Source organism: Rhipicephalus sanguineus, chromosome 4 (assembly GCF_013339695.2).
Source record: "Rhipicephalus sanguineus isolate Rsan-2018 chromosome 4, BIME_Rsan_1.4, whole genome shotgun sequence".
Taxonomy (NCBI): domain Eukaryota; kingdom Metazoa; phylum Arthropoda; class Arachnida; order Ixodida; family Ixodidae; genus Rhipicephalus; species Rhipicephalus sanguineus.
Window position 1 is genome coordinate 65,805,446 of NC_051179.1, and position 70,462 is coordinate 65,875,907.

General features: G+C 46.6%; 1 protein-coding gene across 1 annotated transcript; it reads right to left on the reverse strand.

Annotated features, from left to right (window-relative positions):
* Positions 1-14,037: 14,037 nt before the first annotated feature.
* On the reverse strand, positions 14,038-44,374 carry LOC119391269 (solute carrier family 13 member 5). Its single transcript, XM_037658946.1, has 10 exons — positions 44,363-44,374; positions 40,876-41,172; positions 37,024-37,139; positions 33,964-34,103; positions 32,806-32,890; positions 30,720-30,851; positions 28,900-28,986; positions 20,856-21,039; positions 18,863-19,162; positions 14,038-14,172 (listed from the first exon to the last, which is right to left on the reverse strand). The coding sequence occupies exons 1-10, from the start codon at positions 44,372-44,374 to the stop codon at positions 14,038-14,040; spliced, it is 1,488 nt and encodes a 495-aa protein (XP_037514874.1).
* Positions 44,375-70,462: the final 26,088 nt, after the last annotated feature.

Consider the following 70,462-nt stretch of genomic DNA (forward strand, 5'->3'; position numbering starts at 1 on the left):
GAAGTAACAACCGCCATCTTGACTGCTGGACCATCCTACACTGTAAATAAGTTATAAATATATTCGCAACAATATATATATATATATATATATATATATATATATATATATATATATATATATATATATATATATATATATATATATATATATATATATATATATATATATATATTGTAGAGAAGCCTTGGGACATGGTAATGGGATACCCTCTCCAGCGCCTTCTAGTGGGTCATCCTCTTTGGTTGCTTGAAGAAAGAACGCCGCTCGCGCAGGGAGTTCGTGCCTTGCCGTGACTGTCGCCATTACTCATTGTCGTTGAGTGCTGTCTATTAAACACCTTAACAATTTGGTGGAGAGTGCTCTGCTCCCATTCAATGCCCCTGGAGCTCCGATCCCGTACCTTGCCATCTACCATGCCTCAAGACGCCGCCCAGCAAACGCCTCCTCTCGCAACGAGCACATGTCCCGGTGTCCCCCGTATACGCGACCCACCTATCTTCACTGGCGCCGATAGCACCGACGTGGAGGACTGGCTCGCAATTTACGAGCGCGTCAGCATCCCCAACAAATGGGACGAAGAAGGCAAGTTAAGCAACTTGGTGTTCTACCTCGCGGGCGTAGCAAGCTTGTGGTACAACAACCACGCGTCCGATTTTGCGACTTGGGCCGATTTCAAGACCGCCGTCATCAGCGTTTTTGGCCGCCCAGCAGTTCGTAAGCTGCAAGCCGAACAGCGCTTACGTGAGCGATCTCAGCAGGCCGGTGAATCGTTCACAAGCTATATCGAAGACGTCCTCGACTTGTGTAAGAAGGCCAACGGAACCATGTCTGAGTCTGACAAGATCCGGAACGTAATGAAAGGCATTGACGACGATGCCTTCACCATGCTGCTCGCCAAAAACCCTGGCACAGTGGCCGAGGTCATAACGCTGTGCCAGAGCTACGAGGAGCTCCGCCGGCAGCGTTCGATGACCCGTCGATCCCCATCGCGCGACGCAGAGCTTGCTGGCTTGGCGGCAATATCTGACCAGGCCGCGTTGCTGGCAGAAGTCAAGTCATTCGTGCGCGAGGAAATTGCACGCCAGATCTCCCTCCTCGCCTTTGCCCACCCGCCGCACGTTCAACAGTCGTCGACCACACCACTTCCACCTCTCCGCCGAGCGATTGAACAGGAAATTGCGGAGGTCATGCCTGAGTACCACCCGCAACCTCCGGCTCCTGCGCCTCAGAGTTACGCTCAAGTTGTCGCCAGGACGCCCCAAGTAATTCCTGCGGCTGCCCCAATGAGTTACGCCGAAGCCGCCGCTAGACCCCCGTTCTTTGAGGCGGGTGTGCCGGCTACATATGCTGACGCCATCCCTCGGCCCAGACTGCAGCCCACTATGCAGTCATTTCAGCAGCCGACTCGTCAATCACGTACTGCGACATGGGCGGGACCTACCCCGGCGAACCGATGGCGCACCCCCGACAACCGGCCCATCTGCTTTGCTTGCGGTTACGCCGGTCACGTGGCACGTTATTGTCAACGCGTGCAGCCGCCTCGAGTCGCGTCACCTGTCACCAGTCAGTCAAGCCGTGCATTCTACGACTCACCTCCACCTATGTCGCCGACGTCACGCCCACTTCCAGCTACTCGCCGCTCTCCGTCTCCACGACGTCGATCACTGTCACCCATGCGGCCACGTTCGGTCGCACGAGAGCAGGAAAACTAGTCGTCGCAGTCCAGGAGGCAAGGGCTGCGACGCTATCGAACTGTGAAAGCCCTCAGCGAAGTCCATCGAATGTAATCGACGTGCTTGTGGACGGTGTTCGCGCATCGGCCCTTATCGATACTGGAGCCGCTGTATCCGTTATGGACGCAAAACTTTGCCGCCTACTTCGAAAAGTGATGACGCCACTTTCTGGGATGTCCCTTCGTACCGCGAGCTCCCAGAGTATTCATCCCACAGCAGTATGCACTGCTCGCGTCGTCATTCAGGACGTTCTGTACGACGTCGAGTTCATCATAATTGCGGCATGCTCTCACGACGTCATCTTGGGATGGGATTTCCTCTCCCGCCACGACGCCGTAATTCGTTGCGCACCAGCCGAAATCGAACTCTCACCGTTCTCACATTTGACGCCGACAGACAGTCCATCGGCAATGAGCAAGATCCTCGTCCAAGACGATACGAAAGTGCCTCCAAACTCGTCAACGGCTGTGTCGATCTACTGCGCCGGTCTCTCCGACACCACTGCACTCATTTCGCCATCTGCCCGCGTCTGCACTAGGAAAGGGTTGCTGGTACCTTTTGCGACCGTGCGAGTCACTCAGGGCACCACCACTATTTTTGTTACCAACCCATCCCCGTGCATTGTTACGTTGGTTCGAGGGGAATGTCTCGGCAAAGTGGAACCCGTTGAAGACGCACAAGTTCTGGACGCACCCGATGACTCGCACTGTACCAGTTCCCGCACCATCAGTGCTGTTTCCACGTCTGATTCGTCACCTACTGATGTATTTGGTCGCTCCATTGCTGACAACCTTACGTCGGTCCAGCGTTCGCAGCTTCTGTGCTTGTTGGATGAATTTCGTCATTCTTTCGATGTCGGGCAAACTTCCCTCGGCCGCACGTCCGCTGTTACGCATCGCATAGATACTGGCGCCCAACCACCACTGCGGCAACGTCCATATCGCGTGTCTCCCACAGAACGCCGGGTAATTAACGAGCAAGTGGACGATATGCTTCGACGCGATGTAATTCGGCCCTCCGACAGCCCATGGGCGTCTCCTGTTGTTCTCGTTACGAAGAAGGACGGTTCTGTGCGGTTCTGTGTGGACTACCGACGGCTCAACAAGGTCACCCGCAAGGATGTTTATCCACTGCCGCGAATCGACGACGCGATTGACAGCCTCCAAGGAGCAGAATTCTTTTCATCTCTCGATTTGCGCTCGGGGTACTGGCAAGTACCCATGGCTGATGACGCTCGACCAAAGACAGCCTTTGTCACGCCCGACGGCTTGTACGAGTTCAACGTCATGCCGTTCGGTCTGTGTAATGCGCCCGCGACCTTCGAGCGCATGATGGACACCGTTCTGCGTAACTTGAAATGGCACACGTGCCTGTGTTACCTGGACGACGTCGTCGTCTTCGCTCCGGACTTCTCCACGCATCTCCAACGTCTGCGGCATGTTTTGACACGTTTGAGCAACGCCGGCCTCCAACTGAATCTGAAGAAGTGCCGATTTGCGGCACGGCAGCTGACAATCCTCGGCTACGTCGTGTCCAAAGACGGAATCCTTCCCGATCCGGCCAAGCTTCGGGCCGTGGCCGAATTTCCCAAACCTACGTCCGTCAAAGAACTGCGCAGTTTCGTCGGACTGTGTTCATACTTTCGACGCTTCATACGAAACTTTGCCACCATCATATCGCCGCTGACGAAGCTCCTTGGAAGTAACGGACCCCTAAATTCGTGGTCGTCCGAGTGTGACGACGCGTTCGCAAAGCTCCGTCGTTTGTTGACGTCTCCTCCCATACTACGTCACTACGACCCTACGGCCCCTACGGAGGTACACACGGACGCCAGCGGTGTAGGCCTCGGCGCTGTCCTTGCGCAACGCAAACCAGGGTTCCCCGAATATGTCGTGGCATACGCAAGCCGTACGCTTACCAGAGCCGAGACCAATTACTCAGTCACGGAAAAAGAGTGCCTGGCGATCATATGGGCCCTTACAAAGTTTCGACCTTATTTGTATGGTCGCCCATTTGATGTCGTCACCGACCATCATGCACTATGCTGGCTGTCGTCATTGAAGGATCCCTCAGGCCGTCTCGCCCAACGTTACTAGAACAAACTCAGTTTAAAAGCTCCGCCGGAGAGGCGGTCCCCGTGGCGGTCGCGAGAACTAGTGGCGCTGCAGTCACGTCTAGCTCCCGCGGTAGGGTGGCTACACGCGGCTGGCGCTTGTTGTGATCTGCGCCGCCGATGTACGAGCGCACGTTGGTTACAGCGTCGTCTGCGCTTTGTTAGCTCGTCATTTTTGCGACTGTTCTTGACCAGGCTTAGCGTCTTGTACGAAGACACGTGCATGATGTACGAAGCGTAACGAGGGCGAACAGATTCACAGTGCGGTATGCCGACTTGCTTTGCGCCGGGCTGCAAGAGCGGCTACCGCAACGACGACTCCGCTTCATGACACTTCTTCGGACCTCCAAAAGATCCTACGCCATTTAAGCTTCGCATCGCAAAGATAGAAAGCGTACTGCGAAATGCAAGGTCTGTGACGTTCATTTTGAGAGTGATGACATTGTAAAGCACTATCGTCGTGTCGTTGCGGGACAAGAAGTTTTGATCCCACGTGGAAAGTGGGAACTCGCGCCCGGTGCTGTGCCGCGCTTGTTCCCAGCACTTCCACCCCACATTTCAAAGCCCAAATGTTCGGGGTTTAGGCGCAAATCCCCCCAAAACGCACGGCGTCCCGCGAAAGCCCAGTGCCCAGTTTGGAGGAGCCGCCAGTTGTCAGCTGTCGCTATGCCTTCAAAGCTGTGGATTTTCGAGAGATTTTACGACGAGGTATCGAACAAGATGTGCGAAATATTTTACACTCGCCGCCTCGGGAACGGGCTGCTCAGCGCAAAAATTTGACACGGTACACATAGAAAAGACGAGGACCAGCGCTGGTCCTCATCTTTTCTATGTGTATACCGTGTCAATTTTTTTGCGTTGAGCAGTTTAATGATGGAACACCAACTAGCCCAATCCCACACTTTGCTTCGGGAATGGAGACTTACTTGTGCAAAAGATAGTTGTAGTTGACGAGCAGTTTAACTGCGTAGTGAACGGCTACAGCACGAAACGCAAATGGCTGTCGTACAGTGTAAGAAGTGCTGCGGGCATGGAACATCTGCTCGGTGAAGTTGAAAAACTGCAGTTGAATACTGACGACTCTTCTAGCGACAGAGTACGCGCGAATAACTGCTCGGTGCTCACATCACGGTCGATCTGTTCGAATTGTTTAAGGTACCGTAGAAGGATGCGACGTAGAAAGATGAGACACCGAAAATACAACTATCCGCTGAAAAAATTGCTCAGAGACGACATCTATTCGATGTAATCGCACACTGAGATTTCATTTACCGAGTTCTCGTAAAATTTTCCGATTTTGGGTCAGTATCCATTTAACCGTCGCGAAAACGTGTCTTGTAAACATTGCAAAGCATTGGTGATGTTTTTCGAGAAAGTTTTTTTCAATAAATTGTAGAAACATGAGTACTGTTTTTCTAGAACGTTTTTGTATCTCGAGTAAGTACTAAAATTGTGGTGGTAGTTATAAAAATTACGCTGAAAACCCTCATTCGCTTAGAAACTCCTATGCTTGGAAGTTAAGCGCAATGTAGACAGCTCAAATATTGTCACAGGGTCGTGACGTCGACGAAGGCAGCAGTCAGCAGGTCCGAGATGAAACTCTTTATTTGGCCGAACTTGTGGCCGGGAAACAAAGTCAAACTACAGCAATACACTCACTGATAGCGGCGAACAGAGCGTCGACCGTCGATCAATTGACAAGCGGTCAAGCGCGTCGGCTTTTATACAGGCGCTATCGAACTTTCCAGCGATGTCGCTGGTGGCGGCGTTATCTCTCGACAAAGCTAGAACATTCGCGTGCGGCGTGCAATCTTAACAAAACGATCTACTACAATCGCGAAGCTTCTCGAACACTGCTTCGCGGACAGCGTCGAGCGTTGATAACCGTCCTTGCTGGTCAAACCCGAATACATCAAAATAAAACAAGAAGTGGGCGTGGCAATATAGACCGAACATTGATTCTTAGCCAATCAATGAACAACGCACGCGGGCCAATGCATACAGACGACCTTATTCATATCCACCTAAGTATCCACCTAACTAGTACAATAAGAAAGTTGCCGCGCAGTTACCGCGAGCAACTGCGCGGCGGACCGCAGCGTTATGCCGTGGCAGCAGACGACGCGCCGATAGTGGAGCAAGACGGAACTGCAGCGCCGCTAGTTCTCGCGACCGCCGTTCGGACCACCCTCCTCCGCTGGCGGAGATACGGAGCTCTGAAACTGAGTTTGTTCTAGTAACGTTGGTCTCGCCCGCTGGGCACTTCGCCTGCAGGACTACGACATCCGCGTGCTGTACCGCAACGGACGCCAGCATGCTGACGCCGACGCCCTCTCGCGCTCTCCCTTGCCTGACGACAATGCCCCCTGCTCAGTATCTCACATAGCTGTTGCTTCAATGAGCGTTCACACCATCGCTACGGAACAGCGCAAGGATAAATGGATCACCTCGCTGATCGACTTGCTCACTGATCCGACGGCAACACCATCCACTCGCGCGTTACGTCGTCAAGCCCACCATTTCGCCGTTCGTGACGACCTCCTGCACCGACGCAATTACAACGCCGACGGCCGCCAGTGGCTACTAGTGATACCCCACAGTCTGCGTTCTGATATATGCGAGGCCTTCCACTCCGACCCGCAATGCGCGCACTCTGGGGTATCCAAAACTTACCACCGCATTCGACAACGATACTTCTGGCGTGGGATGTACCGCTACGTGCAGAAGTTCGTTCGCTCCTGCCTCGATTGCCAACGCCGAAAACCTGCAACGCACGTGTCGCCAGCAGGTCTACAACCATTACCTTGCCCTAACCGTCCGTTCGGGCGCGTGGGCATCGATTTGTATGGACCACTTCCTCTGAGTTCGGCTGGTAACCGCTCGGCCATCGTCGCTGTTGACCATCTAACGCGATACGCCGAAACCGCCGCCCTCCCAGCGGCTACAGCGCGCGATGTTGCCTCCTTCCTACTACACCGATTCATACTGCGTCACGGTCCACCCCAAGAGCTTCTCAGCGACCGAGGCCGTGTCTTCTTATCGGAAGTCGTGGAAGCCATTCTGAAAGAGTGCCATGCTGTTCACCGCAAAACTACTGCTTACCACCCGCAGACGAATGGCCTAACCGAACGCTTTAACCGCACGCTCGGCGACATGCTGTCAATGTACGTCGCCGCCGATCACACCAATTGGGATGCCATTCTGCCCTTCGTCACCTACGCGTATAACACCGCCCCTCAGAGCACTACTGGTTTTTCACCGTTCTTCTTACTGTACGGAAGGCACCCGTCGCACACCATCGACACGATACTTCCATACAAGCCGGATTCATCTGAGTGTGCGCCTATTTCTGACACAGCCAGGCTCGCTGAAGAGTGTCGCGAGCTTGCCAAGACATTTACGACGCAGGAACAAGAGCTGCAGAAGAGCATTCGCGATGGCACCACCACTTCTGAACCCACGTTCCTTCCTGGAGCGCTCGTATGGCTCTCGGTCCCTACCACTGCAAGTGGCCTTACTTCAAAACTGCTGCCGAAATACGAAGGCCCATACCGGGTCGTCGAGCGCACATCCCCGGTCAACTACTTGATCGAACCCATCGAACCAGCTTCGGACATGCGCCGTCGAGGGCGCGATATTGTCAACGTGGAGCGCCTCAAGGCCTACTATGACCCACTCATAGTGACGAGCTGTTAGGTCGCCGGACGGCTCCCTTTTCGTACCCGGGGTAATTGTAGAGAAGCCTTGGGACATGGTAATGGGATACCCTCTCCAGCGCCTTCTAGTGGGTCATCCTCTTTGGTTGCTTGAAGAAAGAACGCCGCTCGCGCAGGGAGTTCGTGCCTTGCCGTGACTGTCGCCATTACTCATTGTCGTTGAGTGCTGTCTATTAAACACCTTAACAATATATATATATATATATATATATATATATATATATATATATATATATATATATATATATATATATATATATATATATATATATTTCATCCTGCACCAAAATTTCCTCTATAATTTCATAACGTTGCTATTCTGGAAATTACTCTATTTTTAAGTTTTATGTAAATTTATAAAAAGATATATAGATGATTCTGTTCAGAAATAAGAAGTCGGGTTTGGTGTGCACGATAACTGTCTCTCGAAGAGGACACCTCAACCGATACACACACGGGGAAAGGGGATGAAATAGAGACAGAGAGGAGGAAAGAGCTGGCTTGCCAGGTTCTTAAGCTGGGGCGAAGTCCCGCGTCGTAACCTGCATCCATCCATCCAAAGCGTCGTGGAACGCGAAGAGGAACGCTACGCGCGTCGTGTCTTCCCTCTGGCGTGGCCGTTAATTCTCACAGGGCGAGCGGGGAACGCGGTCGACAGCCAGGCGAGCATCGGGCAGCTATTGTTAGGGCTACTTTGTCGTGCGCGTCTCGAGGGCAGTTTTCAAATTGAAAGAACATTAGGCGCGTTGCGTCTGCAAGTGTCGACAATGGAGAACCAGACACACACACACACATATATATATATATATATATATATATATATATATATATATATATATATATATATATATATATACTTCATAAATGTGTATATAGTTGGAAATTGTGCATATAGTTAATCAAAATTGTAAATTAATAAACCATTGTGTATATATGTATATATAACAACGTGTGTCACGTCAATGTGATGGTAGAGGACTTGCACGAAGGATTCACGGGTTTTCCCGATCTTCTACGAGCCAGCTCCTCAATCATCATTCACTTCGTGGATATGGTGCGATTTTTTTTTTCTTAAATCCTCCTTGGGCCGTATCCAGCACAGGACCAGGTTATTTGGCGAAAGAATGGAGAGGCCTTTGCCCTGCAGGGGGCGTATTCAGGATGGTGATGGCTAACGTTCGTTCCGTTAGCAAGTCGATTATATCTGATGATACCGGCCGGTACGCTCCACCACTGCCGTTGGAGCCAGTTTCACGTGGATTTCTTAGTAGAGTTCTTTCGTTTTAAATGCAGAAGTGGTGCAAGGTCTCTCAGCGACTTTTTTTGATCCAGCCATCTAAACTGCAAATATATTTGTAGTCATCTAAGCCAAAAAGACTACTTCCCTAATCGGGCACATAAGGTTTTGTCGAAACTGAATTGTAACATGAAAACAAAGGCTTGTTAGCGCAAAATTGTTATTCGAAAATACACAAGCCCTTTCGATGCTTAACTCTGACGTATCATCGGTTAGAAGTACATGCTTGTGCGAACAGCGAATTTTAGGTTCGAAGCGAATTCGAAGCGAATATCCGTTTGGTCTGATAATGTTCAATCGAACTCGAATAGTATATATCACATATTATAAAGAAAAACGAGCATATTTGTCATGACCCAACTAACCTGCACAATATTTATTTTTAAAATTGAAACAAAGCATGAGCAAATGTCATTCTTTTTGGTTCAAACGAAGTGGAAGCAACATTGAATAGTAGCAGTATTTGACTTTCGGTAGAATGCAATTGATAACCTCTAAAATATGTTTTTACTAAGATCATATAAGCCGGTATAACAATCTTTTAAACTTAAAATATGATGAATCGCTTTGAGGGCAATATGTTCATTCAACCTTGAAAGTGAGGCTTCGCGGCAGTGCGGATTTCCCCTGGAGAGGTGTATTCACGGTACAGCACTTTATTATTGCAGTGAAACCACCTTTACAGGGGGATTACATGCGGATTAAATACGCCTATTCGTTCATTTCGAATACTTCGAAATTTCCAATATATTAAACTCGAATAGAAGCGAATTCGAATACTGCAATATTCGTTCGAATAGTCGAAGTGCTCGAATATTCGCACAAGCATAGTTAGAAGTTATAACCTAAGAAACTGCACGCACTATCTCCTCTCGGAGTTGTCTAAGACGTGTGTACGGTGAGCTCCGTAATAAGCGTAAGCGTTGCAACTTTTCTTGGAAGAACGAGGGCGGAGCTTCTGCATATGTACTCCTGCGCGGAAGCAGTCCGGCTGGCCGTGCACTTCGTAGTGCAGTTGAAAGTGATGGCTCCGCGACATAAGCGTTGAGCGCCATTTGCTTTGTATGCTCAGACAGAAATTTGTGGGTGGTGTTCCTCGCAAGATTCGAAGCCGAGTGGACAGAAGAGCCAGAAGGTGGCGGACGCTCACTTTGGGCGCTATTTTCGACACTGTCGAATTCCGCCATTTGTCGACTCTGATTGGCCCAGAGAGCTGCGACGACATCTTTGATTGGCCTAAAATGCCGTCATTACGGAAGTGCTTTTCAAGATGGCGGAACACGTGCAAAAATGCGAAATGACAGTGTATAAAGTAAAAAAAAAGCGTAAATGTTTCGCCGATGTGTACTGCGGCATCTTTCAGATAGCTTCCTGTAGAAAATGAAGTAATGTTTTTTCTTTCTCAAGCGGAAAACACCGACACATTTGTAGGACTACGTTCATTAGCGGCAGTGCCCCTGCACTTTGGCTCTGTAGCTTTCGCTGCATTGCCAATAAATAAGTCACACGGTAACGTAAGTATTTGTCCAAGATTACTCGAAGGCCAAAGTCTTCTTTTTCTTCTCGATCGAATTCAGCCAATCCCGACGCTGGATATATCATGAGCGAAGCCGGCCGCCCAATCACAAAACACTTGCGAAAGAGAAAACGAGCACGAGGGCTTTCAGTATACAAACGGTATTTGCAAACGTGGTGTTTGCAAATACCATTTTTTCACGTCTACCGTTTTTCATGTCTATTAGGGTAGGGCGCAAGCTGTATCCTGTGTCCCTACTGAGGTATCGATTGGAGAATTTCTCAGCTTTACTGGATACCTCATTAAACAGCAACAACATCTAGCAGCATGTAGTTGCTACATGATGCTAGATATAATTGCCGATAATAACACACGCACAATGCAGGGGAGAAACACAAACACGACGACATGGCCCGCAGATGGAGAAGCACAACCTGTGTCGTAGCGTTTGTTGTTTCTTCACTGCGTTGGGTGTGCCTTACCAGTGACAACGAAACCTTAGTCAGCCGACGTCGTGCGTTCTCCTGAGATGACAGCATCGCACATTGGTCACTCCTAACGACGACTCGCTGCGGTTTATTAGTGGTTATGGTGCTTGGTGCCTGACTGCTGACCCGAAGGTCGAGGGATTGAATTCCGGCTGCGGCGGCCGCATTTCGATGGAAGCTTCAGGCCCGTGTGCTTAGGCTTAGGTGCGCCTTAAAGAATCCCAGGTGGTCGAAATTTCCGGAGCCCTCCGCTATACGGCATCTGTCATAATCACATAGTGGTTCTGGGGCATAAAAGCCTAACTATTATGCTACTGATAGCGACGGTCTCTGGTTTCGATGTCGACCGAACGCACATGAGTCACACGAATACAATCACAGCGATTTGTATGAAAGGAAAATCAGTGTGTCAGCACATTTTTCCAGCATGTTGTCACTACTGGGTGTTTCATTAGTGGTCGTCTGCGTGCATGGGATGATCGGTGTCCCTGCAAAATGTATTTTCTTTTGTCCTTATGTGCTTCGTTGAGTTGTCTGTGTCCCTTCCCAGATTTCGTCGAGCGCACATTCTAAGAAGAAACAGAGATGAGCAAAAAATCGCTGAGCTAGTTATTTTTTAATGACGTGAGTTAGCACGACAATGGTCAACATGCGATATGCACGAAAACTGGGGTAAACTAAAACCAGAGAGAAACGCTGGTGCTCATTTGGCATCAGAGCGACTACAATCCCAGTGACAAAGCTGCGTAAGACACTCCGCGGATGAAACTGCTTGCCCCAATGTTCACTTTCATTTCACGACCGTTATCCTAACAAAAGATCGAGTAAATTCACTCTCTCCGTGACGTTTCAGACTGAACGACAATATAGATAGTTGGTACGGGGAATATTAAATTCGAACATTGCTTAGTGAACCTTTGGCACTTCGAGCGTTTCTCTTGTAGAGAAGCATTGGAACTCTGTAATGGGTCGTCCTCTCGAGCGCCTTCAAGAGGACGTCCTCTTCGCCTCTTCTCGGAGAGCACGCCCCTTGTGCTGAGAGTCTGCAAGTCTGTGCTCCGTCGTGACTGTTGTCGTTGTGCATCGTTGCCGTCAATCCCGCCCCGCCGTCAATAAACGCCCTTACACTATCTATCTATCTATCTATCTATCTATCTATCTATCTATCTATCTATCTATCTATCTATCTATCTATCTATCTATCTATCTATCTATCTATCTATCTATCTATCTATCTATCTATCTATCTATCTATCTATCTATCTATCTATCTATCTATCTATCTATCTATCTATCTATCTGTCTGTCTGTCTGTCTGTCTGTCTGTCTGTCTGTCTGTCTGTCTGTCTGTCTGTCTGCCTGCCTGCCTGTCTATCTATCTATCTATCTATCTATCTATCTATCTATCTATCTATCTATCTATCTATCTATCTATCTATCTATCTATCTATCTATCTATCTATCTATCTATCTATCTATCTATCTATCTATCTATCTATCTATCTATCTATCTATCTATCTATCTATCTATCTATCTATCTATCTATCTATCTATCTATCTATCTATCTAATCTATCTATCTATCTATCTATCTTAGAGCATGTAGCGCGAAAATTACGGGGACACAAGGAAGCAACATAAACACGAGACGAGCGCTAACTTCAAACTGGAATGTATTCTCAGAATCCACGCCTATTTACAAACCAGCAGAGATCAAAACAGCTCTACGATGAATTCTTACAAACTCGCCCAGATTTCCGTTCTCGTAAGCTATCTATCTATCTATCTATCTATCTATCTATCTATCTATCTATCTAGCCGCCTACGTCTGGGTGCTCTTGTGATCGCCTGCTCAACTTGGTGTAAACCAAAATTAGCACGGGAGGGTGAGAGGACTTGACAAATATGACTGACTGGGTCATGACATGAATAAAGTGAAAATCCTGTCGCTTACGTCGTCAACACCTTTCCTCCAGACAGTTATGGTACATACGCGTTTACCACATGCCGTGGTATACGGGTATGCGCCACAGGTGATTGATAGTTTATATCTGCCAAAGAACGGCGACAACAAACATTGGTAAAAACCGACACCTGCAGCGTTGACCCGATGAATGCAAAGAAAGAAAATCAGGATCCCAACAGGAATCGAACCCAAGCCTTCTGCGTGGCAGTCAGGTATTCTGCCACAGAGCCATGCCAAGTCTGGAAACTGCTTTTGGAAAAACACCCTATGGGAGAGTAATGTCGGTGCAACGCGTCAATTGTGGTTGTGTTTCTGGCTATCTAATTTTTTAACAAAGCAATAAGCGCTATATATGCACTCCTACGATGTAGGCGTCATGTCAGGTTAACGTCTGTGGTTACAGTGTTGGCTCCGCTTTTATAGCAGCCTAATAAACAATACATTGGTATTCCTATGATTCAGCAAGCTATACTAAAGCGCCGCTCGAGCCCGGATGAATAATCTAACCAAAGTTACGTATGATATCCACACCATCGCGCCATAAAGTGCACTTCGTGTCGATAATACTGACGTATGTGCTCTAACATGTGTGCTACGTCGCACCATAAGTTAGCCTTTAAACGCCAGTTGTCGACGTACCTGGTAAGCCCACGATGTGCACACAACTACTACACTTACAAAAACACGTCGATCCACCTAGTAACGCTTGACTCCAAGCAAAAAAAATTCAGCATAGAACTACTCGCTGACTGCTTCGCATGAAACCTATTCCCACAAGGTGTGGGATATGCCGAATTTTTAGAGAAACAACGACGGAAAGGGTGATGCTTCATTCACTTTCATTCATTTCAATTTACGTCATTATTACTACACTACATTTAAGGACAACAATAAATGCCCCCCATGCTTCCCTCGGCCTAATTGTCGGTCGGATTCATTTGTTCATATTGGAGGATTGAGTCATTCTCCTCCTACAGTGTTGCAAGAATTGCGAAAGCGTTCGCGAATGGCGCCTTTCCCGTCAAAAATAAAAACACCGACGCTCAAGAAAGACAGCTGTCGTGCAGAGAGTAAACTTCAAAGAACTTACTGGATTGCCAATATAAAACTGTTTGCAAGGTACCAAAAGTGCGCGAGGAGGACGTACGCAGGTAAGGTAATACTTTTTTATGTCCGTTAATGGTTGCATTTGAGTGAGCGTAGAATCAGAGCTCCTGGCCGAATTTGGCCCATGCCCACTGGGGGTAGTCGTCGACCTTGAACACGTAGTAGCCCCAGGTGTTGATGGCGGCGATCTCCAAGGACACGCAGATAATGTTCATGACGAATCCCGGTCCAGCCTGGTGCGGGCACGAGTGCAGGCGGATGGTGTAGCGTGCGTGCAAATGAGCAAGTTATACGCGACATTTAAAGCTGAATACAGCGAATACTCGACGACAAGCGCAAACAAGACACAAGACTTGGCGAAACACTGCAGCGCACAAAGAAAGACATAGGTAAAGAAAGTGAAGACAGGACGCAAAGGAGGACACGGACTTTCTTCGTCCGTGTCCTCCTTTGTGCACTGCAAGTTTTGTCATGAACCGCACCCAACAAGCCCATTCTTACATCATTTCAAGGCACAAGACTAGAAGAATGTATACACGACACAGATGCTGTCTAACGCTTGAGAGATTAATGGAAAAGTATGAAATATTTAAACACAAAAGGAGGCAGTGAACAACCGGACCACACCCCCTTGAAAAATTTTTTTTTATTCTATAATGCCATGGAAATTCTTATCTGTTGTGAACGCTGACCATCACGCATGTTCCAGGAACAACACTTCAGCATCGATGAGAGCAACCTATAGATAGCTAACGCACTTGTCCTTGTTTTTCGATATTTAGTTTCCTAATTAATACAGTTCCCTACTGAACAGTCGCCAGCAGGCAATGCTTTGGCAGGAGGGAACGAAATGACTGAACAGAAACATCGATTAGCACGATATTCCGCGTGGTGGCTTATCGGTGATAACGTTCCGCTGCTAAGCACGAGGGCGCGGGTTCGATTCCCGATCTCCCGCTAGAATGCCGCCATCTTGCCCGCTGAATACGTTCGCACAATTAGCAAAACGCCTTGCATAAACTACTCGCCGCAGTTAGCCGCTAAGGCATTGCGCTGATATATGCTCGAGAACGCGGCTTCGATTCCCGTCCGCGGTGGCAGTGTTTCAACCGGTGCGAGCGTCCGTATGCGAACACGAACGTCCGTATGCTTATACCCGTAGATTTAGGCGCACGTTAGGGGAAAACAAAAGTTCGAAATCCATCAGGAGTCCCCGTGCCTTACAATCGTACTGTGGTTTTCACACGTGAATCACCAGAATTTATTTTAATGCACAATTTATATCACCCTATTTATCGTCTTATTCAGGGATGTTGTTTGAAGATGTTACCACAAAGCAAGCTAACAAAGAAGCTATGAGAGCCGCTACTGTCGACAGGTCCGATAAGTAGGGATCACGCGTCAAGGCGCAAGGCTTAAATGCATCAAACGCGAAAAAGTGACCATCGGCGCTGACCATTGTCCCGCGGCGTCGGCGTCAACACGAGTCATGCACAAAATCACGTGATGACGTCACTATATGACGTCTCAATGACGAAAGAGATCGCCAAAATTTCTGAAGTCACCTTGACGTCGTCAATAGGACTACATAACGCGACGTCACATGATGACGTCATCGCACGACATTGTCGCTTGGTCAAAGGTGGGCCGATCCCGGAGGCAGTGCAAAACCACGGTATGGGCAGAAAGCTTTCGGATGGGGCCGGGGAATGATCAATACATCGACTGAGAAGAAAAAGAAGAGGATGGCTTTCGCCTTCCAGTCGTCTTAGGCGAGTGCATAAAAGACTCGGTGTTCCTTTTCTTCTCTTTTTTTGCGTGACAATGTAAGCAATTTCAATCGGGAACTGAGGGAGCACGAGAAAAATCTATAGACTTCATCTGCTTTACACGGACGAGAGCGCCAGTATTCATGCAAGAGAAAATGCAGAGGCCGAGTTAACGAAAACTGTTCTATTTGTACAATGGTCTTTGCCATTCGCCGACTGCATTCGGTAGTATGTTCAATGTCATGATTCGAGAGAAATTGTCCTTAACGAACAAATCAAGCGTGGGTGCATTTTTCGAATGCGTGCGCAGGTTACTGCGGTGGCGTTCGCCACATTGAAATTACGTTTTATAATCTGTACTATAAGCTGGTTGCAGCGATATATTCGCGCTCGTCTTGTTTGGGCTCATAGAAGGCATTGGTGACGACAGTGCTGCCGCATCGTGGTGACGTCATACTCTGCATGCTTAGCTGCAGTGCGAAAATTTTGCGAGCTTTTGCTCATCAGCTCGCGTACATTAATTACTTTACGGCTAATTTTCTAATGTCCAAATCGAAGCCAGTGAAAATGATGAACGTATCCATTTTGAGCGAATTTTCAGGGTGGCACCAGCTTGGACATGATCATCGCCGAAGTGTGGGATCAAATACAGAAGCGCACCAATTATTCTCTTGCCTCAATGCAAAACCGCGATAGCTTCATCACTCTCCGAGTGTGTCGCTGTGTTTAGTATTGAACCGAAATCTTGCTGAGCTCATAGATGGTTAATGCGCCGAGTTGGGCGTGCCGGCACACAATTGAAAAAGACTGCAGCGCTCTTGCTTTCCTCCCTCCGCGTGTTTTTGGCGCTGCAGTATTTTTACAACTCGTAGATGGTGTCTTTTGAGCCTCGGTGGGTTCTTTCGTTCCTTGCGTCTTTAAGGTTCTCCATCGGTTTAGGTCCTCTGCGGTCCGCCGCGGTGTTATAGTGGTTACGGTGCTCGTCTGCTGACCCGCATGTCGTGGGTTCGTTGCTGGCCGCGGAGGTCGCATTTCGATGGAGGTGAACTGCTATAGGCCCATGTTCTGCGCGATGTCAGCGCACGTTAAAGGAAATCCAGATGGTCGAAATTTCCGGAACCCACCACTACGGTATGGCTCAGTCATATCGTGGTTTTGGCGCGTAAAACCCCATAAATTATGAGCTGTCATTCTTAAACTTTGCGCCGAAATCTCTGCCCGTAAATGTCAGGATGACGTCACGGATTTCAACACGTTTAATCTTTTTTACACTGGTCACGTTGGCTCAAGAAAATTTTGTGAAACTTGGTAGGTTGAGTCTCTAGCAACCTAGTCTCTAGCAAGGTGAACGTAGTTTATTTTTGCTGATTAAGAACTATGTAGGCTCTAGAAGATGGCGTGAAAATCCGTGACGACACAGTGAGCTGGTGAGGGAACATCAAGGCGGCGTCGACACCTGCATTTTCCTTTTGCGCGTTTTCTTGTTTGCCAAGCGCCTCCTAGCTGCAACAGTTGAGCTTGTCGTGTTGTAAAAAGGTAACTCTAGTATAGGAGAGCTTCGTGCAGCAGTCCAGCTGTCACATTGGGAACTTAATTGGTTATTGCTAACACAGCTCCGGATCACCGTAACCTTGTCAGGTGAGAACACATCTTACAAGCGGTAAGTATACATACAGGAAGACACAGTAATCATCTGTCCTACTACACTAAATCATTATAGCAGGTTACGGAATCATTCGTGGGAAAAGCAAAACAGAGACGTAGATTACACACCAGTTAACTTCTGTTGCTACATGTGTACAGACACATGCAGCGTATGCACGTGCGGTTCAAAAGAGAACCATTCAGAATACCTTGCATTTTACTACGGGAGAGAATATGTTTTGAAAAAAAAAGGGGGGGACTCTTTAGAGCACTATGTGCTCTACTAGAGTGTACTAGAAGAGGTGTACTGTAGGAGAGCGTTAAGCCTTTTTTTTCTTTCTCTATCGTTAAGCTATCCCAAAGAAGTGACAAACAATAACTGGAATACTGCATACCGTTTTTCTCCTTAGTGTATTTTTAGACGTGGTTAACATTTGAATTTTATCGCAAAGATCCGTCGTTATGTCACTAGTTTCAGTTTGAAGCCAGAACGTCTTGACAATTTTTTTAGAACAAACTATTTATCAGACGTAAGTGGAATACGAACATTTATTTCGAATCAATCTCAGCTTTTATATTAGGATAAAAAACAAGTTAAGCCGAGAGCTGACTTTAGCTATAGCGGGGCTCTCTTGCGGAGGTGAAGCGGCTGTTCACTACGCTTTCGATGGTGGAGTTTGCACCGAGTTACTACACTCCGTTTCACACATCAGGTACATAGCTGTTGAAGCTATGCAAGAAATTCGGTCAGCAAAATGTCTAACTCCGCGCGTCTCGTGGTTAGCTTTTGCGTTTGTAAATGCTCGCGTGAGAGGAGCACGCGCCTGCGCGTGAGACGACGTGAATGGCTGCAAACAAAATACCAGCAACCAAAAACAACCAAATGCAAAGTGATGCGGAACAACATATTTGTAGCCGCATAACAAAGTTTGTTTATTTCCAATGCACAAAACATCATGTTATTACTGAGCCTAAAAAAAGCAAGATACTCCCAGGGTCCCTTATGCATTGACCTAAGACGACTCGAAGACGAAAGCCATTTTCTTCGTTTTATTCTCAGTCGTTATATTGATCCTCCCCTGCCCTGTACCGAACGCTTTCTGTACACCTCACTCGGTTCTGTGCTGCCTCCTTGACCGGTCCCTCTTTTGACCGAGCGACAATTTCATGTGATGAAGTCATCATGCGACGTCAATATGATGTCATAGTGACGACGTGATGACGTCACAAATCTTGGCGATCTGTGACGTCTATGATGACGCCATCACACGATGATTTCTTGCATCTTTTGTGTTGACGTCACCGACGGCCAATTTTCGCGTTTGACGAGGCATCTAAGGCTTTCGCCTCAAAAAAGAAATGAGGTTCTGGGCAGCAAGAACATTGAACTATTTGTTGGAGAGGAACGCATTTACTACAACAAGTCTCGCTGCCTGTACAGTGTAGTACCTGATGCACGAAACGAAGTACAGGTTGCCACTGAGTATAGACACACGCATAGGGAACGCACCATGTCGCCAGGAGTCATCTGTCCCATGTGGTAGACTATGGCGTTGGGCGGCGTCGAGGCAGGCAGCATGAACGCGAAGGAACACCCGATGGTCGTCGGGATGCCGAAGTAGAGCGGGTTGACGCGCCGGTGCCCCGCGTTCTCGAGCACCACCGGCAGCATGAGCTTGCAGATGGCCGAGCTGCTCGTCAATTCGGTCAGCACCGAGGCCAAGAGGCACAGCAACATCATCATGATCCAATCGGGCACCGAGTCCATGTACTCCAGGCTTATCACCATGAGGTCCGATAGGCCCGACCTCTGCGCGAAAATGAAATAAAAAAAAAGAGGCAGATCACAGGCGCTGTGAGGATCGATGTAATGCGAAGCAGTCAACGAGTAGCTGCGTACCTGGCATTGCTTGGCTTCGAGACAAATCGAGGCATTCATGTCATGACAAGTCCTTCACTATCACACATTTGTCATGCATTCGTGCATATACATTCTGGTATATCACGCGCTAATGAAACGTATATATTCTGGTGTGTAACGTGCATGATCTGTCATCTATGTTTGTCATATTCCTCCCGTGTCAGTTTTAGTATAAGGGTAATGAAACGGCAGCAAGAGCGTTAGTAGTGTGTCATGTACATTATGGTGTATATGAGACAGTTTTCATTTTACTACCTGTCATTTACGTTAGTCATAAACTTATGTCCCACTTGAACAAGTAGCGAGATAAGCGAGGACAGAAGAAGGAGCAAGAAGACCATCCTTCCTGTGTCCTTGTTTATTGCGCTACTTGTTCAAGTATGGATTCCAACAATCACGCCCAAATTTTAGTTCTTGCAAACTCACGTGATGCCCTACCAATTTTGATATACATATATGTTAAAGAAACGGCCATGACAGCACAAAATCGTAGATAGATAGATAGATAGATAGATAGATAGATAGATAGATAGATAGATAGATAGATAGATAGATAGATAGATAGATAGATAGATAGATAGATAGATAGATAGATAGATAGAAATTTTTAAGTTATGCAGTATAACGCTAGCGACGAATCAACGGACATAATGTTTAAAAAAAACCAACAACAAGAGTACTATGAAATTCAACATACATAAAACCACCGCCCAAGCACTTAATACAAATAGTTAACAAGCGAAGCTTAAACTTGCTGTACCCGGTGTTTATCACGAGCAGGGATCTATCTAAGTGTCTTCTGTTGTAGCTTTTCCATTTCTCTATCACCATATTTAAGAGATGGGCGCTTCACACTTGGTGTTCGGTGATGTTACCTTAAAGGATATAAGAACACCTCACGGATTTTTCGGGTAGCGATTCATGCTGTGGCGGGTATCATGGCTATATGTGCTGACAAAAGCTAAAGAGAAAGTGGTACAAGCCCGGAGACACTTCGAGGTAGCATATGCTGGCATTGCTTCATTATAGTTTCTACGCACTCCCGGACTGCCACATTTTCCCACCTCGTAGCCATAATATACAGCTTTGCAGAAAAACGTAGCGACATATGCATATGCATTGGACGCGACATATGCAATGGGCGGAAATGCATGGTTGAGCTCGAGCTTAAGTTATTGGTTATTGATCGAATATGGATTAGTTATTGACTGGCTATCAATTGGCTATTGATTGGCCAGTACAAGGTACTGGCCACGCACTTTGGGCTAGGCCAAGCTCAACCAAACGTTTTTCTAGAATTTATTGGTTATTGATCGATTGTCGATTAGCTATTGATTGACTATCGATTGGCTATCACATGATATCAATTCATAGACTAAGCGTAGCTAGTCTCAGTCATGTTCAGCTAGAATAATACCATGTTTAACTCATCTTGACTTGATTTATCTAGGCTATGCAGGGCCAGGCCGCGTTTTTGAGAATACCGCAGGTACCACCGGTGAGCTTAAACAGCTCAGCTGTTAAACGCGAAACTCGAAGGCCGCCGGAGACGTTGGCATATCGACTAAGTGCGACCGAATACCGTGGAGGCGTCAGCGATGGTCATGCCGCCGCAGACGAGTAGGATGGTGCCCCAGTTGACGCGGCTGCACACCTCTTCCCAGCTGATGATGCCCTGTTCGGTCTGTCCGAACACATTGCTCTCTCTGGGGACGATGAACAGCATGGTCATCACCACCACCATAGGCACCGACGACTTGATCATCCTGCGCGTGCGTATGTATCACCTGAGACATGTTTCTGCAGACTGAGTTGTGCGCAAGGAGGTTTTAGAATAATCACAGCATATCCACGGAGTGAATGATGATGAGTGGGCGAAGCTGCGGAGGTTCATCGGTAAACCGTGAATCTTCCGTGAATTCTGCCCAGTACATCATCACCGACATGAGATCGGGCGCGTTTATACTAAAGGTTCGATGAGTTATGATGACTTGCAGCTCACTTTAATTTTACATATACGCTGTGAATTTTCATTGTTTAGAAAACCATTGCTTTAGAAAACATCTGGCGTCTTTCGTTAAGCAGCTGGCGTCTTTTCGTTTTGCTTTAGAAACATCTGGCGTTCTTTCGTTTTGCTTTTACAAAACATCTGGCGTCTTTCGTTGGTTTATTTCATCAATCAACGGCGTTTTGAACAAAATTTTTATTGTTTAATCAAGCACAGGAGAAATCTCACCAGGCACTACCTTGGAGGTAAACAATGGCTGCTAATGGGAATTAGAGACAGAAGAAGTCGGCTTTTAGGTAACACTTACACTTCTACTTCTACTAACGTTTCCTACTGGAACATGCCAATGGCTGCTAATGGGGAATGAGAGACAGAAGAATTCGGCTTTTAGTTAAGGCGCACGCTGCGAATTTTTTATTGTTCAACAACGCACAGGAAAAATCTCCCACCGGCACCACCTTGGAGGTCAAAGCGTAAGATTGGTTACGCACTACGACTACTACGACTACGACTACGAGGGACGAACGGGTGCCGCCTTAAGGAGCTTCGCCCCTAAAACATGGTTTATCCCTCCGCGATAGCAATCGGAAGTAAAACGTGTCCTTACAGAAGTCGTTGAATGCTTACTGTACGGCATTGATATAGGAGAGCTTGCTCAATGTCTATTGGTGTTTGGCAGCTATAGCACCACTTAACGTGGACGTACCCAAGTTGACGCTTGGTGGCACATCTAAATCTCGACGACTAACGTCCATGGTCAACGATTAGATAAACCTTTGTGGTAGCTGTAGTAGTTAACGTTGAGATCGTAATCAGAGAAAGCTGTGTGACAACCCGAAGAGCGTAGGCTAAGGTCGCCATCCCGCGGCATGTTAAGAAGTAAACAGAACACCACGGCCGGATTAGAGGAAAACGCAACGCGCGTCGTGCAGCCCGGCCGTGATTTTCCTCGGGGCGAGCGTAAGCGGGGTAAGCGGTGTTACAGAGGCACGCGCGCGTCACAGAGCTATTTTTAATATGGATAGATGCTGTGAGCGAGGCCGAGACTTGGGCTAAGGTCGCCACCTCGCGGTGTGTAAGGCATTGACAAAATTGCACTTCTCCTATTGGTAACGCGCCGAATGGGGAGGTCGCGTAGACCGTTGTTACGAGCATTGTTGCAGGCTTGGGTAACGACATGGATAGTTTTTAAATAGCTTTTAATGAAAATAAGGAACGCAAGGTAGAGATAAGCGAAGTACCAGAAATTCGACAGGTGTACTGAAACATGCTTAAGGCAATCATGCTAGGCGATTGTTTGTCACCATCCATTTTCAAAACGGATGTCGTTAGAAAGCGTTAGAAACCATTACGGGTACAAGTTTCTACATGAGGAACCACATAACAGCTTCGCGCTTTCATAGTCTAGTGAATGATAACTTTTTCTTTTCCTGTTCTGTGTGCAATCAATTCGTGATAAACTATCACAGCACGCATAAAGGCGTCGAACATGCGTTTATCTCCGGCGTTGCGTAAAACTCGGCTCCTTGGAGGGCAATTAAGTGCGACTCTACCTCACATCAAAGGCATGCTGTGGAACTTAGATGGCGGATCTTCGTGCAACGCTGCTTCATTTTTTGAACATTTTTATTTACACATGCCGCAGCCCGTTAGGGCTATGGCATGAGTGCGCATACATGTAAGCAAATACACAGAGATGAACTGTATTAGCGTCTTGAATTGGGCTGGTCGGTACATAGTGATTTTTGAACCAAAAGCAGCGGTAGAACAGGACGAAGACGAGAGGACACAAGCGCGGCGCTGTGTTTGTGTCCTCTCGTCCATGTCCTGTTCTAGCGCTGTCTCTTCGTTCAAAAATACAGGGATATGCGATATGCAGAGATACGAACATTTAGGAACCTGTAAATAGCAGCAAGATACGAAAACATAAAGGCACTGTACATCAGCAACAGCGTTTAAAAATTGAGAATTATGTAACAAACGAACTTCCGGAGGTAACCAATACCAGTGTTCAATCGTGTGGGGAAAGATTGTGTTTGAAAGTCTTATTGCGTGGATCGAATGGTCTAATGTTCGATGCATGGTAAGCTCTAGTTTCTTGAAAGAAGCTGCAGGTTTAATTCCGAAAGAGCCACTGTCGGTGAAAAGTTTTGGTCGAGACGACCGAAAATGAAACGAATAGCCTACCGCTGGGCCGATTCAATGAGATTAATTTCGCACTGCTTATACGGGTTTCATATCAATGAAGTATATCCTAGAATTGGGCAAATCAGTGTTTTGTACGCCAATAATTTAGTGTCCTTCGGAGCAGCAAAGTACTGCGGATGTAACTCAGTTTTTTTAAGGCTTTGTAATCTATATGATTAATGTAATCTATATGATTCGACCAAGACAAGGACAATGAGTAGAATGCGCAGAATCCCCTCCCTTATAATTGGGGATAACTTTGTTGGCTATTAAAAATTTCCCGGCATTTTGCACATTTTTAAAATGCTTCAGTCGACATTGCCTCTGGAAAGCGCTGCATTATCGCATGGATCCTATCGAAGGCTCACGCTGGTAAACATAAGGTGGAGAATTTAAGCATAAATAAATAAAATAACGACACGTCGGTACTCGTTTAATAAACTGCAGGTCGTTCTTTAACTATACATATAAGAAATGCGTACATCTGGTGGGGAAATGCGTCGCTCCAACCGGGAATGAAGTGCGGTCTTTGTGTGAACATGAGGAGGATCATCAGGGTCAACAGGAAAACGACCACCGACTCGGAGAAGCTGTGAAAAAAATAATGAAGCGTCGAATGAGGGAAGGGAACGAACCACAGTAGCGCGGTCGAACGATTATGCTATGCCGGACTAATAAAATTTATAGAGAAAGATACCCCCAGAAGCGCTCAAAGAGGCTGTTACATTAGAAGAGGGTCAATACAAACATGTTGCGACAATATTACAAAAAAAATTGCGGGCAGTTAGCTATAAGTCGCGCAAAGCTTGGCACAGCGAAGCAGGGACCCGTCACCGCTCGTACTCCCCGTCGACCGACACGTCTAGCTTCGAGATGCGCGGCTTGCTCCTCGAGAGTACGCAGCCAGGCTATGCACTGTACAGCGGAGGTTGCGCGTGATGTCTCCATCGGTGGGCGTGGCTTAGCTACTGCGCATGCGCGGCTTCGCCAGGTGGTACGGTATTTGGTCGCTAGAGGACGCGATGCTTGCTTCCTCTTTGTCTTTTTCTTCTCTCTCTTTCATTGATGTTTTCTGTCTTTTTGTCTATGCATTTCTTTCTCTCTATTTCTCTCTTCCTCATTCTTTCTGTGCTATGCTTTGCTCTCTCTCCCCTCCTCCTCACCATCACATCTCTACTCCTCACATTCACTTCCCTTCCCCCTCTCTTTGCTGCTCTATACTATGCAAGGCTTTGCGCGACTATGTTAACGTGCCTGTATAGCCGAGTGGTTAGGACGCTCGCCTTCAGATCGAGGGTACGCGGGTTCGAATCCCGCCTGGGGAAGAATATTTTTTCGGCAACAATATTCCTATTTCTCTTTCTTTATATCTTTCTTTCCGTCCCTCTGTTTCTCTCTTTCCTTCTCTCTCTCTGTACTCGTTCCCAGATAGCCGCACATTGGGACATACCCGTTAAAGGGGTCATGAAGCACCCCTTGGGCCGATTGAAAAAACACATCCTGCGGAAAGCTGACACGGCTATGAACTGCTCTGCCAAATATTACAGTCGTGCGCGCCGCGTAATGGCCACAAGCGGAGCGCGAAGTTGCCGTTTCCCCAGGCACCCTCTTTTCAAACAGAGGCCGGTTCTCACTCTCGTCGGTGGGCGGGGCGTCGGTCCGCTGTACGTCGCAAGACCCATAGCATGCTTATTGGCCGATAGCCGACGTAAATCGAGAGCGGCGTTCGGATCAGATGCACTTCTTGCCGCGGGGTGCCGCCCCTTGCCGGCGCCGCACTCCTCAGTACACGGTAGCCGCACTCGCGCAAGCGAATCACAGCGGGAGAGCGATCGCGTTTCATGACGCGCGCTGGCGTAACTTCTTTCCCCCATGCCATCCCTCCCTGTCTAGCTTCCAGTGCGCTCGCCGGCACGAGAAAAGAGAGAAAGCGCTGGGAGCGTGCGCCAAACCCCCGTAACTCCGCTGATTCTTGACGGATTCGAGAAATTTTTGCGGCAATCGATTCGGGAGGCAGTACACTCCGATACTGAGGCCATTAGATCATTACTTGGAAAAGTGGTTCATGACCCCTTTAAGATGATGATAGTTTTCTGGGATCGACTCAGAAGGAACGATTTGCTTAACAGCTTCGCTGTTAAAGAAAGAAGAAAAAAAAAATTCGGCAGATCCCACGCGTTGTGGGAATCGATGTAATGCGAAGCAGCCAGCAAAGAGCTGCATACATCGCCTTGTTTGTCTTTGAGCCAAATGAAATCATTCATGCCATGGAATCTAGTCCCATATATCGCATGTTTGCCATGCACGCATGCATGCACAATCTAGTATACATCATGCCAATGAAACGCATATTCTAGTATATAAATGCATGACTTGTCGCTTATGTTCATCACGCACTCGTGTCATGCCATACCAATTTTGGTATATATCACGTTAACAAAACGGCCGGGAGCGCACCATGACAGTGGCATGTAAATCATACCGTACATGACATGCATAACATGATTCGTGTGTTAAGATGTTCGTCAGACATGTCCCATCGCGCAATACCAATTTTGGTGTATATCAAAGGAGCGAAATGGCCGCGAGTGCACCATGAGTAGAGCATGTAAATCATGCCATACATGACATGCATATTATGATATTTCATGTTACCACCTGTCGCTAATGTTCATCATACAGTCACTTCACGCAATACAAGTTTTGGTGTATATCAAGTTATCGAAACGGCCGCGAATGCACCATGAGCGTGGCATGTAAGTCATGACATACATGGCGTGCATGTCATAGTTTTCATGTTACCACCTGTTATTCATGTTCTTCATACAGTCACATCGCGCAATACCAATTTTGGTGCATATCAATCTAGCGAAACGGCCGGGAATGCACCATGAGCGCGGCATGTAAAGCATGACATACATAATCTACATCTCATGATTTCCATGTTACCACCTCTCGTTTACGTTCGTCATGCAGTCGCGTCGCGCAATACCAATTTTGGTGTATGTCAAGTAAGCGAAACGGCACGAGTGCGTCATGAGCATGACATGTAAATCATGTCGTACATGACTTGCATGTCATGATTTTTATGTTACCACGTCTCACGTTCGTCATACAGTCGTTCCGCGTAACACCAATTTTGGTGTATATCACGCAAGCGAAACGGACGAGAATGCACCACGAGCGTGGCATGTAAATCACGACATACATGTCATGGATGTCATGGTTTTCATGCTACCACCTGTTATTCATGTTCTTCATAAAGTCACATCGCACAATACCAATTTTCGTGTACACCAATCTAGCGAAACGGCCGTGAGTGCGCCATGAGCGTGGCATGTAAATCATGCCATACATGGCATGCATATGATGATTCTCATGTTACCACGTGTCAGTTATGTTCGTCATATAGAAATGTCTCGTCATACCAGTTTTCGTATGTATCCCTTCATTTAAACGGCCGCGAGCGCCCCGAGACCATGTCATGTAATTCATGCTGCACATGACATGCGCGTCATGATTTGCATGTTAGGACCTGTCATTATGTTCGTCATGAACTCTTGTCACGCCGTACCAATTTTGGTATTTATGAAATTGACGGAACGGCCGCAAGAGCCCAAAGGCCGTGGAATGTAAATCATGCTGTTCATGACATACGTGTCATGATTTTCATGATATGACCTGTTATTTATGTTCGTGATAAGGCCATGTTATGACACACCAATTTTGGTATACATCCGATTAACGGAACGGCCAGAGAGCCCAAAGGCCGTGGAATGTAAATCATGCGGTTCATGACATGCGTGTCATGATTTTCATGATATGACCTGTCATTTAGGTTCGTAATAAGGCCATGTTATGACACACCAATTTTGGTATACATCCGATTAACGAAACGGCCGGGAGAGCACAAAGTCGTAGGCGGCTAGATAGATAGATAGATAGATAGATAGATAGATAGATAGATAGATAGATAGATAGATAGATAGATAGATAGATAGATAGATAGATACGCTCAAAGTCGCAGAAGTTCGCTAAGAAATGCTTCGCATTTAAAAAACATTCGTGAGCCATTCCATTCAGTGATGGTGGATGAGCAGCAAAGCTGTGTAGCACGTGGCAGAGAGGTGACACCAAGTTTTGATTAAGGGTATACACACGTGTGCAGACTCTTGTGCAGTTGCGCACGCACACGCCCAAACATGCGCGCGCGCGCACACATGCAAATTTATTGATGATCGGTGGTCATTTCTTGTCTTGGTCCAGGCGTTGCTCATGGTGAGTACGCACTACAAGCGGCTGCCCATATACGACGAGAGAAAAAATTGGCCGCGGATCTGCGTGCTTCGCTGCAAATGTCGTCGAAAGACGATAGTCTTCTGCCATTTATGTTTTGCCTTGCCTCAGACAGCGCCTCCTCTGGTTGAATCGGCCGCATCTGGCTGGCATTGATAAAATAGAGGAGGCGCTGCGTGAGATATGGACACCATCTGGCAGTGGTGTCGGGAAACATGAGCTTGTGCAGAACCCAGGGCCACTGCGAGGTGGCAGCACCATATCGTCGCAGAGGGCTTTTTTTTTCGTGCATAGCGTCGCATTTTCAGCGCAGACTAAGAAACACTAGGGTCTTTAGAATTACGTATCTATGTATTTTCTAGTAAAGGAACACGCCACCTAATACGTACGTATTGATGTCGCGCCTCAGATATGCGTAATATTTGCTTTTTGATGGACAATGTTCGCAAGTATGAACGCAGCTACCATTTAAAGATGGTTGGGCGTTCAACAAGTGCTTAAACTTTGGCCGGGTGGCTGAATCGTGTGACAGACAGACAGGCAGACAGAAAGACAGACCAAAATTTCTGGTTCAAGTATCCCAAGAAACACTATCATCTTGAAAATTCAGAATGGCGAACAGCAGCTTGTCTTTCTGTTCATATAGTGATTACGCAAGCAGCAACGACAAAACTAGGAAGAACGAAGAAGACGCTGATATTTTCCGCAGATGGCGACCGCCATCCCTCGTCCGCCGAAGCAGCTCTACCACTCGTGAAACTAGCTCCGGCCGATGGGAGAAGGGTCCTTTTAAACCCTCCTATCCCACTTCGCTATGGCTCTCAGGTTTTACGCACAGATGCCGCGAAAAACGCTGGATTTTAGCCACATGCAACTTCACTGTAATAAATCGCAAGCGCAACGGGTAAATAAAGCTGTTTAGCTTGCGAGATTTAGCTCTCCGAGACGTGGTGAGCAGTCATCTCTTGTGCGCCCTGTTACACGGCAAGTAAGCTGAGAAAAAGATAACGCGCAACACCGCGTTAATTGCTGGGATGTTAATGCCACAAAATCATGTTTTTTTCTAATAGATTGCTCAGATGGTGACAGATGCAAAAGTTTAAACAAAGGGACTGCGTCACTCATCTCGACTCACGTGATGTGGCCGAGCTCTTCGCAGCGCTTGACGACCTCCTTCATGATCCGGTCCTCATCGACCTTTTTGGACTCGTACCCTTCCTCACTGAAAAAAGAAAGTCGTGTCAAATGGTTTCCTTGCCTTCCTCGGAAGAGGAAACTGTGTAGCGATTGGTCTAGCTCTAAATCCTGCGCTAAATGCAGCTCCACTACCGTGAAACCTGAGGTAGTGCATAGCACGGGCACCCAGCGATTCCCGTTCGTATAGAGTTCCCACTGCTCCGTTTGCCAAACCGTCGATCACGTCGATGTGTCAGGTAAGCATGTCGGGTCACTCACTCACTCACTCACTCACTCACTCACTCACTCACTCACTCACTCACTCACTCACTCACTCACTCACTCACTCACTCACTCACTCACTCACTCACTCACTCACTCACTCACTCACTCACTCACTCACTCACTCACTCACTCACTCACTCACTCACTCTAAAACTCTCATAAGACGGCTGGAAGGCGAAAGCCAAGATCTTCTTTTCTTTCTCAGTCGATGTACTGATCCTGCCCGCCACCCCCGAGAGCTTTCTACGCCTAACGTGGTTTTCCACTGCCTCCAGGTCAGAAGCACGTCGCCTGGTTTTGCACTGCCTCCGTGATCGGCCCACCTTTGACCAAGCTACGATGTCATGTGGTGACGTCATCATATGACGCCACGCTACATGACGTCACTGTGACGTCACGATGCCGCCATAGTGACGTCACAAATTTTCGGCGATCTGTGACGTCCTGATGACGTCATCGTGACAATTTCTTGCATGACTCGTGTTGACGCCGCCGACGGAGAACGTTGATGCGGGACGCCAGTCAATTTTCGTGTTTGCTGAGGCATCTAAGGCTTTCGACTTTATAAGTAAATAAGGTGCAACGAAACTAAACTTACAGGATGCCGCATAGGAGCCTCCGAAGGTACAGCCAAGAAGCCAGGAGTAGGATCAACATAACGGGAACGTTGTACACCATCCAAGACATAAAGGATGGTTCCTTGGCTGCCGGAAAGCGTCTGCGAGAAAAGCGGCGGGACTGAACTCTTGTTGATTTCAGTGCGATCCTCGTCCTCGCATACATAAACGCGCAGTAAGATGAAAATTATAACGTGGATGCTTTCATAAGCAGAATAACTGTTCTTGTAAGCACAAATTCAAGCCTCATATGTCACCGTCAGCTGTGCAAACTAATCTCACGGGAAAACTAGCCCTAGAAAATTTATGAAAACTATCGATGTGGCCAGACAGAGTGATACATTCCTCATTCATTCGTTTCTGGTGTCGTTTCTGCTTCTTCGCCGTCACTAGACCCTTGACACAAGAAAATTCTCGCTCTCTGTAGTTTGACTCTACATCCAAACCATCTCGCGCGTTATGAAACCCCGCAAAACAGGTAGTATTGCGGAGATTTGCGTGCATGAGTGAAAACAGCTACTCCACTTTTGTTTGTAAAGCGTCGTTGGAGACTCCGCGAGTCGATCGATGTTATCGTAGCGAGAGATCGCATACAATTATTATTATGAAATGAACGACTCTGCCGAGCCGAAGGTCGTCGGGATCGAATCCCGGCCGTGGAGACCGCATTTCGATGGAGGCGAAACATCACATGCCCGCGTTCTTAGATTTAGGTGCACGTTACAGAACCCCCCCCCCCCCCCCCCGGTCGGTCTAAATTCCCAGAGCACAGTACTGCGTCTCTCATAATGCTATCGTAGTTTCGCGACGTGAAATCCCAACAGTTATGTTATTAGAATGACCCCCTATAACGCGCCGAAGGTGCGTTGAAACTCACCTGTCTATGATGCCGACCATTATTATGTTGGGCGGCGTGCCGATCAAGGTGCCCGTGCCACCTATGTTGGAGGCGTACGCGACGGACAGCAGCAGCACATTGCGCACGCGTAGAAGGGTGGATTCGGTGAGCCTGCGCCCGAGAAAATGATAGTATGCTTGCTGAGCGGCCTTGTTTGCATGGTACTCCGAAAACCCTCGCATCTTGTAAATTATGCGGCGTTGCACAAAATTTTCGAAGCTACGCCCTATGCTCTCTTAAACTTGATGCAGCCGTTAACTTGAAATTGCGCATGAGCACTTCGTTACGTGTAAGCATCACGTTTAATAAAACTGGTAATCGTCCTTCGCGTACGACAGGAAACGAAGAAAAAAAAATATTTGAAATAATTCTTGGCACGTGCCTTCCAACCTCATCTCTGGATGAGTAGATGCCTTTCCCCCATGCAGAGTCTCAGTGCAGAAAAACGCACTTGCATAAAACAAAACGGAGGTTTCTTTTAAGTGCGAATGCACTTCTTAAGCGACCCCGAAAACTCCGCCGGCATCCGCGCTCCTCCTCCTCTCCCCTAGCAACGGCGCGAGGAGCGGTGAGGAGCGTCTGTAGCAACGGCGCAGCGACCTCACGCCCCACGTGACTGCGCGCGCTCCGCCCTCCGCTCCGTGGCTGCGCGCCGTCCTGGTTGTGACCGTCTACCTAGCCCCGAACCTCTCGCGAGATGCCGTCTTGGAGCAGATGGATGCGGCGATGGAGAGTGTGTCTGTGCGCGCGCGTCCCTCGGTTCCGGTTGTGGTGGTGGGTGACTTAGAAAGGACAATGGACATTAGAAAGGACAATGGCTGGTTGGTTGACGACATGCTGAACAATTACTCGATGACGTGTCTGTCTCTCGAGTTTCCGACCACGATCAACGGTGGCTTCATAGACTTGGCGTTCAGTAGGAACTGTACGGTCCGCGCCGTCTTGCCGGATCCGCTCACCGTCCATTTCTCGGATCACAAAGCGCTGGTACTAACCGTGAGCTACAACGATAACACGAATAGGTGCTGATCTGTAGTGACGTGTGTAGTGTGTGTATGTGTGTGTGTGTGTGTGTGACGCACTCGCGAGGTGCATTAATGCATCATACGAAAAGCGTGAAGTGTAAAATAAATAATACTTCATATATAAATGTGTGTGTGTGTACAAATGCATCATGACAACAACACTTTAAATCATTAATTACACTTAATCATCATCACCAGTAAAAGTGCTTTGCACTTAAAAACGGCCAGACCTCCGTGGGTCGGCTGGCGCGTGCTCTCTCGCTGCCGTCTCCTTCACTCGGCTCTGCAGTTTAGTCGCGCGCGCCCCCTCATAGCATCACCCCGTGCTTCGCACTTCCTCATACTCCCCTTCGGGGAAATGCGGGTTTTTTCTTGTTTTTTTCAACATGTGGTAGCGCATTTGCTGAGTAGTAAGTATAAGGCACACAGTTGTCCGGTGCATACAACGCTTATCAGAAAAAGAAGCAGTCGCTTTCCCAAACACAGGGAAAGTGCTATGGTAAACTGGAATGCTTCTGTTGCAGATGCATGCATTTTCAAGATACATGCACAGGAGCAGGCCGCGAACTTACGAGTCGGAATAAGTATTTATGGAAAAGGGCTTATAAAGGTATAAAAAACAACGTCATTAACAAAACCTCTTGTTGTAAATGAAGTTACGGCTCCTGACAAGCACAGAAGAGAGAACATGGATAGACTATCGTAAATGTGCCGCACTACAGGTTACGTTAATTAAGTTACAGCTTGCCATTAGTTGAGCCAAGTCTGTTCACCCGTCAGCAAATGTATACGAGCAACAGAACAGGCGAGGAAGCTTGATTTATTCGTTATTCAAACACACAAAGTGAAATTTAAGTGTTGACTAAAACGTTCGCAATGCCAAGTTTCACGAGATATATCCCAAATTCAAGTTGCAGTCATAAAACTAGAAAGAGAATCACCTTTGTAGAGGAATTTCGTTATTTGTTTACATTTAATCGAGGAAGTAACCTCGGACTACATTGGATATGCGTACGCAAATAACATTTCTTTTCGCTCACACTTTTTGCGCGGACTCGTCTTGCCCCGACAGATGGGTGTCGAGGTACAAAGACCGCTTTGGGAATTCACTGAGCACGAGAAGCACTGCGTGTGAGAAGATGTCGCGTGACCATAGCTTACCCGGAGAACGATCGCATTGAGAAGGCTTTCTGATGACCTGCACCAAGAAAAACCAAAGAAAACTAAATGAAAGGTGACAAGAACTTTCGAGTGAGACCATTGCTCGTACTTAAGACAGGAGGTGAAGCACGTTGTCTCTTAATTGTGCGCGCGTGCGCAAATGCGCAATCAAGCGACACGCACAAGGCTTTGTTATGACCTTGTGCACCAGGTTCGTGCAAAATTCTCAAGAGGAAGTGTCAGAAAAAAAAAAGGCTGTAATAAACGCAAAAAGAGTGGCGCTAAGAATTATATGGCGGGGGAAAGTTCTGGCGAGCGTGCAGTTGAAATAAGTGAAAGTGCGCACGTACGAGAATATGTGACCGGCAAAAGAGCGAGGGATTGTGGGATGCGTCGTCTGCTGCCGGTTTCCGGTTCGAGGCAAGCAGACGGCGAGCCGCTTCACCGTAGGCGCCCCATTGTTCGGCATTCTCGCACGCGGCATTATCGCCTTGCAAATCCATGGTCGGTTGTTCAGAAGTCGGCTGCTCCAACTCGAGCGTTAAAGGCAAACATAATTAGCAAGCGTACGCATGTTTTTTTTCTGCGAATATTATATCGAGAACTGAATTCTCGTACAGGCGCACCTAGCAAAGACGCACCTAGCAGGGACGTCGGTCTGTTGTTTTTTTGTCCTAGCGTGACATTTTTTGCGTTTTCTTGTATTTCACCGGACCTAGAAGCCCTTTGTTGTGGTGGTATATATATATATATATATATATATATATATATATATATATATATATATATATATATATATATATATATATAGGCCTGACTCTGGCTGAAACGTCGAAATAAACAACGTTGTGACTTCTCAGGGAGGATCTACTTGACTACATATATATATATATATATATATATATATATATATATATATATATATATATATATATATATATATATATATATATATATATATATATATATATATATATATAGTGTGTGTGTGTGTAAGCGTATTCGTGACAAATACTTACGCCAAAAAAAGTGCTTACCTTTTTTCGCCGAGGATGACACGGAGCCCTTCATGAAGTCGGTGACGGTGAGCACGATGGGGCACACGATGGAGGTGGCCGCGGTGTTGGGAATCCACATAGACAGGAACATGGTAACGCCCATCAAGACCAGCATTATCCTGCGCACCGTATGACGCCATTGTTGATAGTGTTCTTAAAATGGCGCAAGCTCAAGCGCCGAACCAGCATCGAGAAATAGGGCCTACTGTCTATCAGGTTTTTGAGGCGAAAGCCTTAGATGCCTCACCAAACGCGAAAAGCGACGGTGTGAATAAGAGTGGTGCAAAAAAAAAAATCATACTCATCGGATGACGTTCATATGTGATGTCATTCGATGGTTTTCGCCTGAGGTACCATGCGACTTTCATTTATACTGCTACGAAACTCTCGCCAGGGATAAAGATAAAGACAGTGCGGACGAAGATGATGCTCTCTGGTAAGCGCGCGGACTGGGCTCCATCTTGTTTGCCTGCCAATGAGTGATCTGGTGTATACATGCCTTGTAAATATATTGTGCAACCTCTTTTTCTTCCCGTAAGACAATACTGCAATATTCTTACAAGGCACAGCGGAAGCGGGAAATACAATGGATGATGCAATTTGCAACAAAGAAAGAAGAAGAAGCACTACAAGTACAACAACAAAATTGAAACAATCAGCAACACTCGAAGTATGTTATGGAATATCAAGTATAAGTTTAAATAACAGAAGGGAAGTAGAACAACAAAACATTCCACGCACTAACTGCGTTTACGCGTAATCATCGAATGACATCAGTATCGGAGTTATTGCCTCACAGATCGATTGCAGTAAAAATTTCTCCACTGCGTCCAGAACGAGCGTAGTGACAGGGATTTGTGGCACGCTTTCATTGCTTTCTCTCTTCTCTCGTCCCGACGAGCGCGCTGGAAGCTACACCGGGAGGGATGGCATGGGGGAAAGAAGTTATCACATTTACACGATTGTAAGCCGACTCGAATGTTGGTCAACCCCTGAAAATCACACGGGAAAAAAGAAGAAAAAGCACGACCACATCTCATAAATGAAATTGATTTACGATGTCGGTGAAAGAAACAAACTCAAATTCCTGTGTGCAAAGGTAGCTTAATGACAGTGCTTCACAGCTACGCATGAAAGCTTTGCGGCAATACGCGGGGATAATTTTTAGAGAATTTTCTGCGAATCGTTGCTGAGGGTGCGGCTTGTACGCGAGAAAATACGGCATATGTTAGAGGTAAAGCCTGAACGTGAAGATACTGTCGTAACCATGCCACAGCGTGTCTGATTTCTCGTTTTTTTTCACTTTCGATTGTAAGCAGACCCCCAAAACTTCGGATTTCGACCTACATTAGTGTAAATACGGTATGTCAGCGTGCGCGTGGAAACGAGATCGCTCACTCCCGCTCTGATTCGCGTGCGCGAGTGTGGCTACTGTGTAACGTTATCACACTACGGAGCGCAGCGGCGGCACACCGTGGGAAGAAGCGCATCTAATCCAAACGCCGCTCTTGATTTATGTCAGCTGTGAATTTCCCAATTTTCTTTATCTGCACGAGTCTCATCATTTTCCATTTAAACTTTGACAGACGTTGATGCTCTTCACTTCACTTCACTTTATTACCTTAAATTGTCACTTTATTACCTCTTATTGTCCTTGTGATACCCCTGGCACATGAGGGAACTAAAGTCCTTTGAAGATAACTCCGTTAACTTGTGCTGATGGTCCCCTTAGCCGATAAAATATTTCGGGCTATTATACGGAAGATCTCCTTTATATCGATCATACTCGCCTCGCTGGCTTAACTGAAACTGAGAAAGCCATAAAAAAATTCTGCATCTGCTCGAGCAAAGCAAAAATAAAAAGTCCCTAAACAATGAAGAACGTCTCGGAGAATGATATTTCGCACATTATTATTATTATTATTATTATTATTATTATTATTATTATTATTATTATATTATTATTATTATTATTATTATTATTATTATTATGCGCGTGTTCTTCGATAGAAATTTGAAAAAAAATCACAATTTATCCATAAAGACGAGGCAATCAATGCGATGGCAACAAAGTGGAATGTTATGCGAAGTAAGGCTTGCCGCACACTCCTTTAGAATCCGATCTGGTATGACTCAACGAAACGATGGCGTGTAAACGTGGCCGCTGCAGCGAGGGTTGCGGCCTTGGCGCTGTCTACCGACTGCGTCCAGCCGATCAAAGTACGCAGTTCCTGGCGAAGGATGTAGCACCCCCCCCCCTCTTCTGTGCGCCTCCGCGTTTCCTCTCCGCTTGAGCCGCGTTCGTTGCCTTCGCTCACACGCTTTCACTCGCACGTAATACATTACAACGGAGTGCGATTTTAATTTTATACAAAACATCACGGCGACGTCGACGGCGACGGCCTCTTGAGCGCCCGTGTAAGTGTTATTGCAATAAATTTATTTAAAAAATTATAGCTCAACAACTTTCATTATGGGGGCGCGGTCTAAATTTGACGCTTTGCCGGCGAAATTGAGTGGCCGGTAAAACCTGTGGCAGAAGCCATGCGCGTCAAGCCTACGGAGTACGGTGATCCGAAAGGAGCAGCCTTTATGTACACAGACAAACTTTATGTATTCGGAGACAAACTTTGCGTCTACTTATAGAGAATTCACAACGACGGGAAAAGACAAGCTGTTTTTCACATCCGGATTTTGTCAGTCAAACACCACACACATTTTTTGGCGTTTGACTTGTCAGCGAAACACCGCACAAGCACCTAGGAAACTAGTAATTTAAGGTCCTCGTTTAACTACTGTAATGTCGTTCGAATTCACGAGTGTATGCGTTAAATAAAAAGCTATACCATCACGGCTCGTAGCGGGCAACCGTTGATTTGTTTCGCGTCATGTTTAGCTGTGCCCATTGCTCCCTAAGTCCCTCTTGAGAACACCCTTTATCTAAGGCTCTTCTGTGAGGATGTGTAGGTACTACATATTAGGTCAAGAAGGTAGGTGTTCGAAGATCGGCAGTATGCTCACCTACGTGTTGGCTCTCACCTGCTATAACTGGTGCCCACCATCCGGAGCGCGCTGAGTGCAATGCGCTGGTCGAGATGCGTCACTTCCAAAGCTGCCGCGAACACCATCGAGCAGAAGATGACGACACCGATGTTCTGCGTTACACGAAATAATGCGCGGTTTCAAACAAAGCTTCCAACAGCTTTTAATAGCGGGACGTAGCAAAATGATCGCAGAAGACAGCACCGATTAACAACCTAGTTATTTCTATGAGATGTATGTAAAGGTACAAGAAAAGAATACACATCTGTCTGCATGTTTGTAGACATAGTATATATCCGTCTACATATACGAGGAATGCATATCCGTCTGCAGTCTTCGCAAGCTCTCGCTCGCAATAGAACATACGATGCGTGGGGCGATGTTATTGATTTTGGACTTTATACGGGACATGACGGCGACAGCGAAAATTTGCCTCGAGCGCGTGTATAATTGTTCTTGCAATAAACAAAAAAATAAGTAAGACCGACAGTTGATCTCTCTTGTCGATAGGAATAAGCACGCTGATATAACGCACACGTCTGATATAACGTGTGATAAAACACCTACGTGTGAAGATGCAATGGTTTACAAAATCTCGAATTTGCACTGCTCGCGTTTCTTAAAGAAAACTATTTTGCATTTCCCAATGCCAAACTGCAATCGTACCCATGACATTGGGCAGGAATACAAAATTAAACCTCCTTACCCTAGCCCGATTCTTCGCCACTGGACAGCACAGTTCAAGAACCTCAACGAGAGAAACTCCTTCGTTATACAATAACGAATATCGCATTCCTGCGGTAGCCCCAATTTTAAAGAGAAAAATGGGGTGCAACTACTTATCTTACATTATTAAATGTACAGTATGGAAGACGATAGCAGATTGCATGCTTAGCTCAATGGACGCGTACGTTGAAGTAGTTCTTGGCGGTTGTCTCCACGTCGAGGATGCCGGCCAGCGGGAACATAAACATTGGCATCAGTGCGGTCACAGCAAGCGGCAACGCTTCGGTGGCCCAATATATGGCCATGATCATCATGCAGTAGGCACAGTAGCTGGCCTGCAGTAAGGACAGTAGATAGATAGATAGATAGATAGATAGATAGATAGATAGATAGATAGATAGATAGATAGATAGATAGATAGATAGATAGATAGATAGATAGATAGATAGATAGATAGATAGATATTTACCGACCCTGCACCCTTATGTAACTTACCTGCCGCCTAATGAAAGCAGCATACATTAAAGCCAGGGAAAGTATAGTGGACATATCTAGTATTCAGTGTAATAATTATAATATAAGTGATATCTGTATCATAATTACTGCACTAAAGGGAAATACTAAAAATAACGTCCCTATACTTTCCTTGGCATCACTGTCAGTTTGTTTGATGAGGTTGTGCATAACAAAGAAAACGAGCCCTTGATCAATTCCTTCGTTCTATCTCTAACCGTTGTTAGTAGGGGCGTGTGAATATTCGAAAATCTCGAATAACAAATCGAATAGCACATATTCGAAATACCGAATATTTTTCGAATAATTAGCGCTGGCGGATAGACCCCAGAGGAACAACACATCGAAAAATCGAGGGAGCCCTTTTCTTGCCTTAAAGGGGCCCTGCAACACTTTTCGAGCATGCTCAAAAAGCGCTGCCGATCGGTAGTCGAGGCTCTCGAGAACACGCGAGCCAAATATTATAGCGATGCGCACGGCCTGGAATTTACAATAAATTCTCAAAGTCAGCTGAAAATCGCTCCCTCTTCTCTCGACAAATGATGTATTAGTCCGCAAAATATGACGCGATTGTCGGCAGTTCCACCATTGGCTGATGTTATAATCACGATAACACCCTCATTATTACTTTCGTTGTTAATATTGAGTTCAATAAGTAGATAATATGTACGTTTATATTATGTTATCGCGTTAAAAACACCGAACAAACATTAATATTAGCACTTCCGGTCTCACCGACAGCTCGTCTGCTCGTAGTTGCGTGGTTCCGTTTTCGTCGCCGTGCGCAGTGCCGAAAACGTGAATATTTCTGTGCTTTTGACCATTGCCGGTTGCCGTTGAGAGTGGCAGCCGTTCGAGTGTTGCCTCGTCAGCTGAGAACTGCATCGTCGGCACGTTCTCACGACCGACCGAGGCACGGGCGCAGCGTGTCTCCGATAACAATGCTGGCGTCCGGTAATGGCGGCGCTTCGGGGTCGTCTGCCAGTGCCGTCTTACGAGGCGGTGTATCGGAGTATGGGCCGAAACCGATCTCAGCTGTCATTCGTTCCAAACGAGCGCGCACGTTTGCTTCCATGGTTGGCAGAGTGATGAAAACACTACGGCGTTCGAGGTGCACACCCAACATTACCAAACCGACGCGCAGTTTTCAAGCACGCGCGATACACAGCGCGATCGACTCCGCTCGACGAGAACGACGCAAGCCGACCGGAAGTGGCGGCACAGACCACGTGGTTGCGCCGAGACGCCAGAGAGAAAAAAATGAAAAAAAAAAAATGCCGCCGGCGCTGACGTCGCCTCCTCGCACCTCCGCCCTCCCTCCCTCCCCTCACGCCGCGCGCAGCTTTCCGCGCGCTCGCTGCGTTGAGTTGAGAGAGAAAGCTGCGGAACGTGATCTCTATAATTTGGTAACACCACTTAGACTTGACGGATTCGAAAAATTTTTGCGGCATATGACTCGTGAAGAGTCATACGTCAATAATGAGACTATTCCAATATAATTAAGAAAGGTGTTGCAGGGCCCCTTTAATTGCTGGTTTACCAAGACACATGCAGCCCAACCTTTTACGGGACTATCGATGCCGTACTAGTCATATACGAAGGTACTTATATATTTAAAACTCGGGTGTCGCCGAAGTGAACGTTTCCTCAATCTGCTATTGCTTATGAGATTCATGATGATGCTTCAGAAAGCATTTAATTTTTATGCCTCTGTTATATTTGCAGAATGGCGACAAAGTAACGCCTTAAATTCTGAAGTAACCGCTGTATTTCGACGTAAAGTTACAAAATATGATGTTGGCTGTCAGTGCTTATAAAGCTTACCTCAGTTTACGTAACTGTGGCATTTTTTGCCAAATAACTGTGGCATTTTTGGCGCAATGTTCCTTTGTTAATGTTTGTTACTTTTTGTTACAAATAAAGTAATCTTGAATCATACAACTGTTTCGAAAATGGTTGCCTTGACATTCGAAAACTATTCTATTAGTATTCAATTTGTGTTCGTATTCGATTCGTTTTCATCACTACTCGATTCGGTCGCAAAATTTACTATTCGTGCACCCCTAATTGTTAGCACTCGTGGTGTCGTCGTTACTGTCCGTATCGTACGCGCTGTTTTAAAGCGAAAGCCTGAGATGCCTCATATAACGCGAAAATTGACCGGCGTCCCGCGTCGGCGGCGTCAACGCGAGTGATGGAAAAAAGCATCGTCACGCGATGACATCACCATATGACGTCATCTTGACGGAGCAGATCGCGGAAAATTTGTGACGTCATTATGACGTCACAGGGACGTCACGTGACATCACACGATCACGTCATCGGATGACATCGTAAGCTGGTCAATGGTGGGCCGATCACGGAGGCAGTGCAAAACCAGGTGATGTGCCTCCGATCCTGGAGGCAATGAAAACCACGATAGTTGCAGAAAGCTTCCGGAGGGTGGCGGCGCAGGAACAATGCATCGACTGAGAAGAAAAAGAAAATGGCTTTCGCCTTCACTCGTCCTAGGTGAGTGCGCAAGGGACCCTGTGAGTTTTTAACTTCCCAATACGCTACTCATTCAACGGAGCGCACTGCCACGCGAGTGAGGCAGCCTGCAGAGCTCACCTTCGTGCTGTAGTAGAGCGGAATCGGCAGACAGAGCGTGGGAACGGCCAGGATGAAGGCGAGTTTGGCGCGCGTCATGCGCTTGCGGCGTTCGTGCAGCAGCGCTCGGCCCACGACGCCCACGGCGCTCACGGCTCCGGCGAGACCCTCAGCCTTGTACACGAAAGTCGGTTGCGCATCGTCGCTGCCGGAGCCCACTTGGCCACCGGACGACGGCGGAGACAATACGGCTCTCCTCTTGGGTGATTTAATCCCGGGTGACTTGACGCGTCCCGCTGGAGGCGAAGTGGCGGAACCCTGCGAGGCAAGAGGGCGCACATTAAAGAGACGAGACGCTGAGATGCACTCCAATTATATGCAGGAAACAGCGTCGTAAGACGGGACGAAACCAGAGAACACAGACCTCTGCGCTAACAACCAAGTGTTCATTCTTTCAGGCAGCATATATACGAGAAGAATTGTTGGGAATTCACATTCCAAAACCACGAAATGATTATAGGGACGATTCGCCACGGTGGTCTAGTGTATGGTGCTCGACTGATGACCCGAAGGTCGCTAGGTCGAATCACGGCCGGGGCGGTCGCATTTTCGATGGAGGCGAAATGCTAGAGGCCCGTGTACTGAGATTTAGGTTCACGTTAAGGAACCCCAGGTGGTGGAAGTTTCCGGAGGCCTCCACTACGTCCCTCATAATGAAATCGTGATTTCGGGACGTTAAACCTGAACAGTTATTATTAATTAGTATGAGGGACGTCGCAGTAGAGGGCTCCGGAAATTTCCACCACCTGGTCGTTTCTTTAACGTGCATCTATATATAAGTACACGGGCCACTGCCATTTCTCCTCCATCGACATGCGGTCGCCGCGGCCGGGATTCCATCCCGCGAGCTTCGAGTCATTAATGGAGCACCACAACCAGTAGAGCACCGTGGCGGGTGGCAGGATATATACACTCGACCGCTTTTGCGCAGCAACGAGGAGGATGAAGCCACTAACCACTGAACCATGTTCTGCGCATGATTGTTTTACCATTTTTGTTTTTTCTTGTTTTGAAAAAGTGTTTGAGTGTACATACGCTTGTGTACAGAATAAACACTCCGTTGTTAGCGAAGTGGCCTGTATTCTTTCGTTTCGTCCCGTCTTATGGCGCTGTATCCTGCACATAATCATTACCCAGCCAGCACAAATGCGTACCCTTCTGCTGCCTTACAAATTAGCCCTCTGCGTCATCAATGAATAGCAGGAGCTTTTATTTTCTTTTGATGACTCCTATTCTTCAATTTAATTGTCTCCGTTGTTTACCGGTATTCTATATCCATACCCACTCCTGCAATAGGCCATCAGGGTTACAGTGTGTACCAATAAATATATAAATTGTCGGCCTACTTTTTGTGTCAGCAGCAGGGCAAAGTCATCTCCAAGAGGTCTCTAGTTTGCCCTATCTTGTGCCACCTAACTCCATTTTATCCCTGCGAACTTCTAATTTCGTCGTTGCATCCAACACGCTGCCGTCCTTGGCTGCGTTTTCCACCCCAGTGCCACGGAAAGCCGCTCGTAGATTGACAAGTGCAACGGTAGGCCAAAAAAATTAAAAAAAGAAAATGGGTGTGACAGTGCTATCACTACAGCGTGAGATTGAAGTGCACTTTTTAAAAATGCTTTTCGAAATATTTGCTGCCGTATCGTATTTCTCATTCTTACTCATTCCTTCTTGCTATCATTTCCTAAATTCTGATTTCTAGGTTTTATTGCATTATATGTTAAACAATTAATTACTGTAAGCTCAAGGCTTTACAGCAGTGCAGAGTGGAGCCACACTTATAAATTTCTTGAAAATGCACTACGTAGGAAGCAAAAAAAAAAAAGTACATACATAGTTGGAAAAAGCAAGTGAATTTGGTGGCGTGTAGGATACTGCGTTACGAACACATAAGAACCGATAAGACACTCTAAATGACCTATTAAGGGGAATCGGTCAGGGTCAGTAATACTGGTGTTTGAGGAGGGCAAGTAGTTCCCGTTACGGTAAGATAGAAAGGAATGTGAACAGGTTACTATATTTCATCTCGAAGAATATGAACTTTGTACGTGTGGTGTAGGCGAGATGGCAAGAAAGGCGGACGTTGCATCTACGCCGATTTTCATAAATGGCGACTGTGATATTAGAGTTTCTGAAAAAAAAATGGTTGATCCCTCCTTCATAGGAATCGCAATAACACGAAAGTAAAGCGCGCCCTTACAGAAGTAACTGAATATTTACTGTACATTGATATAAGAGAGTTTGTACAATGCATATTGATGTCTGGCAGCTATAGCACCGTTTACCGTGTACTTAGCTTTATGTGCACGTTAATGAACCCCAGGTGGTCGAAATTTCCGGAGCCCTCCACTACGGCGTCCCTCATAATCACATCGTGGATTTAGGACGTTAAACCCCAGATGTTATTATTGTTATTATTATTATTATTATATTATTATTATTATTATTATTATTATTATTATTATTATTATTATTATTATTATTATTATTATTATTATTATTATTATTATTATTATTATAGCACCGTTCAACGTGGATGCACCCACTTCGATGATTGGTGGTACATCTCCATCCCGACGACTAACGTCCATGTTAAATGATTAAACAAACCCTTGTGGTAGCTGTAGTAGTTAACGGTGAAAGCGTAATCAGAGAACGAGGTGTGATAGCCAGAAGAGCGTCGCATATTGGACGCTGAACTTGGTCGCCATCCCGCGGCATGTTAAAATGTGATTGAACACCCCGGCCGGACTAGAGGGAAACGCAAAGCGCGTCCTGCCGCTCCGGTAGCCCGGCCGCGATTTTTCTAGGGGCGAGCGCGTCAGCGGTGAACGCGGCGTTAACGCCAGGTGAGGCAGGTGCGCGTCGCAGAGCTATTTTTGGTTTGGATTAGCGTTATGCTATGAGCGAGGCCGACGCTTTTACGACGCTTGGTCTAAGATCGTCACCTCGCGGTGTGTATTGACAAAATTGAACTTTTATTGAAATCGCGTCGAATGGGACGGACGTGTAACGCGTTGCGGGTGCTAACCGCGGAGGCCACCGTAATGACGAATTACATTACAGCTCCCAGAGGGTAAATCCACCCCGCCGACCGGGATAGTGGTAGATATAAAAGGCGTGTTTGTAAAGCATCTGGAGGCCGTGGCTGTGGCGCAGTGGATAGCGTGCCCGGCATCTGTCGTTGCGGACCGAGCGGTCGTGGGTTCGATGCCCGTTGACGGAACTTTTTTTCTTCGACATTTGATCATGTAAATTTTTTCTATGTCATTTCCGTGACGGAAATACGTCACTGAAGTCTTGGTGGACCCCGGCATAAAACACTTTCGTGTTAAAAAAAATGGAGGCGACCCTTATACTTGACCAAGGCGCCTGGTAGCGGCGCACGCACGTCAGCTTACGGGCTACGGTTGAGAGGCTACGACGCCTGTGAGCAGCCGAAACCTACCCACTGTGCCATTCTTGAATAACAAAGAGCTGTAGCTTGTCAGCAGGAGTCCGGGAATACAGAGGTAGCCGTAAGACAAAACGTTTCAGTCCTTTAATGGCAGGCGACAGACAGACACTGAGCACGAGTAGTAGTAGTAGTAGTAGCCTCTACTGCATGGCTCATACCCACTCTGGAGGATTGGCCAAGAAGTCATCTTATGAAAATTTAAAAAAAAAAGTATTTTGAGTATTGAATATTGATGCCAATAAAAAGAATAAATAAATAAATAAATAAATAAATAAATAAATAAATAAATAAATAAATAAATAAATAATAGTACGAGCCACGTGATTCTTATTCTTCTGCTTTCTCGGCCAGGCAGTTTATAGCTGTTTTTACGAATATTTTCGTTTTGTTTGATGATGATGATGATGCTCCTGGGATGATTGGCACCTCTCCACTCGGGAGGATCGGCCAAGAGTCGGGCGGATTATATAGTCTGAAAATTTTTAAGTTTTAATAGAGGCTTCAGAGTCAATGAGAATGAAGCGTTATGTTTAATGAATACCAACTTTAGCCTAGACTATGTTGCATAACCTCGCAAATGACCAAAAATCATTATGTCATTATGACATAACTTAAAAATTATTAGCGGTTGATGTGTCGAATATGACGATTTCATTCGCATATGAATTTCTCTATAGGACTGCATATATTCCCGTCCGAGTGCCCCAACACAGAAGCCCCAAATGCGAACAGCACAGTTGAAGTAACTGGCAGAGCAAGGTGCCGCATTGCTGTTTCAATAGTTGGTTTTCTGAGAGAGGAAAAACGTCGGCAGTCCAGCAAGAAATGTTCGAGTGTTTCTACCCCATTGCAAAAAGCACATGTAAGAGAGATCGCCAGACCAGCTTTGTGCATGTATAAATTAAGAGTTGGGATCCTACGTCGCAATCTTGTCATTGCTACTTCTGTCCTGCCTTGTTTTACACCATTTTCTGCTCCAAGGAAACTGAAGGCGCTGAAAATCCGGTGATCAAGCAAGGCTTTGGTTTTGTTTTGTGATGGTGCAGTAGAAAGTGGCAAAACGCCTTCCTGCTATAGCGAACAGGGATAGAGGGTTGTTGGGCGAACAACGTTTGCGTTAAACTGGTATCACTTCTGGTTATTATATCTTACGCGAAGAATTTTACCCCTCTTCGCTAAATGTTCAATTCAGTCGCTATCGTATGAGACGGTCGTCCCCCCTTTGACCACTTAAACACGTCACTTTGACTAGCTTCCCACCTAATTCGAAACTGCGATTGAGAGGCGTTCCTTTCAACTAAGTTAAGGTTTCATTCATTCATTCATTCATTCATTCATTCATTCATTCATTCATTCATTCATTCATTCATTCATTCATTCATTCATTCATTCATTCTAGCAAACTGCTGCCACTCCTTAAAGATGACTTTGTGCATGCTACTGTTGGGTGTCTTCGCGAGCAGTGGGATGCATGTAAGTTTAGTTTGGTTGAAATAATTGCCTAAAACGTTAGTTCGTACGCCCGCCCGTGTTGCCATCATGCAAGCTGCTAATAAATATCATTTCGTTACTGAAGAACAGCACTGGCTGTCGCTGCGCAGGAAAAGAACATTAGCTTATGTTTTTTCCGGTTGCACTAAGAATGCTTCGGCTGAGTTTTAGTCTATGTGCACGGTGGGATAATTCATTAACAAGGATCGATTAAGAGGGATCTCGTACATCGTCCATTGGTTAGGTTAGGATCGCCTATGTTAGGCGCGCTATATAAATTGAGGCTCGAAGTGACGATCGCAGATAACGATCGCTTCATTTTTATTGATACCCGCCACGGTGGTCTAGTGGTTATGGTGCTAGACTGCTGGCGCGAAGGTCGCGGGATCGAATTCTGGCCTTGGCAGCCGCATTTCGATGGAGGCGAAATGCTTGAGGCCTGTGTACTTAGATTTTAGGAGCACGTTAAAGAACACCAGATGGGCGAAATATCCGGAGCCCTCCACTATGGCATCCATCATAATGATATCGTGGTTTTGAGACGTAAAACTCCAACGACTATATTATTATAATTTTTATTGATGCCTGCTTTCAAGGTGGAGACAGCCGACACCCACTGTGGGGATTGGCAAGGAGCCTGATGGAGTTAAGAGAAGTCATTCAGTTCTATCTGGAATATTTATAGAAGAGATGCTAACCGCATTAAAAATTTTTTGTACGTAATACTGCTGCATTAGATATTCTGCATACGCATGCTTCCTCCCGCATTAAACATTCAGGTTCCATTTCAAAATAAGTACGGTGGCGGGCACTCGCTAACGAAAATGGATGAGTAAACATGGCGAAAGTGAGGAAATAAACGTTTAGACCTGTTTGTGCACAAGAAAAGAAATGTAATAAATGTGCGCGAAGGGTTACAAAAATAAAATAAATATTAAGGAATTTGACATATTGTATAAAGACCTTAATAACGAAATTGTCACGCATCAAAAGCAAAATTCCCCACAGACCTAAAAGGTACCTGAAGTATGCACTCTGCGAAGCCAGCAATTTTTTTACGACACAATAATGGAGCCATAAAGGAGTTTCATCTAATATTACTCCGCACTCCAAATTCCGATTTAGACGCACCATGGCACGCAACCGCACCCACTAAAAAGTTCGGCTTATGCAGCCAAGTCAGAGTTTTACACGCGATACACAGCGACCGTGTCGGCGTGCACGTAACTCGGATTGCAGCCTGTGGTTGATCACATTGCGCGCTCGGGACGTGTCAGCAGTCGATGGGTTTGGGCTTGGCGCAGTCGAAGGTCTCTGCGTAGTTCTGTGACGTCATGACAGCGTAACGCAGCGCCAGCAGACGCGTCTTGTCCCGTTCGCCGCAGAAAGTGTGGGCGAAGCGGAGGTAGTAGAGCTGCGCGAGCCTCCTCGAAGCGGTCAGGTCGAGGTCCCGGCCATCTTTGGAGCTCGCCTTCTGTGAGGCTATCATGGCCCACCTGGTACGCCACACGTGGTCAACGTCGGGAAACGGCAACGTGAGGGCAAGCTGCGCCTGCGCATGCGCGAAACATGGGCCGTGGTTTGCACGGCCACCTTTTGTCATCATGAATCCGTACCAACTAGCTCATCGTTCTGTTGTACAGCGTCGACCATATCAAAAGTGAAGACCTCATTGGTAATCAAGCCGTTAGAGCTAGAGAACTTATTGTCCTTCATGAGGAAAATAACGGTGATGCCTAATCATGGTGTCGATAAAGCAATAATAATTTTACGAGCAATGTATTAAGGCTCAGCCACAACTGCGACTAGTACCCGTCGCGCGGCCATTTGAGACCGGCGACCAAAAAGCGACTCGATGCGACCGACGTTCACACCTGCATGCGTCTTATGCCCGTCGGCACACAGAATTCACGTCTGCTAGCATATGGCTCGCATTGCCATCGCCCCGTAAAATAAGCTGACGTCCGGTTCCTGCGCATCTGATTGGTACAGAGGTTTGCGACTGTAATCACGTGACTGAAAAATTCGGCAGATCCCACATACCGTGGGAATCGATGTTATGCCAAGCATGCGCGGGATTGTGAATGTGGCGTAATTTTTCCCATTGAGCGAAACGTTACGGAATGACGCTAAAGAAACGTGGAAGTGGTATACTTACACTCATATGTTGAAGAGTCGCATTATGTATTATATAACCAGTTGTTTACAGTTGCGTAACGATGCCAACAGCAACGTGGGTGTTACCAACACCAGACGCGGTAAGCTGAAATGTAGTGCTCATGTTCTTCAATACTGGATAGCGCGAAAGAAGGAACACACATGCACAGGACAGGCGGTACTCGCAACTAAGCTTCATATAGGAAAGTTTCCATAGATATATGGTACGCAGACGAGTGGCACGCGCAGGCGCACTGCACGTACGTCACAGTCACAGTTGCAGTTGTCACAGTTGCGTTACAGTTGTTATGCTAATATTTGTCTGTTATGACGGAGAACGCACGCACGTTTCACAAACCTGTGTGTATTTGAAGAAGGGGTTCTTGAAAGTTCTTGCGCAAGGTCATGATCACCGTGATCAGTGAGCGCCAACAGCTGGACCGGACTTGTTATCGGATCCGTTCGTGATCGCGGCTACGAGGGGTCTAAGTGCAGTGAAGTGCGAGGTATAGTGCAGCTGGCGGAAATCCTGGATGCCTCTTACGATGAAATGATCTATGATGCCTCCTGTCCTGGATGTGGCAGCGAGGTCTTTTGATGCCCTGTCCACATCCAAGCCGTCTTTCACGCAGTATAAGGACCAGGCTTTGCTGGGTCTTGATAAGTCAATGTTGAAGTCACCGGTAATGATGAGAGGCCTCGTTCTCTCGGCATAATTATTGTAGGGAAGCATTCACCCCGGTTTTTCTCTAATCAACGTAGTCCACGTTCTGGACCACGTGGACGAGTGAATGGTAGTTGAGCGCCTTCCAGGGGTGTTCTGTCTTCAGCTCCTTCACTTTGCTTGCGTCAGCTGCGGTGGTGTAGCGGTTACAGTGCTCGGCTGCTGACCCGAAGGTCGCGGGTTCGATCCCGGCCGCGGCGGTCGCATTTCGATGGAGGCAAAATGCTAGATCCCCGTGTACTGTGCGGTCTGGGTGCACGTTAAATAGCAGATGGTCAAAATTTCTGGAGCCTTTGCTATGGCGTCTCCCATAATCATATGGAGGTTTTGGGAAATAAAACCCCAACGATTATTATTATCACTTTCCTTGCGTGTCAATGCGTGTGTTCGCCGTTACTGTGTTGGTTGAGACTCTGTATATCACCTGTGGCACATACTCGCATAACATGAACTCTGATATGTGGGTATGTGCCACACGTGACTGAGAGAAAGGGTTTCATGACGCACGCGACAAGTATTTTGCGTTATTGATGTCATGACCAGTGAATCGTGTTCGTCATACACTGATCCCCTGCTATGCCAATTTTGGTACGTTACAAGTTATGGAGACGACCAGAAAAGCGCCCAGACGTAGGCGGCTAGATAGATAGATAGATACGTAGATAGAAACGGCCAAAGTGCCTGAGGTTCGCTAAGAAATGCTTCGCATTTAAAATCAAGCGGCGAGCGACTGAGACGAAGCAGTCGCTTTGCGACCAAAGTGGCCATTTGCGACCGTTTGCGACCGGTCGCTTTGCGACTAACTTAGTCGCACGACCGGTGCTAGTCGCAGGCGTGAACAAGCCTTTAGAAATCGGCTTCTATGAGGCCTTGAATATTAATGAGGTGTTCACATTGAATGTGGACGACCCTGTACATGTGGATGGATCGCATGTGATGGCCCGGAAGCAGTGACTTCTCACTGTGCAATATTGGACACCTTTGGTTGGGCGTCCGCAAAGCTGCGGTGGACACCCAGCTAAAATTGTCTATTACGCAAACATCACGGCAATGCTGGGACGTCAGCAAGCAATATCAGTGCACGACAGTTTTTTGCTGGATTGCATCATTGTTATCTTTTCTCGCCTGACCAGACGAGCCTGTAGTGCCATTATTTCTTGCTTAAGCAGCTTCTCGGGGGGCCAGTACTCTAATATGGTGGCCGCAATGGCTTCCATGCAAACCTTATCTCTTAGTATCAGCCTCAAAAAGCTCTATACTGCCCGCATCCGCGGCTTTTTTCTTTAATTTCTCGAGCCCTAAACGCACCTTTGCGTACGTGGCGAAGCATTTCTTGTATTCCGAAGTACGCTGCTCCGGCATGGCGTGTTCCGCGACCATCTCGGCCAGAAACACCCCCAGCGTGGCGTAATTAATGCTCGGCTCGGTGGCGTGTGAGTAGTAGAAGTCGGGAAGCATGAGGGCCAGGGGCACGAACCGCCTGCGACGTAGGTTCTCGACGAGCATTTCGCTCACGTTCACAGCCCGGCCCGTGGCCCCCGTGTACAGCACCAGGTTAACCGCAAAGTCGTCGCCGTGCCAAACTTCTTTAGTCTTCAGGACAGCCTCGCCGCTACCAGCTCCCGCCTCCGCGTTGGAGACGCCTGCGGAGCACAAAGGTTGTCGGCGTTAAGGGGACGGCACTCAGAGACATTGGCACGCGCAGAGTTCTCCGTTAGGAAGGGCGGGGGGGGGGGGGGGTGACGGCAAATAATCAGACTCTCCCACCCCATCGTTGGACTAGTATGAACATAAAAACATTGCATGCAAAATCGAAAATGAAGCAATGGCATGTTGCTCACAAAGGTTTCCCTTTGGTCCCCGACTTTCTGGGGATAAAGGTCAGAAGCAAACCGTTTTTAGAATGCAACATTAGGAGTCACACACAACCAAAGAGACGTATAATTAAAATAGAACGAAGGGAAATGTTGGCCTGCCCTCCTCAGAAAGCGTATTCACAAAGATTTTGGTCCGTAAACGTTCATTTTCCAATAGTCCATCGCCTTGGCTAATCACATTTCTCGCCTCAGGATCGGCTGGAATTTCTTTCACGAACTGCTCAAATGCCGCTGGTGAATACACGTCCACGGCCCGTATTCAGAAGACGTTTTTACGTTACAATAGTTCTTAAGAGTTTGCGGAACTCGTATTAGTGAAATTTGTACGTATCGACTACGTCTTCATATGTATCGTTTAGATCTCAGGTCAGATGTCACAAATGCTGACGGAAAGCACAGAGAGATCCATTGCTTCTAATAAAGTTGAACGAAGCGGTATGTTCTACAGCACTGCAGCTGAACTAGGCAGCACTGAATACAGGCGCAGCATTTTATCTACGTATGCGCATTTAATATGTGGCCATAATCGATGGTCCTGCAAGGGAATGTAGCGTTGGAACCTCTACGTTGAGTATTGTTGACAAATGAGGGTGAAGAAAAGTACGCTTTTTAAGATCCTTTGCTCGATAACATTTCATTACATCACGTCCTTCTTCTCTATATGTCTTGCTTTAGTTTACTACATGCCACCTTTGAAGAAATAATGTTCAGTATTTTAACGTGTTTACGAAACAATTGTTGGATTGAGGTTGTGGATCACTGTATCCAAGGAAAAGAAGACGAAAACATTTTTAGGGAGACCTGCGATTTGCGAAAGATAGCGTCCCCAGAAACGAATACATTTTACGTTACAGGCTCCTGCAGCGATCACAACATGAAAGCATTGTATGGTAATGCAAAAAAAAGAAAGCAGCCGTATAGCAGCATGTAACATATGTTCAACAGTTATATGAAAGAAGTGTTTTCGGCATAAAATAACGTAGCATTGACTTTTTACCTAGGGCGCACGCTTCTTTTAGCAGCGTCGCGTTCAGCTTTACGTCCTTGGCGATGGTCAAGTGATGTTCGCTGACCATCAGAAGGCGCTTGCACATGAGAAATACGTCAACCATGGCCGCCTTGACGTCGACGACCTTGCGCAGCGTCCGCTGAAAAGTTTTCGGTAAGAGAAGCTCCACGCTTCCCAGGCAGATCTTCCTCTTTGCGGCGACGTTATTGTGACCTCGGTGTTCCGCCGCTCGAACGTCTAGACCCACGAGGGACGAGAAGGGCACCAGCAGCGCGTAGAGCGCCGCCACTCGTAGTTGCGTGGAGGCGAGGGTGTCCACGATACCTCTGACGCCACTGATGCTGTTGCACATGAATGCCGTCACAATGCCAGTACGGTTGAGAAGGCGCGCCCATGTGACGCGCAAGCCAGGCATGTCCAGCGCTGTCGCAGCCACGGGCAGCGCAGGCTCGTAGCTCGTCGACGCCTCTGTGATGTTACTTATCGTGTCTTCTATTCGCAGGAACTCCGCCGATATTTCTGCCTTGGTCGAGCTCGGCGTTAGACCATCCGGAACTCTGTCAAGAACTGCGCTTACTATGTCTGAAACTGGGGCATCCGTCTTTAGGGAGCGGCCCGTCCGCACGATCGCAACTTCGGTGCCACCCCGGTCGCTCCACTGTACGTGCACCATTGACGGCATCTTGTTTCGGTACGCGGAACTCACGATTAGACTGACGAGCTCCGCAAAACCGGTCACGTTGAGCCACTTCGCCGCATCCACGCCGGCGGCCTTCCACAGCTCCTGTAAGTTCGACGATTCGTTGCTGAAAAAGGCCAGGCAGGACGAGTAGAGTTTAACGAGCTGGCGCACTTCCGGCCTGCCGCTGGACTTGCGGGACCGCTGAGCTGTCAGCGTGTTATGAGCCAAAGGGACGTATTGGTCGTGAAGGCTTTCGTGGTAGGACTGAGTCGAGCCATTGTGACCCGTGCTCTTCCAGTGACCGCAGACGAAGTCGTAGGCGTCGTGGCAAGCGTTGGCGCCGCTGTCCAGAGAGAGGTCCAGGAGCCTGACGGCGGAACGGCAGTCGTGAGAATTGCAGACGCTCTGTATTCGCTGTGTGAGCAGATGGTGTACCGAACCGCCAGAAGGAAGCAGCCAGGTCATGATTGATGTAGTGAGAGCGGATACCAGGAGCGTTGCCAAGGCGATCACGGCGGAGACGGCGAGTCTAGAAGACTCTGAGCGCGAGTCCTGCTCTCCTTTCGCCTTGAAGGCTCTCGAAATTGGATTGCGGAAGTATGCTGCACGCATGGCATGATGAATACGGACATCATTAAAATATACACAAAAATTTACGCTAGCTCAGATTTAAGTAATCAATGGAAAACGCATTACTTGAAGAAGCAGAAGCATACACAAACGCCTTTCTGTGCGAGCTATAATGTTTACATTGTAGATAGTCCTCGAAAAGCTTTTGAACGTTGCGTAGCCAGAGCTTGCCGTTCGAGCGCACAGATGGGTCTCGTATCAGCGTTGGTGACTGTTAGAAGATGCTTCTGACTCTTTTAGAGGTCAGTTTAACAGCATTAAACTTCCTTACAGACATACAAAACCGGCACTGGAACCAGCATTTGAGGGTGGATGAGTATAGCATCACTGACGATCGTTATAACTTTCGTTAAAGCGTCTCTTTCGAGATATATTTGCTCCTTTAAGTATTAATCAAATATACAATAAACAAGTTTACCGAAAATAGTCGTCCTTTATGCCACGTAACTTGAGCACAGGTCATTAAGTTGTGCAGAACGGGGATGAACCTTTGCTAAAACGCGATAGGTTTACAAGTGCACTCAACCAACACAACAGGTCCCGAACGTCAAGCCTAAACACCTGTACCGTTCAACGGGATAACGCAGCCTGAATGACACCCGCACAGCGTCCCGAAGTGTCGGCTGTCATGAAAGAACGGTTCGAGGGACTGGCATGCGGCTCATTCACCACACCGTTTTAGATGGAGAGTTTGCCACGTGAGAGGCGCGTGGCTCAGTTGCTAGGGTTTACAGTATTATGTTGGAGGAAAGAGCTTCAATCCCACCATCGGTCAACCTTATACGTGAACTTCATACGTGAAGCATTATACGTGAACTTCACCCAAATTAGAGGTATCTAACAGAACACACGAAATGTGCTTGAGCGTACGCGAGCGCGTAACATTGCGAAAGAAATCCCAGGTTTGTAAATGATACGCGTGATGCGAAGGTTATTGGTTCGGTCCCCTTCTCTGGCGAGCTGCTTGATTGTACACATCGATTCATATTTCTTTTATCTGGTAATTACTGAACTTCAATTAAAAACTGCAAATGATGCCCACTATACTTTCCTTGACTTCGTTACCTGTTGGCTTCACAAGATTGCGTCTAACAAAAACGGGCCCCTCGATCTATTCCACTTCTTACGGGGTACAGAATGTCACTTCTCAGAAAATAAACGGGTACTTGTATTGTGAGTGGCGCCCACTTGCAAAACTGTCGCCTTATAGAAATTGCGCAATTACTGACCCATGGTGAAGTTACGTGAAATAACGCCCCATTATTTTCGGGTAATCCTGTGTGCAAGGTTGCCGTGACGCAAGTTGCATCAGCTGTGGAGACGTCACGATTATCCCATATCTAGACTTATAGACGCTAAGCGTAGCTTTTTTCCTTAGAATGGCTCGCGATTGCCGCAGGAACAAAAAAAAAAAAAGCCGGCAGATCCCACGCATTGTGGGGATCGATGTAATGCGAAGCAGCCAGCAAAGAGCTGCATACATCGTCTTGTATGTAACTAAGGAAAATGCGTGTCATGGTTTTCATGTTAACTCCTATTATTTATGTTCGTCACACAACGTCGCGCAATATCAACTTTGGGGTAGATCAAGCTAGCGAAACGGCCGCCAGCGCACCATGAGCGTGGCACGTAAGTCATGCTGTACATGACATGCGGGTCATGATTTTCATGTTAACTCGTGTTATTTATGTTCGTTGCACAGTCACGTCGCAAGATACCATTTTCGGTGCATATAAAGCTAGCGAAACGGCCGCCAGCGCACCATGAGGGTGACACGTAAGTCATGCTGTACATGACATGCGTGTCATGATTTTCACGTTAACTCGTGTGTTATTTATGTTCGTCACACAGTCCCGTCGCGCAATACCAATTTCGGGGTAGATCAAGCTAGCGAAACGGCCGCCAGCGCACCATGAGCGTGGCACGTAAGTCATGCTGTACATGACATGCATGTCATGATTTTCATGTTAACTCGTGTCATTTATGTTCGTCACACAGTCATGTCGCAAGATACCAATTTTGGTGTATATCAAGCTAGCGAAACGGTCGCCAGCGCACAATCAGCGTGGCATGTAAATCATGCTGTACATGACATGCGTGTCATGATTTTCATGTTAAGACTTGTCATTTATGTTCTTCATACAGTCATGTTACGCCATACCAATTTTGGTGTACATTCGATTAAGCAAGCGACCAGGAGAGCACAAAGTCGAAGGTGGCTAGATAGATAGATAGATAGATAGATAGATAGATAGATAGATAGATAGATAGATAGATAGATAGATAGATAGATAGATAGATAGATAGATAGATAGATAGATAGATAGATAGATACGCTCAAAGTCGCCGTAGTTCGCTAAGAAATGCTTCGCATTTAAAATAACTCGCCTGGTATAAGTAAATACAGCCTCTTGTGATGTGCGGTGTGCTTTCCTTGCTTCGGTAGTTGCGGAACCTCTTCTTCGACAACGTTCGGTGGAAGATCCTCGGGGGGTGGAAGATTCTCGGCGTCTTGGGCATCATCCGAAACTGCAGCCTCGGGTGGTTTCGGAGAATCGTGCGCCTCCTTTAACTTCGAGGCTTTCGATCTGTCCCCGTCGGCAACCTTTGAATGCCTGATTTTTGTCTCAGTGGAGCCGACGGGGCTCTTCTTTGTCTTTTCCCTTGCATGCCGGCTGCTGTCTCGGCGCAGGGTTTCAACAGACTTCGATTTGCCCTACGCATATGAAAGTAATTTTATTAGCTATAAACAGGTCAGATGAAGTGAATATAGAAAGAATTGAAAAACCGGGGGAACGAACGGTGTGTTTGTCGACACTTACGCGATAGCGAAATACGGCCCCTAGTGCGCACTTCAACCACTATGTGCATACTTATTAATGTGTGTTTTTACACACACACGCCCACAGACACACACACACACGCGCGCGCGCGATGTACCTATAGTAATGGTACAGGTTTTCGATCTAAAGCACTTTCCTGTGCTGAAGTCGAGACATGTTTCTCACAATGCCTCACAGATGGCAGCGCATTATCTCTTGTTTGCTTGATATGTTTTCCGCTAGATGGACTCCATTTTTGCAGCTGTTTGCAAGTTTGTGTGTGTTTTTAGCGGCGATGCGTGCACTATCCCGGCTTCTTTCGAAGCATGGCGTCGCACGAAAAACGTGAGTTTGATGACCTCGCCTATGAGCCTACAAATCACCGAATGGGCTCATTTTTGTCGTAACACCTGCCGAACAAAATGCGCTGAGGAGACTCCTTCCACTACATGACATTTATGTAGTGTTTTTTTCCGAAGCAGTTGCAAGTAACCTCTGCCTTTGTGGTATGACACCTGCTTGCCACGCAAACGGGCCGGGTTCGATCCTCAATGGGACCTAAGATCTTTATTGTTTATTTTACTTGCAACTTTCTCTATTTTTCGGTCACGGACAATTTTTCGCTCACAAGCGACGCTGTTACCGACGCCGACGGCGGAATTTCTGCGAAACGAGCTCTCTAACGCCATCGCGCTGATATAATAATTGTTGGGGTTTTACGCCCCAAAACCAGTATTTGGTTATGAATAGGGCTCAATGTTTTAGGAGTTTATTTTCCTTGAAATTCAGAGAGTGTATTTCGGAGTTTACTTTTCGGGAGGAAACTCGGCGTTTATCGGAGTTTATTTCACGTAAATCTACAATTCTTCGAAACTCGCTGTTTAATTTTGCATTGTAAGTTGTTGCAATCTGCTCTTATTAATTTTATTTCCAAGTAAAATGCGTTGCATTGTTGCTCATAATCCTGTTTCTCCATCCGTTCAAGTACGCACATGCGCCTAACAGTGATGAATAATTGCTTATTAAAGCTTAAACGCACATTATGCCCTTTATTTTAATGTGTGCGCCAAGGTATCAATTTGTACCATTTCATGCACGCTATTATTTTTTCTTATTTCTTTTGCTTTTCGCTCCTGTATAGCCTCAGCAATAGGCCTGACAGCATAATAAGTGAAATTAATTAACCCTTCTATCTTTTAACTGCGTTTGTGAGCAGCAGTACCGCTTTAAAAGGGTGCGCAGTATTTCGGCATTAAGGTTAATAATAAGAAGATCCTCTGCATTTGGGGCGAATCTTTCGTTTTATGGTGCTTGGCAACGTACATCATCCGCGTGAGAGATATAACATGTTTAGGGGGTGTTTAATCTATTACAAGGGATCAGCTTGTACACAAACAGGCGTCGAACAATCGACATAACGAAGATAGCTGCGCAACCAGATAGACCTGCCAATGAGAGCGCTTCCTAAGAAGAGAAATGTCTAGTAATTCGACTGTTCTTGGTAGATAGAGCTGCCATCACGAAAACTTCTGCGATCTTGGTGTACCGACGTGAATGGCACACAGTGTTTGGGCGTTTTTATTTCCTCACCTAATGATTGGTACGAAAAAAATCACATCGCTCTTCTCGAGCCAGGCGAACAAGGCGGGTTGTATATACATTTACGGCTGCCCAGGTCCTCCACACCTTCAACTACCATTTTCCTTTGGTCTGTCTGTCGTGGTCTGTCATTGGGTAGCAGCCTAGATCTGTGAGAAGTGATTGCCTCACTGGCAGCGGAAATATCTGACACTAGTATATGTTGCTGGAACAGGCTTTCTCCCACAAAGTTTAAGAGAAGATACGTTGCGGAAAAGTAAGTCAATGTTTAATACATAATATCTGGCGCTTTGCATGCCAAAACCACGATATGATTATGAGAGACACCGTAGTGGAGGGACCCGGAAATGTCGGCCACCTGGGATTCTTTAACGTGCACCCAAATCTAAGCGCACGGTCCTCTAGCATATTGCCTCCATCGAAATGCAGCCGCCACGGCCCGGATTCGATCCCGCGACCTCTAACATGAACTGGCATTGCACAGTACACGGGCCTATAGCATTTCACCTGCATCAAAAAATGAGACCGCTGCGGCCGGGATCAAACCCACTACTTTCGGGTCGGCAGCCGCTAGCCCAGTCACCACCGTACCGCCGCGGCGGACAATCAGTGTATGGTGCTACGGCGGAAGAGATGTGCACGGATACTTGGAGCACTTCTCGAAGCGCCTAGCCATGTTATCACGCAATAATTTTCTGTCATCTAGGAGTCATTCACATCATAGGGCTTCTCTAAGTTTTTCAAGGTAATAAATGAAAGATGTCAGTGCTGTGTTGCGGCTGGTAGCCCCGGCGCAGCAGCAGGCGAAGGCTCACGGCGGTGACCGACGCGACTGGCGGGGACGCAGACCAGCCACGAACACGCGGTATTGGCGCGAAGCGCCGAAGAAGAACGTCCGCACGCTAAGTGTACTCTTCATACACTGCGTTTATTTACACGTCGCCTCAATGCGCCTAGCGGCGCGGAAGTGAACATGAATGCCAGAGCGGCGCCCCCTGGTATCCGTACAGTACAATCTCGAAACCGATACTGGCGAGAAACAACCAGGCTCTGCCGTCTCACACGACGCTGTACTATGGCTGTATGGGGACAACTTCATCTTCTATCCGTGACGACTGCTGGGACACGTCTATGCTCGACCACACTCGGCTATGCAATGCATAGCCGCCGAGTTTCGTGTCTACGCTACGTGGACGCACCTCAAACTTAAGAGGCTCCGCCGTTGAAATCCTGGCGCCGCCCCCGCGTGCATGTTTAGGAAATCATAGACACGAACTAGCCCAGGTACATGTCACCACAAGGGGGAACGCTTTTTATATTATTGGTCACGAATGACGTCCGCTGTTTAAAGCAGGGTGTATGCGGCGCATCGAGCGTGCGCGTCAATGACTGCAAGTGTTCAACGCATTAGGTCACCTTGTCGTGGGCTCGTACCGAACCACCTTTCTCCGAGGCCCGCCTCTTGCCGTGATGGCCCTCGTGGTGGTGGACGTTGCTACGGCTGCTCGACTTTCTCCTCGAAGGTCGAGGTGACTTGTGGACCGGGGCGACGTCAGCTTTCTCTGTCGACGCCGCGGTCGATGCCGGCAGCTCCGCTCGGTCCATTGTTCTTCCTCTTCCTCCTTTACTTCATCTCCACTCGAACTTGATTTGCTTTGTCGCCTATAGGGGACACAGGCTCACCCACGAGGGGGGTTTGCCACACTGTCGACTATAAAAGGAAATGGGTGTAAAAAATTAAATAAAGCAGTACTAAACGCTATGCAACGTTAAAAAAGAAAGAGGAGGACCAAAACGCGATGTAAATAAAAAGTCAAAGAGGTAAATGAATTAAAAGAAAGCATAGGTAAAATATTGAAGAAAAGAAAACGGGGAAAAATTGTTTCCAGTGTTCGGTAGCACTAGCAGCGTAAACTTCCGGATGGAATGGAATGGAAAAAAACTTTATTGAGGTCCGTCGGAGCGTGAACTAGCACGTAGCGGGCCGCTCCCACGTCGGGACAGATAGGCCTAGCCTCTCCGCCACGTCGTGGGCCCGCTGGACTTCCCAGAGTTGTGTTTTCAAATCTGGACTGCGTAGCGCAGCATCCCACTTGGACATTGTAACGTCTTCGTCAACCCGTAACGCGGGGCGTTTGAATGAATTTGTGTAGCGCAATCAGAATGTCACTGCGGCTTGCACCAAACTGATCGGTTCAAAACGACAACAGGTTAGGAGTAGTGAATGGTACACCCAGCCTACCGGCCTGCATTTCGAGAAACGGTTGATTTCGATACATTGGCAGTTTCGGTAAGTTGATTAGAGTAACGCTGGTTCGTGGTTGTTGAAGGGTAAAAATAATGCTGGTGATTCTTTTTTTTTATATCGCAATATGCTTTACATTACAATATGCTTTTATACCTTACACTTCCTGGTTTTCCAGCACCGGCGTGGGCGCGGCCAGCAACTGCGGCGAAACCCCCTTCGGGGGTAGTGTGACCGCGGTTCTCCAGGACCAAATAAAGTTTATTTCATCATCATCCTGAACGATACAAATTCAGGAAATTTTCACTTCATTACGTCGGCGGCAAGTGATCGATTGATACTGGGAGATATGAGACACTACATGATGGGTGACGTGACAACGCTGGATTAAATATACAAAGATCATTGTATATTTGACATTTTGTTTAAGAAAAGTCCCACGGTCTGTTTGTTTTTTTGTTTGTTTGTCGCCTTAAGGAGACTGGCTCATGCCCACGAGGGGGATTGGCCACACTGACAATAATAAAAGAAATGTAAACCCTATGAAACGTCAAAAAGAAATAAGAACGAAACGCGATGTCCCACGGTCCCTTATGCAATTGTTGTTGTTGTTGTTGTTTGTCCGCGATAATTCCTCACCCAATCAACGTGTCTAAAGCGAAGGAGTTCCTTAGATAGCTATACCGTACTTCCTCGCATACTACCAGCAATGTCGGCTGTTTTAAAGACAACGTTATCTTCATTCCATCGCATACGTACGACTCGGTTGCCTACCACATTTTTCCCACCTCACACTATCGACGGTCCGTGTACTGTCCCATTTCGGGGGATAGGCCATGAATCGGACGGTGCCTTTTTTAAAGAATTAAATGAATAGTTTATGCATTACACATTAACGGTATAACGTCTTAAAACTTAACGCGAGAAAAAAAAAAAACCCCGAAAGAAAAACGGCCGGAAATACCTGTATATACAGCTGTGATTAAGGAAAGAAACTGAATTAAGTTACACTTAACCATAGGTCGGCAAAAAATGTGGAGCTCACTCAGGCTCACACATGGAATATATTTTGCCCTTAGGGCTCACTCGGACTCAGACTCACTAAAAGTTTTCTCAACCGGACTCACTCGCACTCAAATTCACCTAAATATTACTCACTCAGACTTACTCAGACTCAATCACGACTCGATCTGAGTCTGAGTGAGTCTGAGTGAGTCGACTCATGAGTCCGTTAGCGTACAATTAGATTTTTCGATCCGGTTGTCAATGCATTTAAACGCGAACACCTTGCATAATCAGTACTCTACGATACTCATTTTGAGCTCATACCTTCACATACGAGTTATCGATAATTGCAAGCTAGTAAGGCCATTTTTATTGAACGATGTGACTCGCACGAGATATTTTTATCAATAACGTCCTTGGAAACATTTTGCGGGGTTGCGGGGGCCAAGGCATGCCTCTGATCAATAAATATTGAGCTGGCGTATGAACGCTAGTGTGTTGAGGTATCTGCGAGTAGAAGTGAGTATTAACGTGAGCCGCCATAGGGCTAATAGTAACGCTGAAGTTGAGTAGTTATCAGCATATGTAGGCAAAAAAAATGGAGCTCACTGCACGGAATATATTTTGCCCTTAGGGCTCACTCGGACTCAGACTCACTAAAATGTGTTTCAACCGAACTCACTCGGACTAAAACTCACTAAAATATTACTCACCCGGATTTACTCAGACTCAGACTCATGGCTCGACCTGAGTCTGAGTAAGTCTGATTGAGTCGACCCATGAGTGAGTTTGCCGACCTATGCACTTAAGATTAAATTCTTTTAGACTCTTGTAGAAAATTGCATACAGCGTCGAAAACACTCCTGTGGCTAAAACCAAGCACTGTAGCACCAAATGAAAGAACCACCTGAAGTGACAAATTTAAGCCCATCTTTCCGAAGGGCTTCGTCTAGTAGTCTTTTCCTTTGAATTTTAATCCTACGGCACGTCAAAAAGAAGTGATCCAGATATTCACTCTCATTGCAGTGAAGGCATAACGGTGACTAAAGCCAGACCAGACCTGTGAAGCTAAAAGTTCAGTAGGGGGACTCGACAGCGTAGCCTTGTAACTGATATTTCTTCCTTTCTAGAGGAGCACCATCTGCTCTTCCAAGGAAACTTCAGTTGTGGCAAATCTGATGAAAACAAAGGAGATTTGTCGAAGTTATTGGACGTTGTAAGCTGTTCAAATCTCGCTGCAGTGATATATTGCCGACGTCGGCAATATAAACATAACAGGGCCATCGTGGGATGATACTGCAAGTGCATCCGCATATTCACTGAGTATTAAACCTGTATGGTCAGGCACGCACACTAAACGAATAAGTCGTAACTGTCTTGGAATTAGCGAATAGAATGTCTCTAAGGTACTTCATAAATTAGGTGCGCTTAAGGAAGAACAGACAGAGAGGCAGTCTGTTAGAATAACGACTTCCGACAGACACTGAGGCAACTTACGTAATGCTAGGACTATAGCCAGCAATTCTGCGATTGCCTAAGACGACTGGAAGGCGAAAACAAGATTATTTTTCTTCGCCATCCATTGTATTGATCCCGCCCGAAAGCCTTCCGCAACCAACGTTGTGTTGCAGTTCCCCCGGTATCGAAAGAATTGGAAGCTTCGTGCAGCTTACGTGGTTTTGCAGTGCCTCCGAGATCGGCCAACCTTAGACCAAGAGACGACATCTTGTGATGACGTCATAGTGACGGCGTGATGACGTCACAAATTTTGGCGAAATGTAGCATCATAGAGACATCATCACATGGTGTTCATTTTTTGTGTAACTCCTGTTGACGTCGCCGACGCTGGCGGTCACTTTTCGCGTTTTATGAGGCATCTATACGGCTTTCGTCTCAATACATAAAGATTAATTTGACAAAAATAAGTTGTGAAGATTTATTGCATATTGTGCGCCTTTTCGGGTGCCTCACCCTTTTCCGCTGCTCTCCCGTATGTTTCTTCTCGATATACGCCACCATAAATAACTGAGTAAACGTGGATGCTTCTCTAATTACGCGATGTCCTGCTTCAACACAGACCAGTCGTCTTGTTTTATCGAATACCATAGACAGTGCAACCATAATGCATTTTTCAGGACTGCATCCAGATTTCGGAAGCATCCAGACCCACTCACATATCTATTTTAGATCATATGAAGTCGGAAGATCATAGGAGCCCGAGTTAGAGCCCTTTATATTTCCCGGTCACTTTAATTCTCGGTGCCCCCCAGCTCTGGCTGCTGCTGGTACACGACTCCGTGGGCTCGGCATCCACGATGAATTCCAACGCAACGGCATCTTTACAGTAACTATCGTCGCCGGCATTACACATGCACAGGTCGACAATGGCGGTTCTTGTCGCGTCAAAAGGCTGCTTGAAATACACAAACACTCAAGATTGACATGCCATAACCAAGGCAAAAGACTGGGATCAAAGAAGTGTTGAAAAGGAAAGGAAAGCGGACAGGAAATGGGAAAGGGTAAGAAGTGCAATTGAGGAACACCCAGATGTACAATCGGCGAAGCAACGCAAGAAAAAAAGAAAAGCAAGAAAGAAAATAAAGTGCGCGACACATTGTTTGTAATCTTTAGGAGGCTATGTGTAGAGCGAACAACAAGCTATAGGAAGAGTAGTAATAGAAAATATGTTACTTGAATCTAGGTCGACATTGTAACTTGTCGCAGTGAGTTTTGTTTGCAGGGTGCAAGTTGCAACGCAATTTACGTTAGTTCTCTTCTTTATATTTATTTCCTGATATCCTGTACGTGGCTTGCAATGTGGAAGCAACGACGTTCCGTGATAGCAGATGCACGAAAAAGTGTTTTCCCGTTCGTTAGGCCTTGAATGTCGAATTGCTAAATTGCCGGAAGCGCTATGGGTACACATTGCGTCTCCACTCCCTTTCATCGCGTCGTCCGCATCACATGCCAGTGCTGACACTGCTGCCATTCACAGCGCTGTCGGCAGGGGCGCTGCTGGTGCTTTACGACGGTCGCCTCGTGCCTATAGTTTTGTAAAACGTATTTGAAACGAGAAAAAATGAATTGTGCCAACTATTCCTGCACCAGCAACAAGAACACTAGAAATATATTTGTGCTACTTATCGATTCATTTGATAACACACTATGTGTAAAACAGCACACTTAAAATATTATCACTTCAATATGCCCTTTAATAAATGTATATTATAGTTTTGCAGGAGACATTATTATATTATATTATATTATATTATATTATATTATATTATATTATATTATATTATATTATATTATATTATATTATATTATATTATATTATATTATATTATATTATATTATATTATATTACATTATATATAGGGGTATATAGTTCAGTGCTACTCCGCCACGGTCGCATTTCGATCGAGACGAAATGCTAGAGACCCGTGTACGGTGCGATGTCAGTGCACGATAAAGAGCATTAGATGGTTGAAGTTTTCGGAGCCCTTCCATACGGCGGTGCTCATAATCACAGCGTGGCTTTGGCACGTAAAACTCCACAAAAAATTGTTATACTTTATTGCTACTTATACTTTTAACTGGAGAAACATGGGAGAGGCTTTTGTCCTGTAGTTGGCATAATGAGGTTGCTGCTGCTGATAATGATCATGATTAAAGTGCATGCCGGTTTGGTTTTCAACGAAGTGAACTGATTCCGAAGAATTTTAATCTGCAATAAAATTGTGATTCCAGGGAAGCACTTCTGTAAAATGGAAAGTGTGACCTTCGAAGCGTAAAACGTAAAAGTGTACTGGCCTTGTCGTTGCTCTGGGGGAAAAAAAAAAGAAAGTGGATGCCTGCGTTTCTGTGCATTTAAAATATCTTTTGAAGGACAACCCTTCAACAGTACTCCGTGCAGACATCATTCTGTGCACGCTATAGCTAGCAATACCGACTAAACAAACAAAACTGTCTTCCGTACACAGTGAATACAACCTGCAAGTATGAACCTTGCTAGCAGCGGCGGCCTATTTTCGAGCCCAGGGTTTGTGTGCACCTCACTACCGACTATTGGCCCTGACATCCTCTCATCCTCTTAAAGGACAACCGCAACCTGCGGTTCAAGGTTGTGGGAAGCAAGCTTTTTAATGTCCTCCAAAGTTCCCATCACGTGCAGTTTCACGGTCAACTTCATGCTGTGAACATTGGTTAATAAAAAGTCAATGTTGAATTTCAAATAAACGCTAAAAAAGAGTAAGGTATTGGACAGTATGATTCTTGGTATTTGGCTAACTCGATGTGATGTTCTGAATCATGTAATAACTCTGACATGTTATGGGCTTCGGAGCTAGTCCCGAAAATATTCGAAAGGGACATCTCGTTGCCTCGCGTACAATAGTGTTGAAGGAAAGAAGATGACTCTTAAGGGCTCGTTTACTTTGTTAGACACAATATTAATGAGAACTAACAGACAACAACGCCAAGGAAAGTATAGGGGGTGTTACCTGTAGTATTTAGAATATAAATGTGAAGAAAGTAAAGTGGACGAAAAGACAACTTGCCGCCGGCAGGGACCGAACCTGCGACCTTCGAATAACGCGTCCGATGCTCTACCAATGAGCTACGGCGGCGGTCATCCTCCCGTCCACTTTATGGGGCATATATGTGCATTTAAACCTTGGAGTGTTAGTCAGCGCCAATCGCAGCCATGGCGGCGAGTGTGGAACACTCTTTTTCTGCCTTTCTGGCGTCACGTAGCACGTGATCTTTCTACGAGCTGGCAGCTGACCAATGCAGTGTTGTAACTGCTGCTGCCTTATTCGTCAGTTCTTTTCATGTTGCAAACCTAATCATTTAGGTCAGCGACAGTTGAGAAACATTGCTGTCCCCGATTTATAGGGACGGCTAACTTCCACTGCCAAGGGGGCAAACGTACTACACGCTAATTATTCCCTAAGATATCACAAAAATAAACTTAAAAAAAGACCCGCCGTGACAGCTCAGCGGTGAAGCAGCTACGCGTCTAAGTTCGTATGTAATGCATGTAATGCGATCCTGTAAAAAGGACTAGCGGCCAGAGACTGCATTTTTGAAACTTTTGCCTTAGTGTCCGGGTGTTCACGTTCTGTTCTCGCAACGATATCCGGATGTCTCGTTTTAGTGCCGGGATGTCTCGTCTGAGTGCCTCGATAACTGCGCTCAATTTTTGGCTCAAATTCACTTGAAGGCGGCCTACAACGAGAGCTAAGAGCATTTCATGCTTAAAACAACTTGCCCTCGGTGGGGACCGGATCCACAACCGAACCCAGGATTACACGAACAGAAATACCCAATTGGGCGGACGGGGGAACGACTGCCGTCGTAGCGCAATTGAAGAACACTTGTCGCGTGACTCGAAGCTTGTAGGTTCGGTCCCCACCGATTGCAATCTGTTCTTTAGGTTCGCTTTAATTTGTTTTCATTCATGTCATAATTACCACAGAACAGTAAAAAAAAAATTGAAGCAGCCACACACTAGTGGCGCGAAGACTGAGAAAGCAGCGGAACTGGTGGCGTTGCCCTCCCCCTTTCCCTCCTCCTACCCGTCGCTTACGTTCCCTACCCATTGCTACACTATGCTACACATGGATATGCTTGCTCTTTTTTCTATCTCTTTGTTTTTCTTTCTTTTTCTCTCTGTGTCTATTTATATCTCTGTCTCTCTATCTTTTTCTATCTTCCCTATCCTTCTCTCTTTCTCTCTTTCTCTTTTTTTCTCTCTCTCTGTACTCTTTCTCTCATCCATCAGAGTTATTACATTCTGCTTCCTTCAAAGGAGATGAATAAGAGGACGAAGATGAAGAAGAGGACGAAGATAGCGCGTGCCGGTTCATGGTGATGACAGTTTTCTGGTGTCGCCACACGGCATAACGAAAAGCTTAACTGCAGTGTTGTAAAACCACAAATAATGTCCCCTATGCCGTCCTTGGCTCCATTGGCTTGTATCCAATAAATAAATAAAGAAACAAGCCCCTCAATTCATTCCTCTTCTTTCGTGTGCATAAAAACCCCGGGTGATGAAAATGAATCCGCAGTTCTTCACTCACAATCGCCGTCCCAGGTGAATTTTTTTTTATGCTGAAATTTGTTTAATGACTTCGGAAGTACGAACATGACACATGTTTGTTGCGTTCCGAGCCAGAATTTGTTGTTCGCTGCTCTGAAGCGAAGTGTTCGCCGCTGTCGTAGCTGTCAAAAGGCGCTCCCTGCGCGTTATAACTCAAGCGTCGCAGCTATATATTACACCCAAGAACAGCAGTGCTCGCGTCGCATTCCTTTCACCAAAGTGCCAGAGCTGATTTATACCAAGCACTTGGACGCGTGAACAACTTGACAGACGCATAAAATGTTGTCGTCCTTCACGTGGAATTCCATACGTTTACACGTGGAAGTGTTTACGACGGAAAAGGTAGGCCCGCTGTGTAGCGCGGAAAAATGTGTCCCTCACGTAACGCGGGCCTTTCGAAATACTACAGCTTGGTCTAGACGTCGCAATAAAAGCGCCACATTTAGTGGCACGAGTAAAGAGTGCCGCGATTGTTTCTCTTCCAAGCATTTCCGGTCGAGCACTTACTTCCGGTTTTCCGAATATTCAGAAAATGTCCTGTAAGAAATAAAACTGGTTCGAAATTGATAGTTGTGGTTCAAGTTAAGAGCTATATTGGATACCTGTGATACCGGAGCATAAGTCTACTTAAGATAAAGGCCAATTAACCTGAATGTAATTAGTGAAACTTAACTGAATGAGCTCATTGAAAGCACACCGAACGCTGACGTGCGAGTGACACATACCAGACTCCTAAGTCAAGGATTAGGGTTGGCTCCAATTATTATTATTATTTTTTTTTGCTGCTTAGAATTAGTACGGAAAGGTGACTTTCAATAGGTTTTCCACATTTGCGAAAAACAGCGATGTGTGTGGGTACTTGCCACTGAGTTCGGTACTTTACATTGAGGAAATTGCTATGCGCACTTCTTTAGTTACCATAAATACTAGTACAATGACCGCATCCGTGTAATAGCCGAACCCAGAACTACGTTAAAGAATCTCCCCCCAAAATATATTTAAAAATTACCCGTGTATTCTCCGCACCCTTAATTTTTGAGTATAGGCTAGCCATGTCATCCTTCGTGCGGTGCGAGAATGCCAAAGCTTTTAATGGGACAGCGTTAAAGAGCTCGTTCCGCAGAACTTCCGGTGTCGGCGTCGGTGTCGTTGGTTGTGAGCGAAAAATCATCATCTTGTATAAAATAAATAACAATAAAAAGCTTTGGTTCCAGTGTCAATCGAACCCAGGCCGCCTGCATGGCAAGTAAGTGTTCTACCACAGAGTCACTCCATTGCTTGGAACTGCACTGAAATTAACTTTGATGCTTCACAAACATACGCGTCCTGAGTACAGGTGTCACAGTACGATATGTAACATCGCAGTAAAACCATGTGAACTGGGCGTCACACCATGTGAACTGCTTAACGAGTTGGTGGGTTAAAGCCGGCCACCCATTACAAAAGGCACACCATTTACTGCGCGTATTCCCTTACGAACACGTAGTGGGTGTATCGCAACTTCGACAACAGTATCACGCGCGTAATTGCTGCTGGAGAGAGAGAGAGAGAAAGCTCTTTAATGAAAAACAGAGAATTCTGCCGGCGTACCTAAAGGCGCCTACATGCTACTCTGTATAGGGGAGGGGAGTGAGGACAGAAAGGCCCTAGGAGGAGGAGGGCAGAAAAGGAGAAGGAGAAAAAAAAGAAGATAATATGATCGTGGTATGTACATGTCACAACGTAATGATGCTGATGTAAGTTAATTTACAGTTTATCAATTCGGTGAATGTCCTCGAGGAATCGGAACAGAAATTTTAAAATTTTACGTTGCTGAGAAGGAGAAGACGTAGGTCCGAGTATATTCCTGAGATCTAGCGGTGCTTGGGAAGTTGAGCATATACTACTTTCGAGACAAGTTCTTTCTTCTCTGTATGCCTGGCAATCTAATAAAATATGTTCTATTGTTTCTAGAGCACCACAGTTATCACAGTATGGGTCAGTGGTCAAACCAAGGCGGCACATGTAGCTATTGGTGAATGCTGCGTTGAGGCGAAGACGATGATAGAGTGTCTCAAGGTGACGAGGAAGGTGATGCGGAAGTCTTGTTTTTAAGTCAGGGTCTATGGAGCGGAGAAAGAGGTCTTGAGGCGAAAGATTCCATAACTGATCCCTCTCTCGGTGGGCGTTCTTCTTTGCCATTGCTGATGCATCTGACTTAGTGAAGTGTGTCCGTCGAATTCTCCTTAAGCATATACCTCTACGTGCTGCTAGATCCGCTTTTTCATTTCCGTATATGCCGCAGTGTCCGGGAATCCACTGGAACATGACAGTGTGACCAGACACAGTGGCCATGTGGTGGATGTAACCAATGTCTCGGGTCACCGGATGTTGTTGACGAGTGGCGTTGATGTTGCTCATGCTCTGTAGGGCTGCTTTCGAATCTGTTAAAATGACCCATCGTCCAGGAGGTTGCCGCTGGATGTAAAGAATGGCTTCCTTTATCGCGTACAGTTCGGCTGACGTGCTTGTTGTTAGTCGTTCAAGACGGTAAGAGAAACATTGGTCCGTTGAAGATATGTATAAACCACTTGACGAACTATGGGAAGAGCAAGACCCGTCGGTAAAGATGTGAGCCGAGCTGGAGTATTTCTTGGCGATGTATTCTAGGGTGATTTGCAAAATCTCAGCTTGTGGCATATTCTTTTTCGAGTTGATACCGGGGATGTGTGAACAGACTTGCATAGATGACAGTGTCCAAGGTGGAAAATTCAAGGGCATGAGCTCTCGCATCATTACAGGAATGGGGGCACTTATTTCTCGGACTGCTTGTCCAAAGCTTGAGTTAGCGCAGCTTTTAGCAATGCGGCCAAGGAAGTGTTTTCCATTTTGGGTGATGTGTCGGAGATGAATGCGTAAGACTTCTTGTCTACTGAGGACGTCAAGAGGTAAGCACCTTGCTTCCGCTACCATTCCGACGCACGAAGATCCTTTTGGTAGGCCAAGGCATATCCGTAGAGAGTTGTTGCGTGCGGCATCAAGTTTCTTTTTGCTGGTCAATGATATTCGCTGTAGCACTGGCAGACTGTAGCGCAAAATACCGTCGACGTAAGCTTTGTGTAGAAGTATCATCGAGTGGCAGCCGCTACCCCATTGTGCTCCTGCCATGTAGCGGAGTACTTGTGAGAATGCAGAGATCCTTGCACAAAGTTTGTTCACCTGTGGTGACCAAGACAGGCTTCTGTCAATGATTACGCCAAGAAACCTTTGGCATCGCTCATAAGGAAGAGCGCGTCCACTGACTATTAGTGGGTACTTTTTCATGCTCTTCCGGGAGAAGGCCATGACGACGCTCTTTTCCGGAGATAGGTGCAGACCTCTGTGTGTCAAATAGAGGGAGGTGTTTGCCAGCGCTTTCTGTAACCTCTGCTGAGTGACATAGCGAGAAGGTGATGCGCTCCATATGCAGATATCGTCTGCATACATTGTAATGTGGACACCACGTGGTAACTGTTTCTTGAGGTGAGTAAGAACGAGGTTGAACAATAAAGGGCTAAGCACCGCACCCTGTGGTACACCCTTCTTTATAGCGTAGTATGCAGTATGGCCTTCTGCAGTGCTCATGAACAGTTGCCGCCCTTGCAAATAGTTCGCAATCCATGCGTATACTCTTCCTCCAAGACCGATGGCAACCAGGGCTTCAAGGATTGCACTGTGGGCCACAGAGTCGAATGCTGCCTTGATGTCCAGAAAAATGGCAATTGGTAT

Coding starts and splice junctions, on each gene's coding strand:
- LOC119391269 (XM_037658946.1), bottom strand. Junction 30,852..32,805: donor GACGAGTCCGCGCAAAAAGT/GTGAGCGAAAAG, acceptor TCTCGGGCGCAG/GCTCACCGAATCCACCCTTC. Junction 21,040..28,899: donor GAAGAGCTCGGCCACATCAC/GTGAGTCGAGAT, acceptor ACGCACGCGCAG/GATGATCAAGTCGTCGGTGC.